General features: G+C 39.9%; 1 protein-coding gene across 1 annotated transcript; it reads right to left on the reverse strand.

Annotated features, from left to right (window-relative positions):
* Positions 1 to 19354: 19354 nt before the first annotated feature.
* Positions 19355 to 46248, reverse strand: LOC115223852 (glutathione S-transferase Mu 3). The gene is made up of 7 exons (XM_029794544.2): positions 46093 to 46248; positions 30144 to 30219; positions 29809 to 29873; positions 27878 to 27959; positions 25867 to 25967; positions 23203 to 23298; positions 19355 to 19849 (listed from the first exon to the last, which is right to left on the reverse strand). The coding sequence occupies exons 1-7, from the start codon at positions 46132 to 46134 to the stop codon at positions 19655 to 19657; spliced, it is 657 nt and encodes a 218-aa protein (XP_029650404.1). The 5' UTR covers positions 46135 to 46248; the 3' UTR covers positions 19355 to 19654.
* Between the last annotated feature and the right edge of the window lie 18752 nt (positions 46249 to 65000).

A 65000-nucleotide genomic window follows, 5' to 3' on the forward strand; every position in this document is an offset into this window, starting at 1 on the left:
TACATACACACATACATATACACACACACACACACATATGTGTGTATATATATATATATATATATATACATACACACACACACACACATGTATATATACATACACACACACATATGTGTGTATATATATATATATATATATACATACACACACACATGTATATATACATACACACACACATATGTGTGTGTATATATAATATATATATATATATACACACACACACACACACACACATGTATATATACATACACACACATATGTGTATATACATACACACACACATACATAAAATATATATCCATCCATGGCTTGGGCTTCGTGAGCAAAGATTTATAGGGAAAGTCCATGTCTGTTGTTGGCTGTTGTGTGTGTGTGTGTACATACACACATATATACAGAGCCAGCTCATGGCTTCATGGTTAAAGTATTTATCTTATGATCATAAGGTCCTTGAGCAAGACACTTCATTTCACCTTGCTTCAGTCCACTCAGCTGGCAAAACTAAGTTGTACCTGTAATTACACAGGGGCTAGCTTTGTCACGTTCTGTGTAATGCTGAATATCTCTAAGAACCACATTAAGGGTATGTGTATCTGTGGAGTACTCGGCCACTTGCATGTTAACTTCACGAGCAGGTTCCACCGACCGGATCAACTGGAGCCCTCATTGCAACCAACAGAGTAACAGTATATATATATATGTTACACATCTGAAACAGCTGTAGAAAACCTCAACCCATCAGTGTTATTGTTAATATATATATGTGCGTGCACACAACAGAAAATAAATATTGATGGAGAAAAGACTGGATGGTCAAGACTGGTGTGTCTATGATCATAGCCTCCTCAATGTGGTTTTTACCTGGGGTTAAACATTAACAACGCATAAAACAAAAACAAAAAACTAAACTACAAACACATGCACTGTTAATCATTCCTTAAAACTGCTACTTCTGTGAAAAACAAAAAAAATCCTGTGGTTTTTTGATCTTATTTATTTGTTTTTTATTGTTTTTATTATATTTTTTGTTTAAATTAATTTATTTATTAATATTTTTGTTGTTGTTTTTTTCTTTTTAACTATAACTTATATTTGATTAAATTTAAATTTTTTTTTTTATTCTTAAGATTTTTATTTTTTTCCTTTCCCCGTTTTTTTGTTAAAGCTGTGATTTCCGCATACTGTTTGACCATTCTCTGGGTGTAGATTCCATTCTAAGAACACAAACCAGAGAAGATTGTTCTGTATATTTTCGGAAAAAAGTAATTTTGACCAAATATGTTTGAAAATTTGGAAGAATTCTTTGGGTTTTCTTTTGTTTTGTTTTTTTATTAATATTTGTTTTGTTATCTTCCGTTGTTTTGTTGGGTTTTTTTTCCAGCATCATTTGCATCAGTATCCCAAATTCACTTGTTGCTTCAAGAAATGAAGGTTTCACAACACAAAACAGCAAAGTGTTCTTCCTATGGCTGCAGGGTCAAGCATCCTCTACCTGACCCCATCATCTCTGTCCCTATCGCCACTGGTCTTGTATAGAAAGAGCGACAGAATTGGTGCTGGTGTCTTGGTTTGCTAAACGACCCCATCATCATCGTCAACCTCATCGTTTAACATCTGCTTTCCATGCTGGCATGGGTTGGACGATTTGACTAAGGACTAGCGAACCAGGAGGCTGCACCAGGCTCCGATCTGATCTGGCAGAGTTTCTACAGCTGGATGCCCTTCCCAACACCAAGAGTGTAGTGGGTGCTTTTTATGTGCCACTAGCACGAGGACCAGTCTGTAGAATGAATATCATTATAGCAGGTACGGCCTACGCAGAGACAGTCCCACTTTCTTGTTCTTCAAACTTGTATTAACCCCTTTCGTTACTGTATTTATTTTGAGATGCTCTGTGTTTCTTTCAATTAATTTTAAATATAACAAAGAATTTAGTAAAATAACTTAGTTATCATTAAGCTTAGTGTTAGGAACATAAATTGTGACTAAGGTTTGGTGGAAGATTTTAATTCAGAACTTATAAAAACAAGACATTTGTACTACAGAGCCAGAGGTGGTTTCAGCCAGGTTGGTATCAAAATGATTAAGAGAAGCTATTTAAGAAAGAAAGAATGATTTTATTGCTGTTGAGGTCATCTTCACCTTTCATATCTTCAACATCAATACTAATGGGACCTGTGGAAATTCCACAGAGCGAAAAAGATTAACCCTTTTGTTACCATATTTCTGTTGAGATGCTCTGTGTTTCTTTCAATTAATTTAAAATATAACAAAGAATTTAGTAAAATAACTTAGTTATCATTAAACTAGTGTTAGGAACATAAATTGTGATTAAGGTTTGGTGGAAGATTTTAATTCAAAACTTATGAAAACAAGACATTTGTACAACAGTGCCAGAGCCAGTTTCCGCCGGGTTGGTGTTGAAAGGGTTAACCTTGTACAATCAGTCAGTGTCCCAATCTCAGTTATTGTCAGGATTCAAAAGGAGATACATGGCCACCCCACATTATATGAATTGGATGGGAGTGGCTGAAAGGATAAAGAAAGGCCCTCAACTGATGGAAGAGTAGTAGAGAGGGAAGTGGCTTTATGTCAGGTGTTGAGAGGCTAAAGTATGATAAAGGGGTCTTGCTGTAGTGGAGATGCATAGTAGCCCTTCCTTACATAAGGCTCTGTAGGAATGTGTGTGTGTGTTTCTCTTTGCATTTCTTTGTGCTTGCATCACTTGTGCATGTGTGATGTTGTTGATGGACCCTCATAAACAAAACCATTCAGCAGATCGACATTGTAAAGCTGACAAGGCGCAGGAGTGGCTGTGTGGTAAGTAGCTTGTTTACCAACCACATGGTTCCGGGTTCCGTCCCACTGCGTGGCACCTTGGGCAAGTGTCTTCTACTATAGCCTCAGGCTGACCAAAGCCTTGTGAGTGGATTTGGTAGACGGAAACTGAAAGAAGCCCATCGTATATATATATATGTATATATATGTGTGTGTTTGTCCTCCCCAACATCGCTTGACAACCGATGCTGGTGTGTTTACGTCGCAGTCACTTAGCGGTTCGGCAAAAAAGAGACCGATAGAATAAGTACTGGGCTTACAAAGAATAAGTCCCTGGTTCGATTTGCTTGACTAAAGGCGGTGCTCCAGCATGGCCGCAGTCAAATGACTGAAACAAGTAAAAATATATAAAAAAAAAATAATAAAAGGAATGAAATACTAGAAAGCAAATAAGAACTGGCATCAAAACGCATGTGGAAGCACAATGGCCCAGTGGTTACTGAAGCAGACTCACAGTCGGAGGATCGCGGTTTCGATTCCTAGACCGGGTTTATTGAGTGAAAACACCTAAAACCCCACGAGGCTCCAGCAGGGGGTGTTGGCGACCCCTGTTGTACTCTTTCGCCCCAACTTTCTCTCACTCTTTCTTCCTGTTTCTTGAGTAACACTGCAATGGACTGGTGTCCCGTCATACACCATAGAAACTGGGAAATCGGGCCCATGAGCCTGGCTTGGCTTGAAAAGGGCGCACAAAAAAAAAAAAAAAAGCATTGTACAACCTGGAGCCGTGCAATACTGTTTCTGGAAGTCTCATCTAACTCATACCAGCATGGAAAAAGAAGATGTAAAAGCAGTAACGATGATGGAGGTGATGACAACAACAGTGACAACATTTTCAGCATCCAAATCAAAAGAGAGAAAAGATTTGGAGAAAAATTGAGGAATTAGTTGTGCAAAAAGGTTTTGTATATTAATAGAAATATCACATTTCTAAATATCTCAGAGAGATATAAGCAGTGGTGGTAGGATAGAGGAGTTGTATTCTGTCAACTTAATGTGACAGTCCCATGAAGGGAATCACACCACTGCTATTTAGCCCTAGGAAGCAGCAATGCTTCCTGTTGGCCTTGGAAGGTTTCAATTCAGAACTTATGAAAGCAAAACATTTGTCCTACAGAGCCAGAGGCAGCTTCAGCCGGGTTGGTAATGAAAGGGTTAAAGTAGATGTTATTCAGTGGGGAATAACATCTGCTTAGGGTCAAAGTCTGCAAGTAAATACACTGACAACAGTGGTGGTTTGTCTCCACCGGAAATCAAATAGGGTCTTGGGTGGAGGAGAAGGGTTGGATAAAGTTTAAGGGTCACAAGGTTGGGATTTATAAATGAAACACAGAATTGAGGAGAGAGGGAGATGAAAAAAAGAAAACCAAAGGGCTTAGGGGGAAGATGGGGTATGCAGTTTGTTACGTGTGTTGTGTGTGTGTATAATAATAATATAGAAATATATTAGTAACACAAGCTGTACATTTATGTGTGTGAGTATAAATATATATATATGCATGTTTGTGAGTGTGTATATATATATATATATATGTGTGTGTGTGTTTGTGTAGATATATAATAACAAAAGTGCATCATTAACACAATTTGAATATGCATGTGTATGAGTAAATATGTGTGTGTTTATGTGACTGTATGAATGTATGTATGTGTGCATGCATGCAAGTGTATATATATATATATATATATATATATATATATATATATATGTAGAAAAATACAAACTGGGACAAGAACGCAAAACACTTAGAAGACGATACTAAAAACACAGACGGGACATATATATATATTTGTGTAGATAATGTAAAGTATAATAGCCATCTCAATATGGCTAACCACAAAGGGGGGGGTGTTACTGTAGCTTTTAGCCCCAGGAGATCGTCATCTCCAGCTGGCTTTAGGCACACTATCTGTGCCCTTATGGTATTTGCGAAGGGAGGCCACCATAAGGGCACAGATAGTGTGCCTAAAGCCAGCTGGAGACGACGATCTCCTGGGGCTAAAAGCTACAGTAAGCCCCCACCCCCTTTGTGGTTAGCCATATTGAGATGGCTATTATAGTTTACGTTGTCGAGCGGTTACTGTTTACATCTCGTTCAGAGATTTAATAATGTTTGTGTAGATATAAAACATGAAAATGTATCAGTAACGCAAACTGGATATTGAGACAATGCTTCATGAAAACTGTACCAACCCTATATACATGTCTGGGTGTGCATCTATGTAATTTCATATATATGTGTTAGAGTGTGTATGTGTAGGTATATATGTATGTTGGTATGTGTGTATAGACCTATATAAGTTGACTGTTCTTTGGTAGTTTCCCTTAGCATTGTTCTATAAATGTCAAATCTTTGTATTTAAGCAGCCAGACTATATTTATGATGTATAAATGTTACTAGAACACAAAATAATGCCTCCATATACATACATCTGTGTATATATATACACAAATTCATATATATGTATATATGTGTGTGTGTGTGTATATTAATAGGTATGTATGTTCTGTTATTCTTTTACTGGTTTCAGTCAATTAACTGCAGCCATGCTGGAGCACTGCCTTTAGTCAAACAAACTGAGCCTAGAACTTATTCTTTGAAAGCCTAGTACTTATTCTATCAGTCTCTTTTGCCGAACCGCTAAGTTACAGGGACATAAACACATATATGTATAATATATATATATATTATACGACAGGCTTCTTTCAGTTTCCATTTACCAAATCCACTCACAAGGCTTTGGTTGGCCCGGGGCTATAGTAGAAAATACTTGCCCAAGGTACCATGCAGTGGGACTGAACTCATGTGGTTGGAAATCAAGATATATATTGTGTTTGTATGTACATATTTATGTGTGTGTGTGTGTGTGTGTGTGCTTGTGTTTTGTCTTCTATCTTTTACTAGTTTCAGTCATTAGACTGTGGCCATGCTGGGGCATCGATTTGAAGAATTTCAGTCAAATGAATTGATCCCAGGACTTATTTTTAAAGCCTGGTACATATTCTATCAGTCTTTTTTTGCCAAACTGGTAAGTTAAAGGAACAGAAACATTTCAACACTGACTGTCAAGCAGTGATGGAGGACAAACACAGACCTAAAGACACATGCACACATATTAATTGATGTGTATAGTATTATATATCAAATCCACTCACCAGACTTTGGTCGGCCTGAGGCTATAGAAGACACGATGCCATGCAGTGGGACTGAACCCACAACCATGTGGTTGGTAAGCAAGCTACTTACCACACAGCCACTCCTATGCCTAATCAAAATTTTTAAAGAATACAAGCCTAAATGTAGCTAAAGATAGTAAATGTTTAAATGTTTTTGAAGTATAATTAAACCAAATCATCAGAAAACATCAGTGACACAGAAAGAAGAGTCTGGTATGCATGGGTGACTGATGGTCTTCCATAAACAATCCTGCCCGGACTTGTGCCTCAGAGGGGGAACTTTCTAGGTACAATTTCAGGGTCATTCATGACCAAAGGGGATCTTTATGTGTGTATGTCTGTATATATATATTATATATGTAAAACATAAAGAGATAGCCGTAGGGCGCCTGTGTCATCCTTGTTTTTAACTGTTCCAGTCTTCCAAAAAGTTTTTTTTGTTTCATGTTTGTCTCTGTTGCGTTTGCATTCTTTCCTTCTGGGGCTGGCCGATTCAGAGCAGATTTCAGAATTAAACAGCCGAAATCTGCGATGAGGAATCAGTTTCTGACTGAAAAACGAAGGCTTTGAATGACCCGTTTGTCTTTTATGTTCGTCCCTTCGTGTATTTCACGTTATTTATTTATGTAAAGGTTTATTATATATATATGTGTGTGTGTGTGTGTGTGTATATATATATATATATATATATATATATATATTGCATTCTCAGAGTGGTTGGTGTTAGGAAGGGCATCCAGCCATAGAAACCATGCCAAATCAGACTGGAGTCTGGTGCAGCCTTCCATCTCACCAGCCCTGGTCAAACCACCCAACCCAAGCCAGCAGACGTTAAATGATGATGATGATGTACAAATACACACAGAGATTTATATAGACTTACACGAAAATACACACACATTTGCATGCACACGTGTACGTGTATATATATATATATATATATATATATATATATATACATATATATACAACCTGTGTAATTCTACTTGCCAACTTGGCTGAAAATAGATTCTATTTCTGGTTTATCATTGAGTGGTTTAGCCATGGGAATGGCATTGTTCATCTGGAAAGACAATTGCATGATAAGATTTACAACAACAACAATAACAATAATAATGCATTTAAAAAAAAAAAATGGAACGAATGCCAGTATGAAAAATATATAGATTTTTCAAATGCATCCAACTCAATGTTGTATAGAAATGGATAAAAGGCCTGGTGGTGGTGATGGAGATGTGGATGATCTGGAAGGAAAATGGAAGAAGAAAAAGGAATAACAAAGAAACAGGAAATGTTTCATCTTTTTATCTTGTGTATCTTTTATTCACTGAAAGATTTTCATCAATTAAAAAACATGAACAATAACAACAACAACAACAATTAACGATAGTAATGATCCTTTCTGCTAAAGGGACAAGGCCTGAAACTTTGGTGGTGGGGACTGGTTGATTACATTGACCCCAGTATTTCACTGGTACTTAATTTATCAACCCCCAAAAGGATGAAAGGCTAAGTCGACATTGGCAGAATTTGAACCCAGAACATAATGACGGACAAAATGCTGCCAAGCATTTTGCCCGGTGTGCTAACAATTCTGCCAGCTCACCGCCTTATAATAATAATAATAATAATAATAATAATAATAATAATAATAATAATAATAATAATAATAATAATAATGATAATAATATTAATAATGATAATAACAATAATAATGTTAATAATAATGATAATAATAATGATCATAATGATAATAATAATGGAAATAATATATTTCTAAATCTCTCAGAGAGATTTATGCAGTAACAGCACAATAAAGTCTCTACTTTGAAAGCATAAGGACACAGGAAATGTGTCAAGTCCAACAGGAAACGGTGTCTCCTAGGGTTAAATAACAGTAGCATTCTTCCCTTTCATGGGACAGCATGCTATCAGTTTATTAATGATAATGGTTTCAAATTTTGCCAGAAGGGCAGCAATTTTGAGGAATGGGTTAAGCCAATTACGTCAACCCCAGTGCGTAACTGGTACTTATTTTATCGACCCCCGAAGGATGAAAGGCAAAGTCAACCTCAGTGAAACTTGAACCCAGAACTTAGCGATGGGCAAAATACCTCTAATCATTTCGCCTGGCATGCTAATGAATCTGCCAACTTGCCGCCTTAATAATAATAGTAATAATAATGATAATAATAATTCTTTTTAATTTTGACACAAGGCTATCAATTTTGAGGGGAGGGGGCAAGTTGATATCACCGACCCCTGTGCTCAACTGAAAGAATGAAAGGGAAAGTCGACCTCCGCAGAATTTTGAACTCAGAATGTAACCGCAGATGAAATACCTATTTCTTTACTACCTACAAGGGGCTAAACACAGAGAGGACAAACAAGGACGGACAAACGGATTAAGTCGATTATATCGACTACAGTGCGTAACTGGTACTTATTTAATCAACCCCGAAAGGATGAAAGTCAAAGTCGACCTCGGCGGAATTTGAACTCAGAATGTAGCGGCAGACGAAATACCGTTAAGTATTTTGTCCAGTGTGCAAACAATTCTGCCAGCTCACCACCTTAACAATAATAATAAGAAGAATCCTTCTACCACTGGTACAGGGCCTGGAATTTTGTAGGGAGATATTAGTTGATTACATTGATCTCAGTGCTTAACCCCTAAAGAAAAAAGGTAAAGTTGACCTCAGCTGAATTTGAACTCAGAATGTAAAGCTGGAAGAACCGGCACAAAGCATTCTGTCTGATGCCATTGATCAGCCTAACAAAGAAGGGTTTCAAATTTTGGCACAAGGACAGCAGTTTTAGGAAGAGGGGACAAATTGATTCCAGTGGCAGACTATTCGGGACTTTTTGCTCAGAGGAACCTGAAACACACACACACACACACAAAGTGATAGTAACGACAATGTTCAGACTGCAGAAATTACTGGTATAAAAGTAGTGCAGAATAAGGGCCCAGAAACAGTATACATGTGTATGCATGCATGCATGTATGTATATATCTATGTATGTAGAGAGAGAGAGAGGGAGAGATAGATATATGTGCGCACACACACACAAATTATATATATATGTAGGCGTAGGAGTGGCTGTGTGGTAAGTAGCTTGTTTACCAACCACATGGTTCCAGGTTCAGTCCCACTGCGTGGCACCTTGGGCAAGTGTCTTCTACTGTAGCCTCGGGCCGACCAAAGCCTTGTGAGTGGATTTGGTAGACGGAAACTGAAAGAAGCTTGTCGTATATATGTATATATATATATATATATATATATATATATATATATATATGTGTGTGTGTGTGTGCGTGTGTGTCTGTGTTTGTCCCCCTAGCATTGCTTGACAACCGATGCTGGTGTGTTTATGTCCCCGTAACTTAGCGGTTCGGCAAAAGAGACTGATAGAATAAGTACTGAGCTTACAAAAAAAAAAAAAGAATAAGTCCCGGGGTCGAGTTGCTCGATTAAAGGCGGTGCTCCAGCATGGCCACAATCAAATGACTGAAACAAGTAAAATCGTAAAATAGTGAAAATGGAAAGCTTCGTAGAAAGCTGAAAGGAAAAAGTTCAATATCCTTTTTATTATTCTACCTGAAATATATAATGGTTATTAAACTTTTATATTTCTTGCATTCTAAGAAGCTCTCTGTTTTTAAAAGTCTTTCTGATTACTAAGACTAATGTTATAATTCCAGATTAAAAGAAACCGTTTATGAAAACCAATGCAACAACAGAGGCTACTATAAGTGCCTGAAGAATTCTGGGATCTTTTCACTTTGACCGGCAGATTTTTAAAATAATTTCTTTGTAACTAAACACTTTTAAACTTTGTATACTGGTAGTGTGTTTCATAAAACATCTTTTTTCTCTTGGCTTTCTTGAGGAAATTCTGTAGTTTGTAAGATATTTGTTGTTAAATTGTAAGCTATTTGTTGTTAAATGCAAGAAATTTAACAACAAATAGCTTACAAATTACAGAATTTTCTCAATAAAGCCAAGAGAAAAGATGTTTTATGTAACACATTCTACCAGTATACGAAGTTTAAAAGTGTTTAGTTACAAAGAAATTATTTTTTAAATCTGTCGGTCAAAGTTAAAAGATCCGAATTCTGTCCTCTATAATAAAATATATTGCATTCCCCGTCGATATTTGATTGTGAGATAAATAAAATTTAGATTTTCCGTCAACCATCGATGTGCCCCGCCTCCAATTTCAGTTTTTTATTTCTGAAGATGAAATATTCCAGTTTATTATTTTATGCTCCAGGAATTCGCCAGAACTTTTTGCTTGTCAGTTTTAAAATAATTTTCCCGCGTCACATCTGTGTGAGTACAAAATTCTCTTAAGTCACGCTAGGAGAAAACTTGATGTAAGGGAGATAACTAAACGTAAGTGGTATGTTACCTCCCTTAGTTTCGTTATAGTATCGTCCAGTCCATCAGTTGCGGTTATACACCGCTGGTCACAATACGCCACCAATTCTGTCTTGGCTGCGCCCTTCTTTTCCATCTTGACCCGAATTGCTTAACTAGATCGTCTTCCCATTGTCATAGAAGCTTTCCGAGTGATCTTTTCGAATCATATGGATACCGCTCGACGACTGCATGGGTCCGCTATTGTCCGAACCTTGTGACATGTCCAGCCCAGCGGAATTTCTGTTTTTGATATTCTGCCATCACATCGTTCACTCCACTCCACTCGGATCGTCCCATTTCAAATATGCTCTCCTAATGATATTCCTAAGCATGGATTTTTCCATGGCTCTTCGCATCGTAGCCAGTCGATGTTCTTTCCTCTCCGAAGTAACCCGCATCTCACTTGCGTATAAGATAGCAGATCCTTTTATTAATAATTTTTCAAAATAAAATAGGTCTTCACCGTTGCATTTTGTTGATGCTGTGATGGGAACCCGTAGTCTCAGATATAGGAGGGTCACTGCTTCCATAGCCGAACGGGAATTCCTACCTGTGTGAGCACCCGCCCCCACCACGCCGACTTCTTTCCTCATAACTTCCAGAGAAGTGAATATTTTAAAATGAAATTTCCTACAAATACACTTCAGATGGTGTAGATTCCGAGTATATTGGAATATGTGGTGAACAAAAAATTTTCCGAGCGGGGGTGGGGTAGTGTGAGGAGTTTCGGAAAATTCACACGAGACGGCTTTATGATTATATCGGAATTTAATATGAAAAAAAATTAATAAATGGCGGGCTCGTATACATAGATAAAGACACACGTCACATACTGGAATTTGATATTTCGGTAAAAAAAATTGTGATGTGTGTCAGTATGTATGTGTACTGTTACGACCGGGTGGCCATAACCCGAATTTAGACAACCAACAATGATGGGGTGAACGCAAAACAACAACAACACACCATGAAGTATTTTTTTTAATATTATTAACAATTAAGTGTCAGCATACACAAACAGCCTACATACAAAATAAATTAATGCTACGCTAGACAGGCAGTCAAAATATTTATAAAGGTAAAATATATATATGTATATAAATTAATAAATAAATAGAACATATGCATATATATAAACATATATGTAAGTACCTACCTCTACATGTATATATACATGCATATATGGGTACAGGACACAAAAAAAAAAAAAAACCTCGAACACAATGAGAAACGAAAACATAAACACAAAACCAAGGAAATGGACATTTTTCTTAAACAACGAAAAATTAGAGTACAGGACACACAAAACAAGGAAAATTCCCATTCTTCAGTCACCTTTGTTTCGACTACTCCACGTTTCGAATAGTTCAGAAATTCGGGCTCAGAAACCCAGCTTCACCAACTTGATTTTACAAGCTTAGATTCGTAATTCGGGATTCACAAATTTAATTTCACAAAAATTAGCCTCACAAATTTGGTTTTCAAAAAAATATGGATTCCGAAAATTTCGATTCACAAAATCTGGCTTCACAATTTCGGATTTCGAACCTTAAACATAAATCCTACGCCAAAGCAACCATTTAAACTAAAAGTTCATGACACAAAACGGCTGCCAGACTACATTAATAATTATAGTTTAAAAAAATGAATAGTCAAACAAACAAAATCTAGTTTGCTTTAAATTCACACAAAACTGCTTCATACAAGCATGCTGAGTTACCATTAAACAAAATTTACAGTTTAGTTGTCTAATACAAAAAATGGTCACCTGAAAAATTAATTCATACTCCTTCTAGCTATTTATATAAATTTTTCAACATTTATCTTAACAGAAAATCGCTAGCAAAATTACTACACAACCTGCCACAAAATGCAAGGTTCGAAATTCACATAAATATTACAATAACGCAACTTAAGAGATTTTTGTACTCACCCAGATGTGACGCGGGGAAAATTACTACAGAAAATTATTTTAAAACTGACGAGCAAAAAGTTCTGGCGAATTCCTGGAGCCTAAAATAATAATTCCATAAATGCCTGACACAGAGCAGAAAGTGCATAAACTAAACAGGCAATGATAGCTTCCAGAATCCAACTGAACCATCTTGTCCTTATTTGCTTATACAAGCGTAGATAAAGTGGACGAACAAGGAGAGAGAAGACAGCCCATGTGATTTTATTATTACCCACAAGGGGCGAACATAGATGGGACAATACAATCTGATGATGGGGTCAGACAAACGAATGGGTTTTTACAATAAATCGGATTTAAAAATTTTCATGAATTACAATAAATGGACAGAAATCGAATGATGGGACAGACCGGAAGACATTACGGGTGGAGTGGGTGCGGGTTTAGCTCGGACCCCACGAGCCCCGCCTCCCCACTGATACTTTTGGTTGCGCTTGGTAGAAGACAGCCCATGTGGGGCCAAAAACAGACGAATGAATGTTGTAAAATTATATACTGAGGATGTAATGACTACAACTCGACCCCACTTCCGAATAGCATCATTTAAATCTGTTTTGCATCAAGCTTATAACTGAATTAATTGTCATTCATAAGTATACTGTGGGTCTACCGTTCCAAACTCCGCCACAGGTGACAAAAGGCCATAATAATCTATCTCTGCCTCACCAAAGTTTGCTTTTAATTTTTTGCAACTATTTCGATCAATAATAATACATTGCCTACCTGGGACTTTTAATGTCTGCTCTTCTCTGACTCTAACAACGGTCTTCATCTTGTTTATTCTCTCTTCAATCGCTGCATTTGTCCAATAAAATGTTAAAAATCCTGTTGATGTTTTACGTTGGGTTTCTTGTGTGTCTGTACGTGTGCAATAGATTGATGCTTCTGTACTGCCTGAGTTTTTTTCGTGTACGTGAGTGCCTGTGGCTATTCTGTTGCTGGAGTTACTGGGCCGTGTGTGTGTGGTTGGGGATTCTGGGCTGTTTAGTGTAATTGTGTGTGTTAATTGCGGTGTGGGTGTTTGTGTATCACCGAGCTCTTTATTCTTCTTCTTTTTTTGAGTTCTTAGGGGGCCGAGAGTTCTTTCTTTTCTTTCTATTTCGTATTTCTTGTACTTCATCTGTGATTAATTCCTCTCATTCTGGATCTTTTCCTTTTGAACGGCAGACAATTTCTAGTTAACTAAACACTTTAAAATTTCGTATACTGGTAGAATGTGTCAAAATTTAGGGTTAGGAGTAGGTTTAGGGTTAGTGACAGGATGTTGTCTCAGTTTTAGACGCAGCAAATGATTTTAGTTCAATGGAGGTAATCGATTGGTTAAAATTGCCGAAATGCTCGGATTTTCAGACGAAATATCTTACAAATTATAGAATATTCTCAATAAAACCAAGAGAAAATAATGTTTTATAAACACTTTCTACCAGTATACTAAGTTTAAAATTTTTTAGCTACCTAGAAATTATGTTACAAACTGCCGTTCAAAAGGAAAAGATCCCTCATTCTTCCTTCGGCTTCTCGCTGCTACTTGTTTCTTCCTGTCTCACTTCCGTTGGTGTTTGCTTATGGAGAAGGGGGCAGTTTGTCTTAATGTGACCCTTCTACCCGCAGTGATAACATGTGGGGTGGGGGTCTACCTTCAACGTTCAGTTAATAAAGGAAACCAAATTTTCCATTATACGGACATTAACAGCAAATTAAACTGTAAGCTGAGCCTGAGTGAGATTTTAGAACTAATATTTTTTCTTTGTCATGGATAGACCCATGACCACAGCAGTGACTCTCACAGGAAAATCCAAAAATATAATAAGTAACTGGTGCAATATGTGTCGCGAGGTGTGTGGAGCCGTAGTTTATCATGAACGATGAGGGAAGATGGTTGGAGCAGACGATAACCCCGTTCAGATCGACGAAGCAAGATTTATTGGTCGACAAAAATGCAATTAAAGAAGACTGCTGAATGACCACAACGCTGCTTTCAGTTCTATATTTAAGAGATGAGAAATTATTTACATTAGACGGATATGTGTCCTCATCTTGTTTGTTGTTAAAACAACGTTTCGCCTGATATACCCTTCAGCCTTCATCAGGTGTCTTGGCGAAATTTCGAACCTGGGTTCTCATTCCTGAGGTATTTGTTCGATGTTGTTGTTATTATTATTATTATTATTATTATTATTATTATTATTCAGGTCACTGCCTGGAATCGAACTCGGAATCTTGGGGTTAGTAGCCCGCGCTCTTAAGCACTATGCCATATGCTCGCTCATGGGCATAAAAAATACCTTAGGAATGAGAACCCAGGTTCGAAATTTCTCCCAAGACACCTGATAAAGGCTGGAAGGTATATCAGCCGAAACGTTGAGTTAACAACAAACAAGATGAGGACAAATATAAATAATGTAAATAATGAACGCTCCTTTCTTCGAAGAGTGAAACAACAGGAACCATGGACATAGAATTGATGGGTCATGGATTTTTGATCTCAAACAAGGCTCAAACTGTCGATACTTTTGTGTGGAACGGCGTGACAGGAACAGTCTGATCCTAATTATTGAGAGAGAATGTGAAAAAAAGTTCAGCATTCATTCACATGAGTGGCCCGCTTATAATAATTTAATTGCCATAGGTTATCGCCCTCTGCCAGTGAACCATCAACGACATTATGTAGATCCAGTGACCAGAGCACACACTCAGGCCATTGAGCGATCGTGGTTCGATGCTAAATCTAGGATTCTGAACAAAAAAAAAAATGATGTCTGACATATCTGAAGGACAAGGTAGATAACCCTGTTTGACACCGTGGTAGACCGCATGCTATACTAGCACCCGTGTGTGTTAGGTATGGAATTCTTTATCTCTGCTGGTATTAAAAACAATAAATCTTTTCTGAGAGCAAAAATTTTTTGAAGAGGGGAAAGAGAATAAGAGATTCTTACGTGTTGCGAGGAGGAATAAAAACCAAGGGATCTTTTCCTTTTGAACGGCAGTTTTCAACACAGTTTCTTGTTAACTAGACACTTTTAAACTCCGTATACTAACCCTAACTCTAACTCCAAGGCCATAGGATTGGTTAAAATTCGAAAAATTAAACTACGTTAAACTTACAAATTACAATTTTCTCAAGAAAGCCAAGAGAAAAAAATGTTTTATTTTTACACATTCTACCAGTATACGAAGTTTAAAAGTGTTTAGTTAACTAGAAATTGTTTTGAAAACTGCCGTTCAAAAGGAAAAGATCCAAATCTAGTATACGCAAGGTAAGTAGTATTTGATTAAAATAAAATCCATTGATACGGCCGCAAACGGAGCGACAAAAAAGCTTTCTGGAAAAAATAAATAAATAAATGAGTGGAAATTAAACCGGTGCGTGTGTTTTATCTCCAGATACAATTAAAACAGCTAACTATAATGCATACGCAATGTAGGTAGTATTTAATTAAACAGCTACCTGTATTCTTTTCTACTCTAGGTATAAGGCCAGAATTTTGGGGGAGGGGCAAGTCGATTAGATCGATCCCAGTACACAACTGGTACTTAATTTATCGATCCTGAAAGGATGAAAGGCAAAGTCGACCTCGGCGGAATTTGAACTCACAACGTAACGGCAGACGAAAAACCCATTTCTTTACTACCTACAAGGGGCTAAACATAGAGGGGATAGCCATAGGTATTAAGTCGATTACATCGACCCCAGTGCGTAACTGGTACTTAATTTATCGACCCCGAAAGGATGAAAGGTAATTCAACCTCGGCGGAATTTGAACTCAGAATGTAACAGCAGACGAAATACCGCTAAGCATTTCGCCCGGTATGCTAACGTTTCTTATTTCTTTATTGCCCACAGGGGGCTAAACATAGAGGGGACAAACAAGGAGAGACAAAGGGGTTAAGTCGATTACATCGACTCCAGTGCGTAACTGGTACTTAATTTATCGACCTCGAAAGGATGAAAGGCAAAGTCGACCTCGGCGGAATTTGAACTCAGAATGTAACAGCAGACGAAATACCGCTAAGCATTTCGGCCGGCATGCTAACGTTTCTTATTTCTTTATTGCCCACAGGGGGCTAAACATAGAGGGGACAAACAAGGAGAGACAAGGGGTTAAGTCGATTACATCGACTCCAGTGCGTAACTGGTACTTAATTTATCGACCTCGAAAGGATGAAAGGCAAAGTCGACCTCGGCGGAATTTGAACTCAGAATGTAACAGCAGACGAAATACCGCTAAGCATTTCGGCCGGCATGCTAACGTTTCTTATTTCTTTATTGCCCACAGGGGGCTAAACATAGAGGGGACAAACAAGGAGAGACAAAGGGGTTAAGTCGATTACATCGACTCCAGTGCGTAACTGGTACTTAATTTATCGACCTCGAAAGGATGAAAGGCAAAGTCGACCTCGGCGGAATTTGAACTCAGAATGTAACAGCAGACGAAATACCGCTAAGCATTTCGCCCGGCATGCTAACGTTTCTTATTTCTTTATTGCCCACAGGGGGCTAAACATAGAGGGGACAAACAAGGAGAGACAAAGGGGTTAAGTCGATTACATCGACCCCAGTTCGTAACTGGTACTTATTTAATCGACTTCGAAAGGATGAAAGGCAAAGTCGACCTCTGCTGAATTTGAACTCAGAACGTAACGGCAGACGATATACCGCTAAGCACTTCGCCCGGCGTGCTAACCACTCTGCCAGCTCGCCGCTCTCAATATTAGAGGAAATCTATCGCAGCAGCAGCAGAGAGAGAAAGCAAGACGTATTTTGACCTTGTTGGGTCTTTTCAACGGTCGCGGCCAGCCATTCGCCCGGATAACAATTCATAGTCTCCGACACCCTCTATCAATTATCCTTGGATTGTTTCAGTCACTTGGCTGCGGCCATGCTGGAGTACTGCCTTGGAGAATTTTCAATCGAATGGATCGACCCAAGCACTAATTTTTTTTAAAGTCAAGTACTTATTCTATCAGTCTCCTTTGCCGAACCGCTAAGTTACGTGAACGTAAACAAATCAACACTGGTTTTCAAGCGGTGTTGGTGGGGGAGGGGCAGATACAAACACACACATATACGACGGGTTTCAATCAGTTTCCGTCTACCAAATCCACCCACAAAGCTTTGATCGACCCAGGGCTATAGAAGACACTTGCCCAAGGTGCCACGCAGTGGGATTGAACCCAGAACCATGTGAATGGGAAGCAAAATTCTTACCACACAGCCTATTAAAACAGTGAGAGATAAGGAAAACGACATGTCACGTGTAATAATACAAAAAGTCTTTTGTCGATGGTGAGAAAACTCTCTTTACTCTTTTACTTGTTTTAGTCATTTGACTGTGGCCATGCTGGAGCACCGCCTTTAGTTGAGCAACTCGACCCTGGGACTTATTCTTTTGTAAACCCAGTACTTATTCTATCGGTCTCTTTTGTCGAACCGCTATGTAACAGGGACGTAAACACACCAGCATCGGTTGTCAAGCAGTGCTAGGGGGACAAACACAGACACACACATGCATATATATATACATATATACGACGGGCTTCTTTTCAGTTTCCGTCTACCAAATCCACTCACAAGGCTTTGGTCGACTCGAGGCTATAGTAGAAGACACTTGCCCAAGGTTCCACGCAGTGGGACTGAACCCGGAACCATGTGGTTGGTAAACAAGCTACTTACCACACAGCCACTCCTGCGCCTAAACGTTGCATTTTATTTTTGAATCAGTTTTTTTTTTTCACCATTTCTGACTATAAACGGATTTCAGCTTTGGCTGTTGGTGAGAAATGATATCTGAGTATCGAATAGAATGGCTTTAATGTACAAAAGATGTTCGCTTCATCCTGTACCAAATAAAACCCGGCCAGTTTGAATGAATCATTCCAGAGAAAAACATTTAAAAACGCAGAGATATAACCTTAACAAAAATAGTGTAAGAAGCACTGCTGACTCAGTAGAACGTGGTACTGACTTATAAAAACAGTTAATGTACTTCATAGAATATTGTATTTGCATCACAAAGTACCAAGTATCTACGAAATTGTATTGGGCAGTATAAAGGGAGATAATATAATACCAATATTTTTTTTAATATTTAACTGGTTTGTCTCCCTTGCAACACGTAAATGGTTCTCCGTCGGTTACAACGACAAGGATTCCGGTTGATATAACCAACGGAAAAGCCTGCTCGAGAAATTCTGTGGAGAGCCCAGTCACTTGATTGAGCACTCCACTGACACACGAACACTTTACGTAGATTTCAAAGAGATTCAGCTTGACACAACGTGGCAAGGCTTGCCCTTTGAATTGCGGGTACAACTCATTTTTGCCAGTTGAGTGAAATGGGAGCAACATGAAGTAAAGTGTATTGCTCAAGGACACAACGCGTCACCGGGAATTGAACTCACGACGTTACGATCGTCCTACCCACTAAGCCACGCGCCTTCACTAACTTTTACTTGGATGGAAGCACTCCGTCGGTTACGACGACGAGGGTTCCGGTTGATCCGAATCAACGGAACAGCCTGCTCGTGAAATTAACGTGTAAGTGGCTGAGCACTCCACAGACACGTGTACCCTTAACGTAGTTCTCGGGGATATTCAGCGTGACACAGAGAGTGACTAGGCCGGCCCCTTGAAATACAGGTACAACAGAAACAGGAAGTAAGAGTGAGAGAAAGTTGTGGTGAAAGAGTACAGCAGGGATCACCACCATCCCCTGCCAGAGCCTCGTGGAGCTTTTAGGTGTTTTCGCTCAATAAACACTCACAACGCCCGGCCTGGGAATCGAAACCGCGATCCTACGACCGCGAGTCCGCTGCCCTAATCACTAGGTCATTGCGCCTCCACTAACTTTTACTTACTGACATGGGAAACAGACGAATTTTTTTTTTTTTTTCCAGAAATTTAAAATGAATAAAGACACAACATATCAACCATCGAGTGAAAATAGAATTTTATTTGTTTTGAAAGCGAAAGAAGAATACAAAATTTCTTTCCTTTATTTGAGAGCAGAATTTTCCAGACAACACATTTTATTTAGGGTGGAGATATTTGGGAGAAAGAGAGAGAGAGTTAAGATATTAGAGAACAGACACAGCACCTCTCCTGTGATTCCGGATCTTTTTGGTTTGAACGGCCCAAAATTAAAAAGGTAGAAACCAAAAATGTCATCTCCACCAAAATATAAAATTGTATGGCTGAAATCTGGTCACAAAATTCAAAGAATTACGAAGAATTTACTGGAAGTGAGCAACCTTATTGTTGATGGGAAGTTTCACATATTCCTTAGACTGATGATAAGCTTTGATCTTCGGAAGTTCTTCAAATCTTTTCAGGAAAGCGTTTAGTTTTGGATAATTCTCAAGAAGCTTGCAGTCAAATGCCTTATGTTGATCCAGGAGTTCATACATTGGGAAGTCTACAAAAGTCACCTGGAATATTCACAGGGAAAAAAAATAAAATTTAATTCTTTTAATGCATAATGAAGAAAATGTGGGTTTTCTCATACACATTTTATGTGTGTGTGTGTGTATATATATATATATATATATATATATATATATATACATACATATATTATATATGAGGGAATATTATTCCAAACTTACAGGGAAAAATTCAATTTAGAAATACTAAATCAAATTTCACAAAATATAATATATATATATATATAAATATTAGAAAAAAACCACCTTTTATCAATTCAAAATGAATAATTAAATTATACCATTTAGAAAAATTACATATAGAAAGATTAAATATTGAATTAATAAAAGGTGTTTTTTTTTCTAATTTATATATTTATTATTATTATTATTATTATTATTATTATTAGGGAAGATTCTGTCAAGAAACACGTGTTGTCTTTAAAATGGAAAGTATGGGATTCTGAATAGATATAGTAAGTATCGTATTTAATGGCTCGATCGGGTATAATACCTTTCAATGTTGATTGAGGTGAGGGTGGCTCTATCTCAAAAACTACTTATATATATATATATAAATATTAGAAAAAAAACACCTTTTATCAATTCAAAATTAATAATTAAATTACACCATCTAGAAAATTACATATAATAGAAAAGTTAAAATTGAAATAACAATCAAAAAGTAAAGATTAAGTAAATTACAAAAATAATATAATGTATATAATAGGTAGAAAACGACACGCGTTTCGCTGCTATATTTAAGAAATGATTATAGTAGTAGAGAAATCATTTGCATATAAATAGTCGCTCATCAGGTTAAAAATATAATAGAACAATTAATAAATATACTTTAATATATTTATATATATATAAATTCTTTTTTCTTGTAAGTTTGGATTTTATTCCCTCAAATAATAATTATATATATATATATATTATATATATATATATATATATATATATATATATATTATATATATATATATAATATATATATATATAAATATAATCAATCCAAACATGAACAAGCAAGAAAAAACAGCAACGCAAGGACGTGGAATAAGTACAGTGTTATTGGACGCTCAGGAAAGGGAAGAAAAGAAAGAGGATTTCATGTTTCGAGCCGGAGCTCTTCATCAGAAATATAGAAAAAGTCCAAAGAAGGGAAGATGGAGAAAGAAGATTGCCAACGATACACACGTGGTCACATATTGAAATGACCGGAAGGGAATGGGTGAAGAAAAAGTTCTTTCAAAGACAGGAGAGTGCAAGAGAAGGAGGTATGTGTGGGTATGTGCGTGTGCTCAGGTCTGTGTGTGTGTGTAATGATAGCCCGTGTATGTGCATGTGTGTATGTGGTTGTGGCTGTTTATGTATGTGTGTTGGACTTAGTGTTGTTTAAGGTCATAGGAAGAATTTATAGTAAGAGTTTTGGTAGGAGTGTCTGTCTCTTGTGTGTCTACCTACACATGTGCATAGGAGAATGGTCAGTAGAAAGGTGTTTAACTAGTAGTTTGTGTGTGTACGTGTATGTATATGTAGTGTGGTGTGTGTGTATGTATATGTGTACATGTGGGTACGTGTGTACACATGAGGTTGTGTCTAGAGTGTATATATATATATATATATATATATATATATATATATATATATATATATACATATATTATACATATATATATATATATACATATATATATATATATATACATATATATACACATGTGGAGGCGCAATGGCCCAGTGGTTAGGGCAGTGGACTCGTGGTTGTAGGATCGCGGTTTCGATTTCCAGACTGGGCGTTGTGAGTGTTTATTGAGCGAAAGCACCTATAGCTCCACGAGGCTCCAGCAGGTGGTGATGGCGACCCCTGCTGTATTCTTTCACCACAACTTTCTCTCACTCTTTCTTCTGTTTGCCTGCTCGCTTAGCCAGCGGGGTGGCGTCATTTGAAGGCTAAAACAATGCGAACGCATTGTGACCAGCGATGTGTAGCAACATATGATAGCCTGGTCAGTCAAAAAAATATATATATATATATACACACATACAAACATATATGTATATATATACACGTAAAAGCACCAAGCACATTACGTGGCACGTAAAAGCACCATCCGTTCGTGTTCGTTGCCAGCCTCGCCTGGCCCCGTGCCGGTGACACGTAAAAGCACCGTCCGTTCGTGGCCGTTTGCCAGCGGCATGTAAAAGCACCATCCGTCCGTGTCCGTTGCCAGCCTCGGCTGGCCCCCGTGCCGGTGACACGTAAAAGCACCGTCCATTCGTGGCCGTTTGCCAGCTCTGTCTGGCCCCGTGTCGGTGGCACATAAAAGCACCATCCGTTCGTGTCCGTTGCCAGCCTCGGCTGGCGCCCGTGCCGGTGACACGTAAAAGCACCGTCCGTTCGTGGCCGTTTGCCAGCGGCACGTAAAAGCACCATCCGTCCGTGTCCGTTGCCAGCCTCGGCTGGCCCCCGTGCCGGTGACACGTAAAAGCACCGTCCATTCGTGGCCGTTTGCCAGCTCTGTCTGGCCCCGTGTCGGTGGCACATAAAAGCACCATCCGTTCGTGTCCGTTGCCAGCCTCGGCTGGTGCCCGTGCCGGTGACACGTAAAAGCACCGTCCGTTCGTGGCCGTTTGCCAGCGGCACGTAAAAGCACCATCCGTTCGTGTTCGTTGCCAGCCTCGGCTGGTCCCCGTGCCGGTGACACATAAAAGCACCGTCCGTTCGTGGCCGTTTGCCAGCTCTGTCTGGCCCCATGTCGGTGGCACGTAAAAGCACCATCTGTTCGTGTCCGTTGCCAGCATCACCTGGCCCCGTGCCGGTGACACGTAAAAGCACCATCTGTTCGTGGCCGTTCGCCAGCTCTGTCTGGCACCTGTGCAGGTGGCACATAAAAAACACCCACTACACTTGCGGAGTGGTTGGCGTTAGGAAGGGCATCCAGCCGTAGAAACACTGCCAGATCTGACTGGGCCTGACGAAGCCTTCCAGCTTCACAGACCCCAGTTGACCCGTCCAACCCATGCTAGCATGGAAAGCGGACGCTAAATGATGATGATGATGATGATGATACAGACACACACGCACACACACACACATATACACAGACGTGCAGGAAGTAAATAGACATCTTTAATTTTCAAAATTTCTGATCTAAGCGTCTTAATATGAATTTAGATTAAACCTCTAACACTTACTGTGCACAGTTACTGCAAAAATAAATAATCATATGACTGAAATCTCAAAACTAATCAGTTACTGCATAATTAATTAAAAACAGTGTTAATAAATAAGCATTATATTTGACTAAGTAATCTGAAAGCTAAAGGATTAATCAAAAGGATTAACTCACCTTTTCACCACCAAACCAAGTATGTTTGCCCAAATATTTCTCAAAGTCTTGCAGTGATGTATGGACACTCTTCAGGTATTCTGGTTTATTTTTATCCTGTAGATTAGAATACAGAACAAGGTAAAACGCTATAATTAAGGGGAAAATAACAAAGTTTATTTGAGTAATTGGTTTGGTCACTTATTACATGAATTGAAAGATTGCTTTGGTAAAAATAACTTTCAGTTTAGACATTAACAACCCTCCCATCTCCCTCAAATATTACTCCCACTTACTCATCTACGAGTGCTTTTTATTACCCTCAAGTGGAGGTGCAATGGCCCAGTGGTTAGGGCAGCGGACGCGCGGTCATAGGATTGCGGTTTCAATTCCCAGACCGGGCGTTGTGAGTGTTTATTGAGCGAAAACACCTAAAAGCTCCACGAGCCTCCGGCAGGGATGGTGGTGATCCCTGCTGTACTCTTTCACCACAACTTTCTCTCACTCTACTCCTGTTTCTGTTTTGTTTATGTACCTGTATTTCAAGGGGCCGGCCTTGTCACTCTCTGTGTCACGCTGAATATCCCCAAGAACTACGTTAAGGGTACACGTGTCTGTGGAGTGCTCAGCCACTTACACGTTAATTTCACGAGCAGGCTGTTCCGTTGATTCGGATTAACCGGAACCCTCATCGTCGTAACCGACGGAGTGCTTCCATTACACTCAAACTCATCTATGAGTGCTTTTTTTCTGTTCTCTTCTCATCTTCCAAGTTACTTGGTTACCTGACGTGTGGTGGTAGAATGGAAGAAAATAAAAACAGATATGCTAGTTCACCTCCAAGGGTTCATTTGATGCTGCCCCCAGAGGCAAACTAGCATATGATGAATCTACAGATTAACCCTTTAGTGTTTAAACCGGCCATATCCGGCCAAAATATTCTACCTGTTTTATGTTCAAACTAGTCAGATATGGTCATTCATAGCTACCTTATTGTGTCATTTTAAAAATAAAGAATCACATCATTGAAATCTCAAAGCCATGAAATGATGCAAGATTAATTTTACATGGTGTGAATACATAAGCATTACATTTTACAGAATAATCTGAATGCTAAAGGGTTAAAGTAGTAGAAAGGCCAGGAATCCTCAATGAAATCTATGATCTGTAGAACATATCCATTTGAAAGAACCTCCTGTACAGGTAACGGCTGTACTGTGTGTAGGATAAGCCCACAGGTAAACAGTAAACCAGAAATGTAGTTTATAGTATAAGGCAGTGCTTTTCAAACTTTTTGCTGGAGCAGAACCCCAAGGAAACATTCCACTGGCTCGAGGAACCCCTGTGCAATAATTTAATAAACTTATGCACACATATCTGGACAGGAGAATTAAAAATTACTGCCGATTTTAGCAGTTTTGTAACTTCTTGCGGAACCCCTGGACTGTACTGGCGGAACCCTGGTTGAAAACCACAGGTATAAGGTGTGCTGAGGGTTGGTACAGAAACAGGACAAAAACAAAAGGGGCCACAACTATCCAACATTCTGCCTAACAACCTCAGGTTTTTACCTGAAGTTCCAGCTGAACCCACATTGCGACAGGAGGCACAAAGAGGAGCAGCTCTGCCCAACCCCCTACTTTACCAGAAATTGTACAAAAGAGAAACCCAAACATACTGAAAGGTGGCAACCCAGCCTGGACTTAGCCTCAAAAGATGTGTGTATGTGTGTGGTAAGAAGCTTGCTTACAAACCACATGGTTCCAAGTTCAGTCCCACTGTGTGGCACCTTGGGCAAGTTTCTTCTTCTATAGCTTCGGGCCTTGTGAGTGGATTTGGTAGATGGAAACTGAAAGAAGCCTGTTGTATGTATGTATGTATGTGTGTGTATGTCTTTATGTCTGTATTTATCCTTCACCACTGATTGACAACCAGTGATGTTGTGTTTATGTCCCTGTAACTTAGTGGTTCAGCAAAAGACATCGATAGAATAAGTAACAGGCTTTAAAACAAAAAAAAAACAAAAATAAAACAAGAGTATTGGTGTCGATTTGTTTGACTAAAATTACTTCAAGGCAGTGCTCCAGCATGGCTGCAGTCTAATGACTGAATCAAGTAAAGAGATAAAAACATAATATATATATAGGCGCAGGAGTGGCTGTGTGGTAAGTAGCTTGTTTACCAACCACATGGTGCCGGGTTCAGTCCCACTTGTGAGTGGATTTAGTAGACAGAAACTGAAAGAAGCCCGTCGTATATACGTATATATATATAACGGGAAGCTTTATGAAAATAAACAAAAGACGAAGGCAGGTGGAATACAAACAAACAATTGCTTTAGTATGGCACTCAGGAATATAATAAATAAAACAAGTCTTTTACGTTTCGAGCCTACGCTCTTCAACAGAAAGATACACGTATGTGTGTGTTTGTGTGTCTGTGCTTGTCCCTCTAGCATTGCTTGACAACCGATGCTGGTGTGTTTAGGTCCCCGTCACTTAGCGGTTCGGCAAAAGAGACCGATAGAATAAGTACTGGGCTAACAAAGAATAAGTCCCAGGGTCGAGTTGCTCGATTAAAGGCGGTGCTCCAGCATGGCCGCAGTCAAAGTGACTGAAACAAGTCAAAAAAAACATAAAATATATATATATGTATATATATATATATATATTATGTATAACTCACATAATTGGGTCCATAACAGAGACGAACAAACCCAATTCTGAAATCCATTGCTTGGTTCTCCATAACATCTACAAGTATCTTATCTTTTTCTGACTCGCCGACTACAAAGAAAACAAAGAGAATCACATTGTACATGGTGACTGATGATGTATAACAACGCTGAAATGCAGGAAGAATGTCATTCATAACATTCTTTAGTGCTCATTGCAAGTGGAGAGGCCTTGCTTACAGTGTAAAGCCAGAAAGAAAAATGGTGTGACCAGGCTCAAACTTCGATCACGTTACAACAATAGTGCCAACTATAAGCATGCACGCGCAGAAGACAGTGTGACAATAATAAAGATATGTTATGGCGAAAGTGGGCCATAATTTTTGACTTACCCTCATATATATATATGCGCATATATATATATATATACTAGCAGTATCTCCCAGCGTTGCTCGCGTTTGTAAGGGAAATATCTATATAAGCATTTTTAGAGATGTAAAGTATAATAGCCATCTCAATATGGCTAACTACAAAGGGGGGTGTTACTGTAGCTTTTTACGTTCTGAGATTTAATAATACATTTTTAGAGAGTTACTTCCCTTATATAATAGCAAAAAAAAAATGCATCAAAAATGGGAAAAAAAATGATGGTAAATTTTTTTTTTAAATCGTAGACTCACACTAATAACCAGAAGGGCTCGGTATGAATCACGACTATAAGATACCCGGTTTTGGTTAAACTGCACCGCAAAATGTGGGAGTAGTTAGGAATCTAAATCGTAGGAGACAGACACACAACTTCACTTTTATATATAAAGATATATATATACACATACATACATCTAGATGTATATATTGTATACACATACATACATATATATTATATATATATATATATATATATATATATATATATATATATATATATATGTATATATAAATGTGTATATATACACAGACGCACACACATATACATACACACACATAAATATACATACATGCATGCATGCTTACATACAGAGATACATCCATACATATATGTATATAGAGTGCATAGCTCAGATATCAAAGAGACTCTCCAGGTTAGGCCACTACTTCCCAATGGAGAGTTTCTCTATAACAGACGTGTTGTCATAATGTTGCATGAAGGAATCACAAGATGGATTCTTGAAGCTGAGCCAACAGACAGGAGACTGAGGGGTAGATCCAGACGAAATAGTTAGAGAATAGGCGCAGGAGTGGCTGTGTGGTAAGTAGCTTGCTAACCAACCACATGCGTGGTATCTTGGGCAAGTGTCTTCTGCTATAGCCCCGGGCCGACCAATGCCTTGTGAGTGGATTTGGTAGACGGAAACTGAAAGAAGCCTGTCGTATATATGTATATATATATATATATGTGTGTATGTGTGTGTGTTTGTCCCCCTAGCATTGCTTGACAAACGATGCTGGTGTGTTTACGTCCCCGTCACTTAGCAGTTCGGCAAAAGAGACGGATAGAATAAGTACTGGGCTTACAAAGAATAAGTCCCGGAGTCGATTTGCTCGACTAAAGGCGGTGCTCCAGCATGGCCGCAGTCATGTAAAAGAGTAAAAAGAGTAAGGGAGTCCGAATTTGGTTGTGCAAGGGAATCCAGCCAGAAAGTCTAATGACAGTTTCTTCTGATAAGACCCTTTGAAAGAGGTGCCTGAGAACTCTAGCCCCATGACCCAGGAATAGTGGGCGGAAAAGATGGATGGTAAAGTTACCCTTCTCAAGTCATGGTGACCCGTAAGGGTCAGTTTCCTGGTTTCCATGGCATATAAATTCCCCCCACCTGGACAGGACACTGGTCAGTAACAGGATCAACATGAAATGAGATGTTTTGCTCAAGAACACAATGTGTTGCCCGATCTGGGAATCGAAACCGCAATCTTATGATAATGAGTCCAACACCCTAACCACTAAGCCATCCATCTCCACTAAAAGATGGATGGGTGAACAGATGGCTGAATCTGAGCTGTTTATTGACAGAGAAGACTTACGGAGATTGTGCTTGCGGGCGATGTAACGAAGAATGGCGTTGCTCTGCGATATCTTGTTGTCACCATCAATATAGTAAGGGAGCTGAAAGAAGAGAATAAGGAAACAGTAAGGAGTGTATATATGTAAATATTAGACATGTTGGGGAAATCGAAATCGAAATTGAACCAATCCTATGATTGGCACCCGGCAGATGCCAGGAGCCCTGGACTGGTGGTACGTAAAAAGCACTATCCGAATCGTGGCCGATGCCAGCGCCGCCTCGACTAGCTTCCGTGCCGGTGGCACGTGAATTGCACCAATCCGACCGTGGCTGTTGCCAGCCTCGCCTGGCACCTGTGCGGGTGGCACGTAAAAAGCACCCACTACACTCACGGAGTGGTTGGCGTTAGGAAGGGCATCCAGCTGTAGAAACTCTGCCAGATAAGACTGGAGCCTGGTGCAGCCTTCTGGCTTCCCAGATCCCCGGTCGAACCGTCCAACCCATGCTAGCATGGAAAGCGGCCGCTAAACAATGATGATGATGATGATTAGTATGGGAGGGAGGGAGAGGGAGAGACAAGGGGTGTAGAATCATCTTGTGTGTATCAGTGTATGTAAGTGTATGCGATTGTGTGTGTGAGCATGTGTGTGCACCCGAGTCTGTGGGTGCAGGTGTGGCTGTGTGGTAAGAAGTTTGCTTCCTAATCACATGGTTCCGGGTTCAGTCCCACTCTGTGGCACCTTGGGCAAGTGTCTTCTACTATAGCTTCGGCCAACCAAAGCCTTGTGAGTGGATTTGGTAGACGGAAACTGAAAGAATCTTGTCATATATATATATATACATACTATGCTACATGGCAGTGAAACATGGGCTGTGACAGCCAAGGATATGCATAGGTGTGAAAGAAATGAAGCCAGTATGCTTCACTGGATGTGCAATGTCAGTGTGTATGTATGGCAGAGTGTAAACATCTTGAGAGAAAAGTTGGGCATAAGAGGCATCAGATGTTGTGTGCAAAAGAGATGACTGCACTGGTATGGTCGTGTGATATGTATGGACAAGAATAGCAGCGTAAAGTGCCGATCTCCAACTGTGGAGGGACCCTGTGGTAGAGGTAGACCCAGGAAGACATGGGACGAGCTGGTGAGGCATGATCTTCAAACTTTGGGCCTCGTAGTAGCAATGACTCCTGAGCAAGACCTTTAGCAATATGATGTGCTTGAGAAGACCCAGGAAGTCAAGTGAAGTTGTAGTCATGGCTGATGGTGGTGTCACATATCTGGTCCCTTTCGAGTGTTGGGCCTGACGGAGGCAAAGTGGCTGTTACTGGTGTCATAGGAAAAGCTCCTTGCGAGTGTTGGGCCTTACAGAAGCAATGACGGAGAGACTTTTGGCATTCATCATCATCATCATTTAGCGGCCGCTTTCCATGCTAGCATGGGTTGGACGGTTCAACTGGGGTCTGGGAGGTCAGAAGGCTGCACCAGGCCCAGTCTGATCTGGCAATGTTTCTATGGCTGGATGCCCTTCCTAACGCCAACCACTCCATAAGTGTAGTGGGTGCTTTTACGTGCCACCGACACAGGTGCCAGACGAGGCTGGCAAACAGCCACGATTGGATGGTGCTTTTTACGTGCCACCAGCACAAAGAAAATGTTCCATCAAGCCAAGTAAAATTGCAGTCGTGGCAGAAACTGGTGTCACACAGATGGCACCCGTGCCAGTGGCATGTAAAAGCACCCATTACACACTCAGGGTGGTTGGCATTAGGAAGGGTGACCAGCCATAGAAACCATACCAAATCAAACTGGAACCTGGTACAGATCTGGTCAAACTGCCCAACCCATGCTAGCATGGACAACAGACATTAAATGGTGATGACAGCAATGATGATAATGATGATGATGATGATAAGCGTGTGGCAATACCAAAAGATGTAGATTCACTTACATTTGGGAAATCCAGACCAAAATCATGCTTCACACTATACCAACATTCACGGCTAAATTCAGGGCCTGTGGTTGGTTAAAAAAAGGGAAAGGATTATTGTTTACAACAGATTAAAACAAAATGTCTTGGAAGATTTATTAAGAAAAACTCATAAAAACTAATATAACTAATTATGCAAAGTGATTATATATGTTATACTACAAGTACTTGAGTACAAACTAAGTGGAGTGCACTGGTGACAGCCTCAACAGTACTCTACCGACTCAATCCCCCACACTCCCTAACCTCCTCTATTTTCAACAACAGAAACGTTATGTAGTGATGCTGGAACTTACCATCTCCTTGTTCAAATAACTTTTCTGTATAATCTTCGGAGACATAACGGAGAAGCAGGCGAATAGGCTCAGCAAGCTGAAAGAAAAAACAATTAGTATTTTATGCAAATGTTTATTATGTCTACTCTTCTACTCTTTTACTTGTTTCAGTCATTTGACTGCAGCCATGCTGGAGCACTGCCTTTAATCGAGCAAATCAACCCCGAGACTTATTCTTTTGTAAGCCCAGTACTTATTTCCATCGGTCTCTTTTGCCGAACCGCTAAGTAATGGGGACATAAACACACCAGCATCGGTTGTCAAGCAATGCTAGGGGGACAAACACAGACACACAAACATATACACACACATACATATACATATATATCTACATATATATGACAGGCTTCTTTCAGTTTCCGTCTACCAAATCCACTCACAAGGCATTGGTCGGCCCGGGGCTATAGCAGAAGACACTAGCCCAAGGTGCCACGCAGTGGGACTGAACCCGGAACCATGTGGTTGGTAAACAAGCTACTTACCACACAGCCACTCCTGCACCTATGTCTGTGTAATTTGTAAAATCAACACCAATGGAAATTGTAGCTGTGATACCAGTGCCAGTGGCACGTAAGAGAACCATCCGAACGTGGCCGTTGCCAGCGCCGTCCCGACTGGCCTCCGTGCTGGTCGCACGTAAAAAGCACCATCCATGGCCGTTGCCAGCCTGGCCTGGCCTCCGTGCTGGTCGCACGTAAAAAGCACCATCCATGGCCGTTGCCAGCCTCGCCTGGCCTCCGTGCTGGTCGCACGTAAAAAGCACCATCCATGGCCGTTGCCAGCCTCGCCTGGCCTCCGTGCTGGTCGCACGTAAAAAGCACCATCCATGGCCGTTGCCAGCCTCGCCTGGCCTCCGTGCTGGTCGCACGTAAAAAGCACCATCCAATCGTGGCCGTTTGCCAGCCTCGCCTGGCACATAAAAAGCACTCACTACACTCTCGGAGTGGTTGGCATTAGGAAGAGCATCTTGCTGTAGAAACATTGCCAAATCAGACTGGGCCTAGTGCAGCCTTCTGGCTTCCCAGACCCCAGTTGAACCGTCCAACCCATGATAGCATGGAAAGCAGATGCTAAACGATGATGATGATGATGATGATGATGATATATGTGTATTTATCTGTATATGTATGATAGCTCAGGTGTGTATACACGTTTATGTGTGTGTTGTGAGAGTGCATGGCCTAGTTGTTAGGGAGTTGGACTCATGACTGCAAGATCGTGGTTTCAATTCCTAGACTGGGTGGTGTGTTGTGTTGTGTTCTTGAGCAAGACACTTCATCTCATGTTGCTCTGCCACCACTTTGACACCTGATGCGTGGCACACTGTGCATCTGTTCAGATAATGTTGATTTGATGGAGAGGGTGAGATAACATGTGGCACAATCATTTGAGCACTATAAACAAACCATTTGTGCAGGTCGTTCGACAACAGCCGAACACTCATACATTGTCTTGGAAGAGTCCATCGTATATCATCATCATCATCATCATTTAATGTCCATTGTCCATGCGAACATGGGTTGGACAGTCTGACCAGGGCTGGTAAACTGAGAGGCCACACTGAATTCCACTCTGATTTAACATGGTTTCTACAGTGGGATGCCCTTCCTAATGCCAACCACTCCAAGAGTGTAATGGGTGCTTTTACATACCTATTTCTTTACTACCCACAAGGGGCTAAACACAGAGGGGACAGACAAGGACAGACATAGGTATTAAGTCGATTACATCGACCCCAGTTCGTAACTGGTACTTAATTTATCGACCCTGAAAGGATGAAAGGCAAAGTCGACCTCGACGGAATTTGAACTCACAACGTAACGGCAGATGAAATACCGCTAGGCATTTGGACCGGCCTGTTAACGTTTCTGCCAGGTCACCGTCTTCTGGCTTCCCAGACCCCAGGTCACCACCTGGGTGCTTTTACATACCACTGGCATGGGTCCCAGTTGTGTGACACCAGTATCTGCCATGGTTATGATTTCACTCGGCTTGATGGGTCTTCCTCAAACACAACATGTTGCCAAAGGTCTCAGTCATATGCAATGCCTCTGTGAGGCCCAGCACTTAAAAGGTGCCATTTACATGCCACTGACAAGGGCTACAACTCTCCCCCAGCTTCCTTCTACCGCTAGAGATCGGCGTCTACATCCATGGGCATCATATGACCATACCAATGCAGTCGTCTCTCTTGCACACCACATCTGATGCCTCTTATGCCCAGCTTTTTTCTCAAGATGCCTACACTGTCGTACATACACACAGACATTACACATCCAGCAAAGCATACCAGCTTCATTTCTTACAAGCCTGTGCATGTCCTCAGCAGCCATGGCCCATGTTTCACTGCTATTTAGCATAGCTGTTCGCACACGGGCCTCATACAATTGACCTTTCACTTTGAGCGAGAGGCCCTTCATTTCCAACAGAGGTAGGAGCTCTCTGAACTTTGCCCAACCTATTCTTATTCTAGCTGCTATGCTCTTGGAGCATCCACTCCTGCTATTGACATGGTCACCTAGGCAACGGAGGCTATCAACTACTTCTAGTTTTTCCCCCTGGCATTTGATGGAGTCTATTTTTCTGCACATTTTTGGTGTTAATCATACCTGTGCACCTTCCACACACAAAAACTAGTTTCCCTGTTAACCTTCCTCTGATATTGCTGCACCTCTTATGTGTCCATAGCAATCACGAGTGCGGGTTGGTGAGAGGAAGAGCATCCAGCTGTAGAAAAATCTGCTTCAACAAGCTTTGTCTGACCCATGCAAGCATGGAAAAATGAACATTAAATGATGATGATGATGATGATGTCTCCGTCTCCCCCCCGCCCCCGCCAGCATGGAGATATTCAGTGACATAAATAAATAAATTCTAAACAAGAAGAGAACGGTGTTGAAAATCAATGAGTTGGTGAGTTGGTGGCTTGGTAGTTGGTATGTTGTGTCTAGAAAGATGGTGGTGGTGGTGGTGAAGGAGGGCGGAGTGTTTTAATGTGTCACCCAAACTGGTTTCAGCAGGCTCAGTCAGTCAATGCATACAAACGCATATACATACATATCTCTCTTTCTCTTTTACTTGTTTCAGTCATTTGACTGCGGCCATGCTGGAGCACCACCTTTAGTCGAGCAAATCGACCCCGGGACATATTCTTTGTAAGCCCAGTACTTATTCTATCGCTATCTTTTGCCGAACCGCTATGTGACGGGGAAGTAAACACACCAGCATCGGTTGTCAAGCAATGCTAGGGGGACAAACACAGACACACAAACCCACATATATATATATACATATATATATATGTAATACATACACACACATATATATATATATACATATATACGACAGGCTTCTTTCAATTTCCGTCTACCAAATCCACTCACAAGGCATTGGTCGGCCCAGGGCTATAGCAGAAGACACTTGCCCAAGATGCCACGCAGTGGGACTGAACCCGGAACCATGTGGTTGGTTAGCAAGCTACTTACCACACAGCCACTTCTGCGACAATGTATATACAACTATACATACATGCACACATATACATACACACATATATATATAAATGCATATATAAACAAGACAGCACAAAAAACACCAACGTCCTCTCAACTATTAACCAGAGATGATTTTTAAAATGGGAATATCTGAAATAAACTCGACTGCTCTCACAAACAAGAATACCATAAATCCTCGAGTATAGTCTGCCCTTGAGTATAATACGCAGGGGATTTTTAGGTGGGGCTGTACCTCTGAAAAACTTAAACCTTGTGTATAATACGCACGCCTTCTCTAACTTGAGTCATGGAGGTCTATATAACGTCCTTGGTTTGTAAAAATGTATATGGTAACGTCCTTTATTATTATTGTATATATCACCGTAATCACCGTGACCGACCAGGCTATCAGATGTTGCTACACATCGCTGGTCACAATGCGCTTCACATTGTTTTAGCCTTCAAATGACACCACCCCGCTGGCTAAGCGAGCAGGCCAACAGAAGAAAGAGTGAGAGAAAGTTGTGGCAAAAGAGTACAGCAGGGATTGCCACCACCCCCTGCCGGAGCTTCGTGGAGCTTTTAGGTGTTTTCACTCAATAAACACTCACAACACCTGGTCTGGGAAATGAAACCGCGATCCTACGACCACGAGTCCGCTGCCCTAACCACTGGGCCATTGCGCCTCCACATTATTGTATATATAACATACCGTATACAGGCTTACTAAGAATAAGTCCTGGGGTCAATTTGCTCAACTAAAGACAGTGCTCCAGCATGGCCGCAGTCAAATGACTGAAACAAGTAAGAGAGTAAAGAGTAACTAAAACAGTTTGAGGCAATGCTCCAGCATGACCTTAGCTCAAAGACTCAAACAATTAAAAAAAAAAAATACAAATGATAATTAATTACAATATTGCACTCAATGCTTTTAAAAATTATTACAAAGAACAAAAAAATTAAAAAAAGACTGTTTCTAAAATGTTAAAAGACTTGTTGCTTGCTTAAAAGCCTAGGGGTCCCGACACTAACCTGCTGTGGGTGTATGTGAAGGAGTCCCTATAAACTGCTTTGCTGGGAATGTCTATAACGCTGTTAAAAACAGCTCGGTTCATAATTTGTACACACACACACAATCATTTTTCTCGTGGGAAATTTTGAGTAACTTTTAGATTTTTGCCACTGAAAGATATTTTTTAGAAAAAGGCTTTTTTGCTGACTCACACTATCTGCTTTCTCAAACACACAAATAATAATCCTTTCTTCTATAGGGCACAAGGCCTGAAATTTGTGGGGAGGGGGACAGTCGATCACACCGACCCCAGTACTCAACTGGTACTTGATTTATAGACCCCCGAAAGGATGAAAGGCAAAGTGTGACCTCGATGGAATTCGAACTCAGAACGTAGCGGCAGACGAAATACCTATTTCTTTACTACCCACAAGGGGATAAACACAGAGAGGACAAACAAGGACAGACAAACGGATTAAGTCGATTATATCGACCCCAGTGCGTAACTGGTACTTGATTTATAGACCCTGAAAGGATGAAAGGCAAAGTTGACCTCAGCAGAATTTGAACTCAGAACGTAGCGGCAGAAAAAATACCTATTTCTTTACTACCCACAAGGGGATAAACACAGAGAGGACAAACAAGGACAGATAAACGGATTAAGTCGATTATATCGACCCCAGTGCGTAACTGGTACTTGATTTATAGACCCTGAAAGGATGAAAGGCAAAGTTGACCTCAGCAGAATTTGAACTCAGAACGTAGCGGCAGAAAAAATACCTATTTCTTTACTACCCACAAGGGGATAAACACAGAGAGGACAAACAAGGACAGACAAACGGATTAAGTCGATTATATCGACTCCAGTGCGTAACTGGTACTTGATTTATAGACCCTGAAAGGATGAAAGGCAAAGTTGACCTCAGCAGAATTTGAACTCAGAACGTAGCGGCAGAAAAAATACCTATTTCTTTACTACCCACAAGGGGATAAACACAGAGAGGACAAACAAGGACAGATAAACGGATTAAGTCGATTATATCGACCCCAGTGCGTAACAGGTACTTGATTTATAGACCCTGAAAGGATGAAAGGCAAAGTTGACCTCAACGGAATTCGAACTCAGAACATAGCGGCAGACGAAATACCTATTTCTTTACTACCCACAAGGGGATAAACACAGAGAGGACAAACAAGGACAGACAAACGGATTAAGTCGATCACACCGACCCCAGTACTCAACTGGTACTTGATTTATAGACCTCCGAAAGGATGAAAGGCAAAGTTGACCTCAACGGAATTCGAACTCAGAACGTAGCGGCAGAAAAAATACCTATTTCTTTACTACCCACAAGGGGATAAACACAGAGAGGACAAACAAGGACAGATAAACGGATTAAGTCGATTATATCGACCCCAGTGCGTAACTGGTACTTGATTTATAGACCCTGAAAGGATGAAAGGCAAAGTTGACCTCAGCAGAATTTGAACTCAGAACATAGCGGCAGAAAAAATACCTATTTCTTTACTATCCACAAGGGGATAAACACAGAGAGGACAAACAAGGACAGATAAACGGATTAAGTCGATTATATCGACCCCAGTGCGTAACTGGTACTTATTTAATCGACCCCGAAAGGGTGAAAGGCAAAGTCGACCTCGGCGGAATTTGAACTCAGAACGTAGCGGCAGACAAAATACCGCTAAGCATTTCATCCAGCGTGCTAACGATTCTACCAGTTTGCTGCCTTCAAACACACAAATAACAATAATGCTTTCTGCTATAGGCACAATGCCTGAAATTTGGGAGGAGGGGGGGTAGTTGATTAGATAGACCCAAGTACCCAACTGGTACTTAATTTATCGACCCTGAAAGGATGAAAAGTAAAGTCGACCTCGGCGGAATTTGAACTCAGAACATAATCATTTTGACAGGCATGCTAATGATTCTACCAGCTCACTGCCTTAATAATAATAATAATAATAATAATAATAATAATAATAATCAATTCTTTTTTATTGGCCACAAGGGCTGACACGCATGATTACATAAAGGGACAAGACAGGACGAAAGGTTACAAAGGGTTTTGCCGTTTTTGAAAAACATCAAGTAAAAATCTTTATAACAACTTATAAAATTCAACAATGAAAAACTCCCAAAAGGAGGAGACGTTTCGAAAGGTTCTTGGTGGAAAAACCTACAAAAGCCAACGGGAGCCTGGTCAAAAAAAGGGGTGTAGAGAGTCCCCTTTTTTTCTCCTTTTGTATTACCTTTTTGAAATCACAGGCGAAACCTGAGAACTGGTCCATTTATACAGGCCAGTCTCGCACAATTCACCCACCTTTCATAAAACTTGCTATCGGACAGCACTTTCCTCTCTAACCTCATCTTCCTTTTCAAGTGAAACTTGAAAAAGTTGATGAGGCCTTGACCAAAGAGGAAATGGTGGTGGTGGAAGTGTTATCATATACATGTTTTATTTTGGTATAAAAGATGGGCTACAGCAAATATTCTGCTCAATACCACAGATTTGCTTCTCAGTTGTTTGACCTTAACCAGATGAGCATGTCCCTTAGTGGCTGACAATATGTGCATCTCTGATCACAAGCAGAAGTAGTGGGGGAGAATCATAGCCGTGTGTTGAGAGGGATTCTTTGGGGTTTGAATAATTCACCTGGAAACATTGATGCGTTGTTCAACATCCTTAAGCAACCTTTATTGAGGGAGCTTTTGAGCAAGGTCATGCACCATTTATCTTCATATAAGATCATGATGTCACACACATATGGTTGTGATGCATGTGCCTGGTGTACCTTTATCAGACGGGTAGTCATGATGGGTATACTGGGTTTTGTATATTTTACCCCAGTGTCACTTTGATGGCATGCACTGCTCTTTCACTCAATAATAATAATAATGGCTTCAAATTTTGGCACAAGCCCAGCAATTTCAGGGGACCCAAAAAAGATGAAGGGCAAAGCTGACCTTAGCAGAATCTAACCCTAGAATGTTGAGATGGATGAAATACCGCTAAACATTTTGCCTGGCATGCTAACAATTCTACCAACTCATACCCTTAACAATAATAAATGCAGTACCAGACAGTGGCTCTCATGTCTTCTGATCTTAACTGATTGGAAGTGTTATCATGTACATTGTTTTGTCTTGGTATAAAAGATGGGCTACAGCAAATATTCTGCTCAATACCACAGATTTGCTTGTCAACTGTTTGAGACCTTAACCAGTTGAGCATGTCCCTTAGTGGCTGACACTATGTGCATCTCTGATCACAAGCAGAAGTAGTGGGGGAGCATCACAGCCATGTGTTGAGAGGGTTTCTTTGGGGTTTGAATAATTCACCTCTGGAAACATGGGTTCTTCGTTCAACATCGTTAAACAACCCTTATTCAGGGACCTTTTGAGCGGGATGGGCTACTTGACATGAAGAAAATTCTAACTGGGCCCCACCTGCAAGGTCATGCGCTGTTTATCTTGATATGAGATCACCATGTTGCGCACATGGTTGTGATATGGGCTACTTGACAAGAAGAAAATTCTAACTGGGCTCTACCTGCAAGGTCATGCGCTGTTTATCTTGATATGAGATCACCATGTCGTGCACGTATGGTTGTGATATGGGCTACTTGACAAGAAGAAAATTCTAACTGGGCCCCACCTGCAAGGTCATGCGCTGTTTATCTTGATATGAGATCACCATGTCGTGCACATATGGTTGTGATGCATGTGCCTGGTGTACCCTAATCAGACGGGTAGTTATGATGGGTATACTGGGCTTCATATATTTTACCCCAGTGTCACTTTGATGGCATGCACTGCTCTCTCACTCAATAATAATAATAATAATCTTTTCTACTAAATACAAAAGCCCTGAAATTTTGTGGGAGGGGTTAAGTTGATTACATCGACCAAAGTATTTCACCGGTACTTGATTTATTGACCCTGAAAGGATGAAAGACAAAGTTGACCTCGACAGAATTTGAACTCAGAATGTAAAGACAGATGAAGTGCCGCTAAGCATTTTGCCTGGTGTGCTAACGATTCTGCCAGCTTGCTGCCCTAATAATAATAATAATAATAATAATAATAATAATTCTTTCTACTAAAGGCACAAGCCCTGAAATTAAGTTGATTACACCGACCCCAGTGTTTCACTGGTACTTAATTTATCGACCCCCAAAAGGATGAAATGCTGCCAAGCAGTTTCCCCAGTGTGCTAATGATTCTGCCAACTCATCCCCTTAACAATAATGATGATGATGATGTTAATAATAATAATAATAACACCATCAATAATAATAATAATAACAATGATGATGATTTCAAATTTTGGCTCACGGTCAGCAGTTTTAGAAGAGTGGGTTAGTAAAATACATCAACAGTAGCACTTGTCTGGTTATGTTATTACTGGTACAGGCCAAGCTGCAGTGCTGTATGGTTGCAAAACGAGATTGTCAACCATATATCTTTGCCTGGCACCTCCATTGTAACATTTAAAAAAAAAGTTGTTTTTTTAAAGTGCCCCCCCAAAAAATGGCGTTTTTGTCAAACAGGTTATGAAACCTTGCAGTGCAGTTAATAATTTTCATCTGACAGCGTGCGAGGATGACTCGAAGCGTGTGCAATGTAGGGTATGTGCATATATATACTTGTGTCCTCGATTATGTGGGTCATGCACATGCAGACTGACAATGTGAACAGAATCAAATGTTCTCACAGTAAAATTCTTACATGCTCACAGCTCACATATTAGTGTTGAAGTTGCCAGTCATAAAATTAACTTTTCTCTGCACAGAGACGGGAGGGGGATACAAATATATATATATATATATATATATATATGGCTGGCTGGCTGGATGGATGGAGAGAGGGAGAGATAAGTTTCTTTATTGGCCACACAGATCTGCACACAGAGGACAAGTTACAAGGTAGAGCTCTTCTTTTGGGGAGAAAAAAAAAATTAAAAAAGGGTGGCGTAGGTTTTCGATCAAGGGATCGTCAAAGGAAAAAAGAAAAAAAAGAACAAAAAAAAAAAAAAAAAAAAAAAAAAGAAAAAAGAAAAAGGGAAAAGAACAAAAGAAAATAAAAATGAAAAAAGAAGAAAAAGGAGGAAAGAAGGGGAAGAGGAAAAAAAACGATCAATAGGGATCGTGTATCAGTGTCATGATGTATGGTGTAAAGGGGAAAGCAAGTAAGGTTTATCCGTGGGAAGAAAAGCCTACGAAAAAGACCACGGTAACCTTGGTCAATATTGTTATATGTTACCACATATGTTTGCAAGTGGGTAACCCTCTGTTTTCAATTTCTGGGTTCATAGGATTATGCTCAAGGTGGCTTCGTCATTCATGAGATAGATAGATAGATAGATAGATACATACATAGATAGAAATAGATAGATAGATAGATAGATATATTTCTTTACTGCCCACAAGGGGCTAAACACAGAAGGGACAAACAAGGACAGACAAAGGGATTAAGTAGATTATATCGACCCCCAGTGTGTAACTGGTACTTAATTTATCGACCACGAAAGGATGAAAGGCAAAGTCGACCTCAGCAGAATTTGAACTCAGAACGTAACGGCAGATAGATAGATAGATAGATAGAGAGGAAGATAGATAGATAGATAGATAGATAGATAATTTCTTTATTCCCTACAAGGGGCTAACACAGAGGGGACAAACAAGGACAGACAAACGGATTAAGTCGATTATATCGACCCCAGTGCATAACTGGTACTTAATTTATCGACCCCGAAAGGATGAAAGGCAAAGTCGACCTCGGCGGAATTTGAACTCAGAACGTAACGGCAGATAGATAGATAGATAGATAGAGAGGAAGATAGATAGATAGATAGATAGATAGATAGATTTCTTTATTCCCTACAAGGGGCTAAACACAGAGGGGACAAACAAGGACAGACAAACGGATTAAGTCGATTATATCGACCCCAGTGCATAACTGGTACTTAATTTATCGACCCCGAAAGGATGAAAGGCAAAGTCGACCTCGGCGGAATTTGAACTCAGAACGTAACGGCAGATAGATAGATAGATAGATAGAGAGGAAGATAGATAGATAGATAGATAGATAGATAGATAGATTTCTTTATTCCCTACAAGGGGCTAAACACAGAGGGGACAAACAAGGACAGACAAACGGATTAAGTCGATTATATCGACCCCAGTGCATAACTGGTACTTAATTATCTCGACCCCGAAAGGATGAAAGGCAAAGTCGACCTCGGCGGAATTTGAACTCAGAACGTAACGGCAGATAGATAGATAGATAGATAGAGAGGATATAGATAGATATATAGATAGATAGATAGATAATTCTTTATTCCCTACAAGGGGCTAAACACAGAGGGGACAAACAAGGACAGACAAACGGATTAAGTCGATTATATCGACCCAGTGCGTAACTGGTACTTAATTTATCGACCACAAAAGGATGAAAGGCAAAGTCGACCTCGGCGGAATTTGAACTCAGAACGTAGCGACAGACGAAATACAGCCACGCATTTTGCCCGGCAGATAGATGGATATGTGCAAAAACAAGGCCACGAAAATTTTTAAAAGCTTAACAGCAGAGTTAATCAATTCTTTATCAAATTACTTATGATCAAAGTTTTGAAGTGGGTACAAAGTTTCTTTTGGGTATCTTTCCTTTCTGTGAATGATAGTAGCTTCGGGTACAGGCATGGCTGTGTGGTAAGCAGTTTGCTTCCCAGCCACATAGTTCTGGGTTCAGTCCCACTGTATGGCACCTTGTGCAAGTGTCTTCTATTACAGCCTTCAGCCAAAGGAAACCTTGTGAGTGGATTTGATAGAACTAAAAACCCATTATGGCTGTATAGGCACAGGAGTGGCTTTGTGGTAAGAAACTTGCTTACCAACCACATGGTTCCAGGTTCAGTCCCACTGCGTGGCACCTTGGGCAGGTGGTCTTCTACTATAGCTCGGGCCGACCAAAGCCTTGCAAGTAGATGTGGTAAACGGAAACTGAACGAAGCCCATCATATATTCATATATGTATGTGTGTGTATATGCTTGTGTGTCTGTGTTTGTTCCCCCCAACATCGCTGGACTACCGATGCTGGTTTGTTTACGTTCCCATAACTAAGCGGTTCAGCAAAGAGACCGATAGAATAAGTACTAGGCTTACAAAGAATAAGTCCCAGGGTCAATTTGCTTGACTAAAGGCGATGAGACCAGAATAAAAGAATATATATATATATATATACTGAATCATACAAATTAGAACAGCTGTAATAACTGGATAAGTTATTCTTACAAAGCGAAAAATTTGCCAACAACCAGCATCTGTGTTTGTGAAAAATATCATCTAACCTCTATCATTCAATACACATTTCAACACAAATGTTAGTTTGTTAATATTTAAGCACATAGTTTATACATATATATATATATGGCGGTGCCCCAGCATGGCCACAGCTCATGAGCTGAAACTAGATAAAATATATATAAAATATATATTACGGAGATGTACTTGCATAGCAAGTGACCTGATCTGAGATCATGTAATGGAACGAAAACAATTGCAACATGGAAGGTGTTTATAAACCATTTAAGAAACACACAGAAACCGTTAGATTCACTTCAACATTTAAATTAAACTTAAATGTTGAAGTGAATCTAACGGTTTTTGTGTGTTTCTTAAATGGCTTATAAACATCTTCCACGCTGCAATTGTTGTATATATACATACATACGTACGTACGTACGTACGTACGTACGTACGTACGTATGTATGTATGTATGTATGTAGGTAGGTAGGTAGGTAGGGTTAAACAGATAGAACACATGGAGAAAAAATTAGGTGAGAGCAAAGCAAACGGAAAACATTGAATGGTAAGGGCGCGAAACCACCAGGATATTTCGGGGTCATTGACTGACAAGGAAAACTCTGTTGCTAGTGTTCCGTGTATCGTGTCTTTGTCTATATTTTCCGTCTGTTAAGGTTTCGTCTAGTTTCCCTTTTGCTCTGCTGTTGTCTAACTTTTTCTCCTTGTTGTGATCTGTCTGTTCAACCCTTGATACATCTTGTAGAGCAATTCACATCTTGTTTGTTTACTTTATATATATATATATATATATACAAGGGGGTGGTGCTGAAAAGTTCCGGGCTTTAAGGGTATCATGAAAGGCCCGGTTGGGGGCCCAACCTTCAGAGTTCTTTTACAGGGCTTAGAAAACTGAAGGACCGTTGCAATAAGTGTGTGAATCTGAGAGGGGAATATGTTGAATGAAATCCTAATTAACTGATCCTCCTGTATTTTCTTTTACCCAAACCTAGTGTGCTTACATCCCTTTGACTTAGCAGTTCAGCAAAAGAGACCAATAGAATAAGTACCACGCTTAAAAAAAAAGTCCAGGGATCAATTCATTTGATTAAAATTCTTCAATGTGGTGCATGGCCACAGTCTAATGATTGAAACAAGTAAAAGATAAAAGATAAACATTTTCTGAAAGGGTGCCTGGCTGCCCTAACCCTTAGACCTCATGATCAGCCATAATAATGCTGTGAGCAAGGGTTGCCTCCATAATTTTTTTTCAGAGGGAAACACTAGCATCATAATGGTACGACGTATAATCAAGGGGATAAAATTGCCTTTTCATTTCCTTTCTTATTTGTTTTTTACGGAAGAAGGGCCCTTTCCCATGACGTTTGCAAGCCCTTCAAAATCAGTGAGGTTGGTACCGTTAAATGTTGTAGTCAAACTGTTGCAAGTCAACACCTGCAGGACAGAAATGAGCTGGGAGAAGATTCCAAGGGGGCGGATGTTTTGGAAAGAAAGGACTAAGCACAATGGTTAGCAGGGGACCTATGGGTTCAGATGCACTAAAAATGACGAGACGTATGAAGATGAGTAGGGCGGGAATAGTTTGAGTGGTGGTGAGTACGTAGACAACCAGCTCCAAAGAACAAAGGTCATTTTAGTAACGATAGTGGAAGATCGTGGGTCAGAGGCTGGCAGATTGTCTAAGAATAAACTGAGCACCCATTCGTCGAGTGGCCCTGCCCTTCGATGCGATCTGTGTGCGTAGCAGCAACACCATCCCATGCATGGGATAAAGGATCTTTTCCTTTTGTACAGCAGTTTGTAACATAATTTCTAAGTAACTAAAAAATTTTAAACTTCGTATACTGGTAGAATGTGTTTATAAAACATCATTTTCTCTTGGCTTTTTTCTTCACAAATGTAAATAAACCCAATCTGTTTCTTAAACGAGGGACATATTCATTATGCACAGAATGTTATTTACGTCAATGGAGGTAATTGATTGGTTAAAATTGCTGAAATGCAAGAAATTTTAGACGAAATATGTTACAACCTATAGAGTTTCTCAATAAAGCCAAGAGAAAAAGATGTTTTATAAACACATTCTACCAGTATACGAAGTTTAAAAGTGTTTAGTTACCTAGAATTTATGTTACAAATTGCCGTTCAAAAGGAAAAGATCTGGGATAGGTTTTTTTATTTCGAGTCTCGCACGAGATTTGTTGTTTACTTTATAGTATTAATTACACAAGAAATAAAAATATCTTAAATATTCTAAATAATGGGAACAGTATTCTGAGATTCCAAGAAATTCTCGGAGCTGGATAAAATGCATCCGCCGCATCCTATGTTAAAGCATTTACGATCTTTTAATCTTAGCTGTTCGAGAAATTTCTTATTTTCAAATGATAAATTTATTGTGTTTAAACATCAATTATTTACAAACATCTGTCGGGGTTAAGTTTAAAGCTATTCACTAAAGTTAATAAACATCTTAACATTACATCTCATTTAAATAAAGGCAACGATTTATCGGGGCGGGGGGGCTTCTGCATATGCATCTAGAAAGTTTCCCTACAATTTGCCAGTTCAAACAAAGGGTTTTTTGAAATTAAATTTTAACGGGAGACTAGCAGTTGCCATTGCATACAAATGGGCCCACTGCATGCCAGGGGGCCCCAAACACCAGACCGCGGATCCCTTTGTTACCGGCCGTACAGAAAGAATATATTAAAATTTTTATTATTTTTTTCTATTTTATTGACTATTGCAATCTGCAAGATATTTTTGCATTACATAGGTATTACATAAGGTAATATATATGTGTTATATACGTAATATATATGTATTAAATACATAATTAAAATATATACTATGTTCTTTATTGTGCTTTTTGTTATGCGTGTGATCCCTCGGCCAGTGGGAAAACTATCTCGAATGAAACCAGTCCGTAATGCAAAAAAGATGGTAAAATTAATTTTACCAAAAAGATTGGTGACCTTTGATCTAAGGAGACAGAAAGGGTAGAAACAGTTTGACACCAGAATTGTTGCAATGGATATCGCAAAACAAGCTTAACAATTCCGGCAAACCAACACTCTGGACTGATACGTTAGCGATCCAGGAAAAATAAAGGGGAAAAAAAAATGAAATGTAAAATTACCCTTGGCAGGATTTGAGCCCTTGGGCGCAGGAGCCGGATCGATGATGCGAAGGAGTTTACCCAACGATCTAACCACCCGGCTAATCCACCGTAGCTTTCGAATTCCCGCAAAGAATCATATAATCAATGTAACAATAGATTTTTAGCGTCAATGTCATGATCAGGGGAAAAAACATTTTGGCTTGCGGGAACTTTTGAAGTAATGAGAGCGAAAGAGACTAAGAGAAAGCGATTTTATGACGAGGGAAGTTCATAGGAAGCATTGATGTACATGTGTGTGTGTGTGTGTGTTTGATGGGGTGTGGGAGACAGACAGTATGTTGTGTAAGTGAAGTGCTTCTGTTAGTATGTGTGAAGAGACAGAGTAATGTGTGAAAGAAAGAGATAACAGAATTGGCGAAGTTTCGCATGTCGTAGCACAGATTTCCGTCGATTTCCGTAAAAAACTTTTATTTTTTTACATAAGTAATGAGAGCGAGAATTTTTTTTACTCGGTGTATGTGTATATGTATGTATATTACTTCAAAAGTTCCCGCAAGCCCATATGTAAAAAAAAAAAATTTTTTACGGAAATCGACGGAAAGGTATACTAGAGACGAAAGATCGCCAAAAAAATGAAATGTAAAATTACCCTTGGCAGGATTTGAGCCCTTGGCGCCGGATCGATGTTGGGAAGCAGTTTACCCAACGATCTAACCACCCGGCTAATCCACCGTAGCTTTCGAATTCCCGCAAAGAATCATATAATCAATGTAACAATAGATTTTTAGCGTCAATGTCATGATAAGGAAAAAAATATTCTAAATAATAATAAACTTAAGTGAGAAATATTTGCGCCATAAATTTTTTAAAAGTACAAAAAAAAAAAATCGTTTTAGAACTAGAAAATAATAAGTGATCAAATTCATTCACTCACACCACGAATTTTCCAATATGCCAGCTCTGGTTGTTTCGACATTTTCTTCAAAGTTCTCTGAGAGAGATGAGCACCAAAAAGACAAGAGACGGGCACTGACCGACGGCAAAACAAGATATGAACGGAGGGGCGTGAAGTGCTTTATATACACTAGCTTCTATGGAACACCAAAATTGCTATAACAAACTATATTGCTCACTAGTTCGTTCTCTCGTTCTCCCTTTCTTTTCATTCACTTCTTTCTCTCTTTCTTTCTTTCTTTCTCTTTTGTGCTGTCCTTTGTGTCTCATCATCATTTCTACCACGAGTCTGTCGCGATGGAAGAGGTGGTAATACTTAATACCTTTTATTTTCGCTATACATCACCCATTGTTTTCGCAATATTCAAAATACCCAACATCACAAGATATTATTTCATAAGTGAGAGAAAGAGTGAGAGGGGAGAACAAATCTAACTGTTATTGTTTGTTTGGTGTTCCTTAAAAGACTTGCCTCTTCTTTATTACAAAACTAGCAGTATCGCCCGGCGTTGCTCGGATTTGTAAGGGAAATAACTATATAAGCATTTTTAGAGAGTTATAGCCAAAAAATAGCAAACAAATGCATTAAAAATGGAAAAAAAATTATGGTAAATTTTTTTTTAAATCGTTGACTCATCGTAGACATTTTTAGAGAGTTACTTCCCTTATATAATAGCGAAAAATGCATTAAAATGGAAAAAATGATGGTAAATTTTTTTTAAATCGTTGACTCATCGTAGACATTTTTAGAGAGTTACTTCCCTTATATAATAGCGAAAAATATGCATTAAAATGGAAAAAAATGATGGTAAATTTTTTTTTAAATCGTAGACTCATCGTAGATGCGCGCTAATACCCAGAAGGGCTCGATATGAATCACGACTAAAAGATACCCGATTTTGGTTAAACTGCACCGCAAAATGTGGGAGTAGTTAGGAATCTAAATCGTAGGAGACAGACACACAAGCTTACTTTTATATATAAAGATTTAAACTTAATTACAAAACTAAATAAAGTGAAACATATTTAATGTATGGAGTAACAAAAGATTAATTTCGGATCTTTTCCCTTTCAACGGCAGATCGAGAAATTAATTTTTTGTAACTAAACACTTTCAAACTTCGGACACTGGTAGAATGTGTCATATAAAAAACATATTTTACTCTTAATGTTGTTGAGAAAAGTTTCTATTTTCAAAGTTATTTCGTGTTAAAGTTGTCGTATTTCGGTAATTTCAACCAATCAATGACGTGTATTCAGCTGAATAAAATTACTGCCTTTGTTTGTCAACAACAACTGTCGGCGGTGTATATTTCGTTTGTCACTGTTATTTATGACATCGTTAATGCGTTTGTACTAGTTTTAGCTTTAGGGTTTTAGGGTTAGGGTTAGAATTAAGGTTTTAGAGTTAGGGTTAGGGTTAGAGTTTTAAGGTTAGGGTTACGGTTAGGTTTAGGGTTAGAGTTATGGAAAAAAGAGAAAATGAAGAAATTAGAGGGGAGGGGGAAAAGTCTTTCCGAAAATAGCTGAAAAACAGGAAAAAAAACTAAAAGCAGTAGAAATGTACGAACGATTATGGTGGTGCCATGAAGTAAACGTGTTTCAGATACACCCATTTATTCATACAAACGTAACTGAGATGAAATATGTCATAAATAACAGTGACAAACGAAAGAAACACCGCCGACAGTTGTTGTTGACAAACAACGGCAGTAATTTTATTCAGCTGAATACACGTCATTGATTGGTTGAAATTACCGAAATACAACAACTTTAACATGAAATAACTTTGAAAATAGAAACTTTTCTCAACAACTTTAACCCTTTAGTATTTAAACCGGCCATATCCGGCCAAAATATTTAATCTGTTTTATGTTCAAACTGACCAGATCCAGGCCCTCACACCTACCCTACAATGTTATTCTACATTAGGTAATTACACCATCAAGATCTTGAAGATATGAGATAATGCATGATTAATTCAAATCAATGGGAATCAATAAACATTATGTTTGATAGAATAATCAGAACACTAAAGGGTTAAGAGTAAAAGATGTTTTTTGTATGACACACTCAACCAGTGTCCGAAGTTTGAAAGTGTTTAGTTACAATAAATTGATTTCTCGATCTGCCGGGCAATGGGAAAAGATTGCGAATTTCTTCAATGCTTTCTTTCTTTCTTTTTTAAAAAAAATTCTGTACTCTATGACTGTGTGGTAAGTAGCTATAGGCGTAGGAGTGGCTGTGTGGTAAGTAGCTTGCTTACCAATCCCATGGTTCCAGGTTCAGTCCGACTGCGTGGCACCTTGGGCAAGTGTCTTCTACTATAGCCTCGGGCCGACCAAAGCCTTGTGAGTGGATTCGGTAGACGGAAACTGAAAGAAGCCCATCGTATATATGTATATATATATATATATATATATATATATATATGTATATATATGTATGTATGTATGTATATATGTGTGTGTATATGTTTGTGTGTCTGTATTTGTCTCCCCAACATAGCTTGACAACCGATGGTGGTGTGTTTACGTCCTCATAACATAGCGGTTCAGCAAAAGAGACCTATAGAATAAGTACTAGGCTCACAAAGAATAAGTCCAAGGGTCGATTTGTTCGACTAAAGGCGGTGCTCCAGCATGGCCGCAGTCAAATGACTGAAACAAGTAAAAGAGTAAAAGAGTAAAAAGAGTATACTTTAGTATACTAAATTTCAGGCCTTGTGCATATAGTAGAAAAGATTATTTTTATTTTCTTTCTCCACGCTAACTGAATTGAATTTACCTTTAGAAACTAAAATATGTCACAAACATATTTTAATTAACCTCAAGTTCGTTTATTCCCAATCACCAATGCTGCTACTTTTAGTAGTGCATGTCAGTCACTGATGTTGACTGTTTGTTTTAGTTAAAGCTACGGATTTGACTATGTCCAGAGTTATTTCCCTTTGGTATTTCCCATTGAGAAATGCCAAAAAGCTAGAAACGAGTGTCTGGGAATTCTCTAGAGCAAAGTACTGGGTAGATATGGTGTTTTTACGCCTTTTACCATAACAGAGAATGTTGCAAACGTATTTTAACTAACCCAATAACAAGAATATTGAATATTCTTGTTGTTATTTGCAGTTGTTTGGTCTCTGCATTTTGCTGCTCAGATCATGTTCATCTTTCATATCTTCAACATCAATAAAATAATGTAGCAGTCAGGTATTAGGGTCGAAGATATGGACCCTTCTTCTTGGGAAAATGCTTTACAGTATCTGTTCCAGTTGTTTACTTTCTGAGTTCAAATCCTGCTGTGGCCAACTTTGCCTTTCATCCTTTTGGGGTCGATGAAATTAGTACCAGTTATACACTGGGATCACTTTAATTGATTAACCTCCTACCCCCAAAAGTTTCAAGGCTTTGTGCCTAGAGTAGAAATAATAATAATAATAATAATAATAATAATAATAATAATAATAATAATAATAATAATCATTATTATTATTATTATTATTATTAAATGTGAGAGCAGTACATGCCATCAAAGTGACACTGGGGTACAAGTATATCATCATCATCATCATCATTTAACGTCCGCTTTCCATACTAGCATGGGTCGGACGGTTCAACTGGGGTCTGTGAAGCCAGAAGGCTGCTTCAGGCCCAGTCTGATCTGACAGTGTTTCTACAGCTGGATGCCCTTCCTAATGCCAACCACTCCGTGAGTGTAGTGGGTGCTTTTTACGTGCCACCCTCACAGGTGCCTGACGGAGCTGGCAGACGGCCACGGACGGATGGTGCTTTTTACAGGGGCCAGGCAAGGCTGGCAACGGCCACGATCGGATGGTGAATCAGCTATGGGTACACCTGGCACATGCATCACAACCATATGTGCGCAACATGGTGACCTCATATCAAGGAAATCGGGGAAACCGGTCCTGTGAGCCAAGCGTGGCTCGAGAAGGAACAAACAACTACTACTACTACTATTACTACTACTGCTACTACTATTATTATTAAGGTGGCACGCTGGGCAAAATGCTTACTGGCATTTATTTTGGTTTTATGGTCTGTGTTCAAATACTGTGGAGGCCAACGTTGCGTTTCGTCCCTTTTGAGGGGTGTTAAATAAGAGATAAACGCTAGGATCAAGGTGGTTGAATAGCACCCAATCCCCTGAAAATTGGTGACCCGTGAGAAAGGATTATTTCTACGGAACACTAAACAGACAAAAACATCACAAACACCACAACTACCCACCACCACTACCCTCACCACCACCCCTACTACTGTCACCACCACTACCACCACAACCATCACAGTCACTACAACCACCGCCACCGCCACCACCACCGCCACCATTGTGAAAGGGTTTGACATATGTGATTTAAGTGTACTTAGCAAAAAATGGATGTCAGGTATTTGGGTCATAAGAACGTCTGCTGAAAGTTGGGGGAGATGGAAAACAAGGAGGAAAAGACGTTTTCGTGTTTTTGTGGAAGAAGAAGACTGCAAGAAGCAACATATTTCTAGGAAAGAAATGCATTTTTAGATGTTGTTTTATAATTTCCTTCTTTAATTTGTTTCAGTCATTGGATAGCGGCCCAGCTGGAGCACTGATCTGAAGGACTTAGTCGAAAATACACACGCTCACACATATAAACATACACTCACACACACATGCACACACAAACACATATACACACACACATACACTCACACACACATGCACACATACACACTCACACACACACATACACTCACACACACATGCACACATACACACTCACACACACACATACACTCACACACACATACTCACATACACATGTACACATACACACTCACACACACACACACATACACACACACACACACACACATACTCACACACACACACATACACTCACACACTCATACTCACATACACATGTACACACACACACGCACACACACATTCACATACACACACATATACATACACATACACACACACATACATACACATACACACACTCACACACATACACATACACACACATTCCAGGTATGACTTTCAGCTGCATCCAGTAGTGGGTTCCTTGTTCAGGAATTCCAGGGTCTTGAGGAATGTGGAACCACCTCTTAGCCCCTATTATTCCCAAATCAACTCTATCCTGGTGTAATAGCACCTGTTAGGGTCCCAGTTATGAGTGAATTAGCATATTAGGGCTCGCCTACCTGAGCATGCAAAGACTGACCCCAATCACCTCCATGGTTCAACAGATCGGAAGGTGGCTGCAGCAATGCACTGTCGAGTGCAAAGAGTAAGATGAGGCAGAGAAAGACATCTTGGTCATTTGTGGCATCTGTCTCCATCCCCACTCATCTTGACCTGGTCTTGCCCCTGGATTGAACAATAACTCATAAGTTATTGTTAACCATATTATTTATACATTTTCTTTTGTTTATATTATAATTCGGTTTCATTTTCAGTCAACAACTGTCTTATGAATAAAGTTCAGTCAGTAATTGCTTGGTAATAAAAGTCAACCAACAAGATTTATTTGTTTCATAGCAAAGTTTACCATCATCACTTGGCTGGGCAATTTGCTCTGGCCAATGCAACACTTCCATGCCAGATATCTCAATCAAGTGATATGACCTGGATGTCTGGCTTTAGGCTTTAGCCACATTGATATTTTGCTAGTTGAAATATCTCATGTGTGCATGCCATGACCACAGATGATAGCAGCTGTTTGCTAACTAAACTGGTTAATCCCGGCCATTGACACTTTGTTGTCTGTTCATCTGCTTAACATCTTGTGATATTCACCACTGATTCAATAAATTCATTTGCTGAACTGGTCCACATCCCCAGGTGTCCTGATTGAGCAATGAGGCATGATCGTCTGGCCTATATTTTAGTTACATCGGTCTTTCATTAAGTGAAATATCTCATGCGTGCATGCCATGACTACAAATGATAGCAGTAGGTCACTAACCGAACTGGTTGTTGGCTGTTCATCTGCTCAACATCTTGTGATATTCAACAGTGATTCAATAAGTTTATTTGCTTAAATAGTTCACAGCCACCATACTGCATCCCATGATCACAGCACACCCTGGCTTTGGTGGTTCCATGTCATTTAACCCATAGCTGAAACCCTGGTAACTCCAGGTCAGAGTAGACCTAGGAACAACAGTAGCTAAGAATTGGTTTCTCACTCTTCAAAACCAAGAAATTCCTGAATCAGGACTCCTCTACCAGATGCAGTTTAAAGACTTACCAAGGACTGGCACAGTTGATAGAATGAAAAGTTATAAGCATATGAACAAAAACACATCCTCAAACTCTTAGACATCTGTTATCTATGTTAGCTAACGCATGAATGTGGAAAATGCAGGGCAGAACTAAGAACCCATAGCTAAGCCATCTTTTTAGTGAACAATTTGTGTCAGTCCAATGACTGAAGCAAGTAAAAGATAAAAGATTAAAGATAAAAGATAAAACTTACGTAATACCATTATGTCTGGTGATTGCTTTTTATTTCGTAAAGTTTTTTAATCACAAAATCTTCAAAAACATTTCAGAACTATGAAATATGATCTCATGCTAATATAATTGCTAGAGACAATGTGTGCTACATCAATAGCTGACATTGTTAGAGAGTGGTTGTTTGGTCATGAATCATCATTGTCATCATCATCATCATCATCGCCGCCGCCGCCGCCGCCGCCGCCGTCATCATCATCATCATCACCACCACCACCATCATCATCATCATCAGTGCGATCATTGACATCATGATCATCATCATCATTGTCATCCTCAACATCGTCGTCGTCCTCCTCTTCCTCCTCATCATCCTCCCCCTCCTCCACCTCATCATCATCAAAATCACCATCATTCAATGTACACGTTCGGTGCATGAATGATCATGTAAAATACAAAACTAAGTACACATACTCATATATACTTAAATGATAAACTTCTGGAAAGTTTTACAGATTTTTACAGTTCCAGTGATGGATTGGATCTGTAATCTCCAAATCAGCTTTCTCCTTTCTGGTTTTGAGAAGCCTAATTTCTCAAGATTGGTATTTAGGCAGTATGTTACATATCCCAATGCCCCCCAATAATTACAGGTATAAACCTGAACTTGTAATCTAGATAGAGTAACTGCAGATTTCTCAATAATTCAGCGTAGGCGTTCTCTTTGTCACTGATCTTCAGCTTTATGTTAACATCCCCTGGGCAGCTAATTTCCACAACTGTGCACAGTTTCTCTTCTCTATCCCAAATCATTATATGAGGTATGTTGTGCTTACATTTTATTAAGGTCTTCACTGGTACAAGACACCCATAAAATTATCAACCATCATACAAACAATAACTCTGAGCACCTTTTCAAACTCCACCCATCTAACACCCGTGGACATATTTACAAAGTCAGAAAACAGCACAGCTCCCATGACTTCAGGAAACATTTTTTCACGCTGAGAGTTGCTGAAGCATGGAACAAACTGCCAGCATCAGTTGTTAGTTGTCGGAGCACTGCATCCTTCAAAACTTCCATGCTTCCTGAGATTCGCCAACACTACACCTGATTTCCTCCCCTCCATACACACGCAAGCATGTATCTGACTCATACACTGTTCGCTTTCCAGACATTTGTACATTACTGCATGTACTTTATTCGCACTTTCTGACAAGTTGTGGTGCACCTGAGCACTGTATACAATAATTTCATTATTATATTATTATTATAAGCTACAACATCTTATCAGTAGACAATACCATGATGGCATTTTTGGAGAACTGCTTATGATGTGAGTGATATCTTCAGAGTGAACTCCACAAAGTCTCCATCAGTTATCACATTTTCCTGCTTTTCCTGCATCTCTATCCCTTTTGTGCACCAGGTACTTGGTTGATATTTCCTGTATGTATATATGTATGTATGTATGTATGTATGTATGTTGTATGTATGCATCTCTCTCTATATGTGTGTGTGTATGTATGTATGTATCTATATGTGTGTGTATGTATGTATCTATATATATGTGTGTATGTATGTATCATCATCATCATCATCATCGTTTAACGTCCGTTCTCCATGCTAGCATGGGTTGGACGGTTCGACCGGGGTTCTGGGAAGCCAGAAGGCTGCACCAGGCTCCAGTCTAATCTGGCAATGTTTCTACAGCTGGATGCCCTTCCTAACGCCAACCACTCCGTGAGTGTAGTGGGTGCTTTTTACGTGCCACCTGCACAGGTGCCAGGTGGGGCTGGCAACGGCCACGGTCAGATTGGTGTATTTTATGTGCCACCGGCACGGAAGCCAGTCGAGGCGGTGCTGGCATCGGCCACGAGTCGGATAGTGCTTTTTACGTACCACCAGACCAGGGATCCTGGCTGGTTCAATTCGATTTCGATCTGTATCTGTATATATATGTGTGTGTATGTATGTATGCATCTATATATGTGTGTGTGTATGTATGTGTGTGTGTGCATGTGTGTGTGTGTGTTGTGTGTGTGCGGTTGTATGTAGATTTCTTGTGATTGCACGTAGCTTAGTGATTAGGGTATTTGGCTAACGATCGTAAGGTCATGAGGTCAATTCTTAAGCACATGGTGATGCTTACATGTGTACACTATCCATTAAAAAAGAACTATCCACACACACACACACACACACAAACCAAATATAGGCAATGCCAGATTTACCATTGTGCGTAGGTGTACTTAAGCACAGGATCCTTTGACAAAGGGGGCCCGTCTTCCTGCCCCCTAAAATTTAACTACTCCTAAATTTCCTGAGTTTGTATGCCTGACTATCTAAATAAGGGGTCTCGTAATTTAACAAGCACTGGGCCTCGTTTGTCCTAAATCCAGCACTGAATATAGGACAATCAAAACAGAAAATCTTTTGACTATGGGTTAGCTCAGAAAGGCTGACCTCAAACTAAACAACACCCACAACAACAACAACAATGAAAAGTAAGTAAAGTAAGGCGCAAGAGTGGCTGTGTGGTAAGTAGCTTGTTTACCAACCACATGGTTCGGGTTCAGTCCCACTGCGTGGCACCTTGGGCAAGTGTCTTCTACTATAGCCTCGGGCTGACCAAAGCCTTGTGAGTGGATTTGGTAGACGGAAACTGAAAGAAGCCCGTCGTATACATGTATATATATGTATATGTGTCCGTGTATATTTGTATGTCTGTGTTTGTCCCACCAACATCGCTTGACAACCGATGCCGGTGTGTTTATGTCCCGGTCACTTAGCAGTTTGGCAAAAGAGACCGATAGAATAAGTACTGAGCTTACAAAGAATAAGTCCTGGGGTCGAGTTGCTCGACTAAAAAGGCGGTGATCCGGCATGGCCGCAGTCAAATGACTGAAACAAGTAAAAGAGAGTAAAGAGTAAAGTGTTTTGTAAAGGGTGTGTAAGGCATGTTGTCAAGATTATTTTTGGAAGTCAATATCTTAATTCTTTTTTACTGCTCATCATGTTATGCAAAGTCATTGGACGAGGATAAGGAGGTGACCTCAGAGAAAATTTAAAAAAAGAAATAGTAATATTATCTACAGGTTACTGATAATTTAAATTGTGTGACTGTCATTTTGATTGTGTGATTGTCTGCATACTTGAGTATCCGTCTGTGGATGTATATCCTCATCGGCGTTGGCGTCGGCGGTGGCGGCGTCTTCGTCGTCGTCATCATCATCATCGTCATCATCATCGTTATCGTCATTCTCATCATCATCATCAGCATCATCATCATCATCGTCATCGTCATCATCATCGTCATCGTCGTCATCATCATCATCAACATCATCATCATCATCATCATCGTCGTCATCATCATCATCATCATCATCGTCATCATCATCATCATCATCATCATCATCATCGTCATTCTCATCATCATCATCATCATCATCACTATCATTGTCATCCTCATCATCATCAACATAATTACTGTCGTCGTCATCATAAGCATTGTCATAGTATGGATATATATGCGTATGGCCATATATGGCCATATGAATTTGCTCTGGCCAATGCAACACTTCCATGCCAGATATCTCAATCAAGTGATATGACCTGGATGTCTGGTTTTAGGCTTTAGCCACATTGATATTTTGCTAGTTGAAATATCTCATGTGTGCATGCCATGACCACAGATGATAGCAGCTGTTTGCTAACTAAACTGGTTAATCCCGGCCATTGACACTTTGTTGTCTGTTCATCTGCTTAACATCTTGTGATATTCACCACTGATTCAATAAATTCATTTGCTGAACTGGTCCACATCCCCAGGTGTCCTGATTGAGCAATGAGGCATGATCGTCTGGCCTATATTTTAGTTACATCGGTCTTTCATTAAGTGAAATATCTCATGCGTGCATGCCATGACTACAAATGATAGCAGTAGGTCACTAACCGAACTGGTTGTTGGCTGTTCATCTGCTCAACATCTTGTGATATTCAACAGTGATTCAATAAGTTTATTTGCTTAAATAGTTCACAGCCACCATACTGCATCCCATGATCACAGCACACCCTGGCTTTGGTGGTTCCATGTCATTTAACCCATAGCTGAAACCCTGGTAACTCCAGGTCAGAGTAGACCTAGGAACAACAGTAGCTAAGAATTGGTTTCTCACTCTTCAAAACCAAGAAATTCCTGAATCAGGACTCCTCTACCAGATGCAGTTTAAAGACTTACAAGGACTGGCACAGTTGATAGAATGAAAAGTTATAAGCATATGAACAAAAACACATCCTCAAACTCTTAGACATCTGTTATCTATGTTAGCTAACGCATGAATGTGGAAAATGCAGGCCGAACTAAGAACCCATAGCTAAGCCATCTTTTAGTGAACAATTTGTGTCAGTCCAATGACTGAAGCAGTAAAAGATAAAAGATTAAAGATAAAAGATAAACTTACGTAATACCATTATGTCTGGTGATTGCTTTTTATTTCGTAAAGTTTTTTAATCACAAAATCTTCAAAAACATTTCAGAACTATGAAATATGATCTCATGCTAATATAATTGCTAGAGACAATGTGTGCTACATCAATAGCTGACATTGTTAGAGAGTGGTTGTTTGGTCATGAATCATCATTGTCGTCATCATCATCATCATCGCCGCCGCCGCCGCCGCCGCCGCCGTCGTCGTCATCATCATCATCATCATCATCATCATCATCATCACCACCACCACCATCATCAGTGCGATCATTGACATCATGATCATCATCATCATTGTCATCCTCACATCGTCGTCGTCGTCCTCCTCGTCCTCCTCATCATCCTCCCCTCCTCCACCTCATCATCATCAAAATCACCATCATTCAATGTACACGTTCGGTGCATGAATGATCATGTAAATACAAAACTAAGTACACACATACTCATATATACTTAAATGATAAACTTCTGGAAAGTTTTACAGATTTTTACAGTTCCAGTGATGGATTGGATCTGTAATCTCCAAATCAGCTTTCTCCTTTCTGGTTTTGAGAAGCCTAATTTCTCAAGATTGGTATTTAGGCAGTATGTTACATATCCCAATGCCCCCCAATAATTACAGGTATAAACCTGAACTTGTAATCTAGATAGAGTAACTGCAGATTTCTCAATAATTCAGCGTAGGCGTTCTCTTTGTCACTGATCTTCAGCTTTATGTTAACATCCCCTGGGCAGCTAATTTCCACAACTGTGCACAGTTTCTCTTCTCTATCCCAAATCATTATATGAGGTATGTTGTGCTTACATTTTATTAAGGTCTTCATTGGTACAAGACACCCATAAAATTATCAACCATCATACAAACAATAACTCTGAGCACCTTTTCAAACTCCACCTGTCTAACACCCGTAGACATATTTACAAAGTCAGAAAACAGCACAGCTCCCATGACTTCAGGAAACATTTTTTCACGCTGAGAGTTGCTGAAGCATGGAACAAACTGCCAGCATCAGTTGTTAGTTGTCGGAGCACTGCATCCTTCAAAACTTCCATGCTTCCTGAGATTCGCCAACACTACACCTGATTTCCTCCCCTCCATACACACGCAAGCATGTATCTGACTCATACACTGTTCGCTTTCCAGACATTTGTACATTACTGCATGTACTTTATTCGCACTTTCTGACAAGTTGTGGTGCACCTGAGCACTGTATACAATAATTTCATTATTATATTATTATTATAAGCTACAACATCTTATCAGTAGACAATACCATGATGGCATTTTTGGAGAACTGCTTATGATGTGAGTGATATCTTCAGAGTGAACTCCACAAAGTCTCCATCAGTTATCACATTTTCCTGCTTTTCCTGCATCTCTATCCCTTTTGTGCACCAGGTACTTGGTTGATATTTCCTGTATGTATATATGTATGTATGTATGTATGTATGTATGTGTGTATGTATGCATCTCTCTCTATATATGTGTGTGTGTATGTATGTATGTATCTATATGTGTGTGTGTATGTATGTATCTATATATATGTGTGTATGTATGTATCATCATCATCATCATCATCGTTTAACGTCCGTTCTCCATGCTAGCATGGGTTGGACGGTTCGACCGGGGTTCTGGGAAGCCAGAAGGCTGCACCAGGCTCCAGTCTAATCTGGCAATGTTTCTACAGCTGGATGCCCTTCCTAACGCCAACCACTCCGTGAGTGTAGTGGGTGCTTTTTACGTGCCACCTGCACAGGTGCCAGGTGGGGCTGGCAACGGCCACGGTCAGATTGGTGTATTTTATGTGCCACCGGCACGGAAGCCAGTCGAGGCGGTGCTGGCATCGGCCACGAGTCGGATAGTGCTTTTTACGTACCACCAGACCAGGGATCCTGGCTGGTTCAATTCGATTTCGATCTGTATCTGTATATATATGTGTGTGTATGTATGTATGCATCTATATATGTGTGTGTGTATGTATGTGTGTGTGTGCATGTGTGTGTGTGTGTGTGTGTGTGTGTGTGTGTGTGCGGTTGTATGTAGATTTCTTGTGATTGCACGTAGCTTAGTGATTAGGGTATTTGGCTAACGATCGTAAGGTCATGAGGTCAATTCTTAAGCACATGGTGATGCTTACATGTGTACACTATCCATTAAAAAAGAACTATCCATTAAAAGGCGCAAGAGTGGCTGTGTGGTAAGTAGCTTGTTTACCAACCACATGGTTCCGGGTTCAGTCCCACTGCGTGGCACCTTGGGCAAGTGTCTTCTACTATAGCCTCGGGCTGACCAAAGCCTGGTGAGTGGATTTGGTAGACGGAAACTGAAAGAAGCCCGTCGTATACATGTATATATATGTATATGTGTCCGTGTATATTTGTATGTCTGTGTTTGTCCCACCAACATCGCTTGACAACCGATGCCGGTGTGTTTATGTCCCGGTCACTTAGCAGTTTGGCAAAAGAGACCGATAGAATAAGTACTGAGCTTACAAAGAATAAGTCCTGGGGTCGAGTTGCTCGACTAAAAAGGCGGTGATCCGGCATGGCCGCAGTCAAATGACTGAAACAAGAAAAGAGAGTAAAGAGTAAAGTGTTTTGTAAAGGGTGTGTAAGGCATGTTGTCAAGATTATTTTTGGAAGTCAATATCTTAATTCTTTTTTACTGCTCATCATGTTATGCAAAGTCATTGGACGAGGATAAGGAGGTGACCTCAGAGAAAATTTAAAAAAAGAAATAGTAATATTATCTACAGGTTACTGATAATTTAAATTGTGTGACTGTCATTTTGATTGTGTGATTGTCTGCATACTTGAGTATCCGTCTGTGGATGTATATCCTCATCGGCGTTGGCGTCGGCGTTGGCGGCGTCTTCGTCATCATCATCATCATCGTCATCATCATCGTTATCGTCATTCTCATCATCATCATCAGCATCATCATCATCATCATCATCGTCATCATCATCGTCATCGTCATCATCATCATCATCATCGTCGTCATCATCATCATCATCATCGTCATCATCATCATCATCATCATCGTCATTCTCATCATCATCATCATCATCATCACTATCATTGTCATCCTCATCATCATCAACATAATTACTGTCGTCGTCATCATAAGCATTGTCATAGTATGGATATATATGCGTATGGCCATATATGGCCATATGAATTTGCTCTGGCCAATGCAACACTTCCATGCTAGATATCTCAATCAAGTGATATGACCTGGATGTCTGGCTTTAGGCTTTAGCCACATTGATATTTTGCTAGTTGAAATATTTCATGTGTGCATGCCATGACCACAGATGATAGCAGCTGTTTGCTAACTAAACTGGTTAATCCCGGCCATTGACACTTTGTTGTCTGTTCATCTGCTTAACATCTTGTGATATTCACCACTGATTCAATAAATTCATTTGCTGAACTGGTCCACATCCCCAGGTGTCCTGATTGAGCAATGAGGCATGATCGTCTGGCCTATATTTTAGTTACATCGGTCTTTCATTAAGTGAAATATCTCATGCGTGCATGCCATGACTACAAATGATAGCAGTAGGTCACTAACCGAACTGGTTGTTGGCTGTTCATCTGCTCAACATCTTGTGATATTCAACAGTGATTCAATAAGTTTATTTGCTTAAATAGTTCACAGCCACCATACTGCATCCCATGATCACAGCACACCCTGGCTTTGGTGGTTCCATGTCATTTAACCCATAGCTGAAACCCTGGTAACTCCAGGTCAGAGTACCTAGGAACAACAGTAGCTAAGAATTGGTTTCTCACTCTTCAAAACCAAGAAATTCCTGAACCAGGACTCCTCTACCAGATGCAGTTTAAAGACTTACCAAGGACTGGCACAGTTGATAGAATGTAAAGTTATAAGCATATGAACAAAAACACATCCTCAAACTCTTAGACATCTGTTATCTATGTTAGCTAACGCATGAATGTGGAAAATGCAGGGCCGAACTAAGAACCCATAGCTAAGCCATCTTTTTAGTGAACAATTTGTGTCAGTCCAATGACTGAAGCAAGTAAAAGATAAAAGATTAAAGATAAAAGATAAAACTTACGTAATACCATTATGTCTGGTGATTGCTTTTTATTTCGTAAAGTTTTTTAATCGTAAAATCTTCAAAAACATTTCAGAACTATGAGATATGATCTCATGCTAATATAATTGCTAGAGACAATGTGTGCTACATCAATAGCTGACATTGTTAGAGAGTGGTTGTTTGGTCATGAATCATCATTGTCATTGTCGTCATCACCGTTGTTGTCGTCGTCATCATCATCATTGTCATTGTCGTCATCACCGTTGTTGTCGTCGTCATCATCATCATTGTCATTGTCGTCATCACCGTTGTTGTCGTCGTCATCATCATCATCACCACCACCATCATCATCATCATCAGTGCGATCATTGACATCATGATCATCATCATCATTGTCATCCTCAACATCGTCGTCGTCCTCCTCTTCCTCCTCATCATCCTCCCCCTCCTCCACCTCATCATCATCAAAATCACCATCATTCAATGTACACGTTCGGTGCATGAATGATCATGTAAAATACAAAACTAAGTACACATACTCATATATACTTAAATGATAAACTTCTGGAAAGTTTTACAGATTTTTACAGTTCCAGTGATGGATTGGATCTGTAATCTCCAAATCAGCTTTCTCCTTTCTGGTTTTGAGAAGCCTAATTTCTCAAGATTATATTTAGGCAGTATGTTACATATCCCAATGCCCCCCAATAATTACAGGTATAAACCTGAACTTGTAATCTAGATAGAGTAACTGCAGATTTCTCAATAATTCAGCGTAGGCGTTCTCTTTGTCACTGATCTTCAGCTTTATGTTAACATCCCCTGGGCAGCTAATTTCCACAACTGTGCACAGTTTCTCTTCTCTATCCCAAATCATATATGAGGTATGTTGTGCTTACTTTTATTAAGGTCTTCACTGGTACAAGACACCCATAAAATTATCAACCATCATACAAACAATAACTCTGAGCACCTTTTCAAACTCCACCTGTCTAACACCCGTGGACATATTTACAAAGTCAGAAAACAGCACAGCTCCCATGACTTCAGGAAACATTTTTTCACGCTGAGAGTTGCTGAAGCATGGAACAAACTGCCAGCATCAGTTGTTAGTTGTCGGAGCACTGCATCCTTCAAAACTTCCATGCTTCCTGAGATTCGCCAACACTACACCTGATTTCCTCCCCTCCATACACACACGCAAGCATGTATCTGACTCATACACTGTTCGCTTTCCAGACATTTGTACATTACTGCATGTACTTTATTCGCACTTTCTGACAAGTTGTGGTGCACCTGAGCACTGTATACAATAATTTCATTATTATATTATTATTATAAGCTACAACATCTTATCAGTAGACAATACCATGATGGCATTTTTGGAGAACTGCTTATGATGTGAGTGATATCTTCAGAGTGAACTCCACAAAGTCTCCATCAGTTATCACATTTTCCTGCTTTTCCTGCATCTCTATCCCTTTTGTGCACCAGGTACTTGGTTGATATTTCCTGTATGTATATATGTATGTATGTATGTATGTATGTGTGTATGTATGCATCTCTCTCTATATATGTGTGTGTGTATGTATGTATGTATCTATATGTGTGTGTGTATGTATGTATCTATATATATGTGTGTATGTATGTATCATCATCATCATCATCATCGTTTAACGTCCGTTCTCCATGCTAGCATGGGTTGGACGGTTCGACCGGGGTTCTGGGAAGCCAGAAGGCTGCACCAGGCTCCAGTCTAATCTGGCAATGTTTCTACAGCTGGATGCCCTTCCTAACGCCAACCACTCCGTGAGTGTAGTGGGTGCTTTTTACGTGCCACCTGCACAGGTGCCAGGTGGGGCTGGCAACGGCCACGGTCAGATTGGTGTATTTTATGTGCCACCGGCACGGAAGCCAGTCGAGGCGGTGCTGGCATCGGCCACGAGTCGGATAGTGCTTTTTACGTACCACCAGACCAGGGATCCTGGCTGGTTCAATTCGATTTCGATCTGTATCTGTATATATATGTGTGTGTATGTATGTATGTATGTATCTATATATATGTGTGTGTGTATGTATGTGTGTGTGTGCATGTGTGTGTGTGTGTGTGTGTGTGCGGTTGTATGTAGATTTCTTGTGATTGCACGTAGCTTAGTGATTAGGGTATTTGGCTAACGATCGTAAGGTCATGAGGTCAATTCTTAAGCACATGGTGATGCTTACATGTGTACACTATCCATTAAAAAAGAACTATCCACACACACACACACACACACACACACAAACCAAATATAGGCAATGCCAGATTTACCATTGTGCGTAGGTGTACTTAAGCACAGGATCCTTTGACAAAGGGGGCCCGTCTTCCTGCCCCCTAAAATTTAACTACTCCTAAATTTCCTGAGTTTGTATGCCTGACTATCTAAATAAGGGGTCTCGTAATTTAACAAGCACTGGGCCTCGTTTGTCCTAAATCCAGCACTGAATATAGGACAATCAAAACAGAAAATCTTTTGACTATGGGTTAGCTCAGAAAGGCTGACCTCAAACTAAACAACACCCACAACAACAACAACAATGAAAAGTAAGTAAAGTAAGGCGCAAGAGTGGCTGTGTGGTAAGTAGCTTGTTTACCAACCACATGGTTCCGGGTTCAGTCCCACTGCGTGGCACCTTGGGCAAGTGTCTTCTACTATAGCCTCGGGCTGACCAAAGCCTTGTGAGTGGATTTGGTAGACGGAAACTGAAAGAAGCCCGTCGTATACATGTATATATATGTATATGTGTCCGTGTATATTTGTATGTCTGTGTTTGTCCCACCAACATCGCTTGACAACTGATGCCGGTGTGTTTATGTCCCGGTCACTTAGCAGTTCGGTAAAAGAGACCGATAGAATAAGTACTGAGCTTACAAAGAATAAGTCCCGGGGTCGAGTTGCTCGACTAAAAAGGCGGTGATCCGGCATGGCCGCAGTCAAATGACTGAAACAAGTAAAAGAGTAAAAGAGTAAAGAGTAAAGTGTTTTGTAAAGGGTGTGTAAGGCATGTTGTCAAGATTATTTTTGGAAGTCAATATCTTAATTTTTTTTATCTACAGGTTACTGATAATTTAAATTGTGTGACTGTCATTTTGATTGTGTGATTGTCTGCATACTTGAGTATCCGTCTGTGGATGTATATCCTCATCGGCGTTGGCGTCGGCGTCGGCGGTGGCGTCGGCGGTGGCGTCGGCGTCGGCGGTGGCGTCGGCGTCGGCGGTGGCGTTGGCGGCGTCTTCGTCGTCATCATCATCATCATCGTCGTCATCATCGTTATCGTCATTCTCATCATCATCATCAGCATCATCATCATCATCATCATCGTTATCATCATCGTCATCGTCGTCATCGTCATCATCATCATCATCATCATCATCATCATCATCATCATCATCATCATCGTCGTCATCATCATCATCATCATCATCGTCATCATCATCATCATCATCATCATCATCGTCATTCTCATCATCATCATCATCATCATCACTATCATTGTCATCCTCATCATCATCAACATAATTACTGTCGTCGTCATCATAAGCATTGTCATAGTATGGATATATATGCGTATGGCCATATATGGCCATATGAATTATATATCTATGTGTCTGTTGTGTATATATATATGTGTGCATATGCCTGCACAAGTATGTGTGTATAACCTTCTTTTTCTTTCACTGGGACTATCAATGATGTTCCTGATTAATGTCTAAACATAAATTATTCATGCAAATGTTTTTTCATTTTATAGAAAAAATTTTCTGACCAATTTCTCTAATAGGAAATTCCTTACAAGTCTATATAACATCTAAACCTTTGTGATTC

Source organism: Octopus sinensis, linkage group LG24 (assembly GCF_006345805.1).
Source record: "Octopus sinensis linkage group LG24, ASM634580v1, whole genome shotgun sequence".
Classification (NCBI taxonomy): domain Eukaryota; kingdom Metazoa; phylum Mollusca; class Cephalopoda; order Octopoda; family Octopodidae; genus Octopus; species Octopus sinensis.

Coding starts and splice junctions, on each gene's coding strand:
- LOC115223852 (XM_029794544.2), bottom strand. CDS start 46,134: ATGTCGAAACAACCAGAGCTGGCATATTGGAAAATTCGTGGT. Junction 23,299..25,866: donor TCTGTTATGGACCCAATTAT/GTGAGTTATACA, acceptor TCTAATCTACAG/GATAAAAATAAACCAGAATA. Junction 19,850..23,202: donor CTTGGTTTGGTGGTGAAAAG/GTGAGTTAATCC, acceptor TGAATATTCCAG/GTGACTTTTGTAGACTTCCC.